This window comes from Pyrus communis, chromosome 9, assembly GCF_963583255.1.
Source record: "Pyrus communis chromosome 9, drPyrComm1.1, whole genome shotgun sequence".
NCBI lineage: Eukaryota > Viridiplantae > Streptophyta > Magnoliopsida > Rosales > Rosaceae > Pyrus > Pyrus communis.
In genome coordinates, this window is record NC_084811.1 from 21,399,130 (window position 1) to 21,471,218 (window position 72,089).

General features: G+C 39.8%; 2 protein-coding genes across 3 annotated transcripts; one reads left to right on the forward strand and one right to left on the reverse strand.

The window, feature by feature from the left end:
- Window positions 1-8,059: 8,059 nt before the first annotated feature.
- LOC137744948 (DNA-directed RNA polymerase I subunit 1) lies at window positions 8,060-26,898 on the forward strand. Its single transcript, XM_068484771.1, has 21 exons — window positions 8,060-8,188; window positions 8,349-8,524; window positions 9,049-9,208; window positions 9,359-9,634; window positions 12,334-12,531; window positions 12,699-12,869; window positions 13,453-13,615; window positions 16,286-16,476; window positions 16,555-16,818; window positions 17,463-17,551; window positions 17,668-17,815; window positions 17,943-18,161; window positions 18,383-18,793; window positions 18,917-19,061; window positions 19,811-20,022; window positions 21,541-21,743; window positions 22,601-22,799; window positions 22,913-23,175; window positions 23,641-23,781; window positions 25,047-25,860; window positions 26,136-26,898. The coding sequence occupies exons 1-21, from the start codon at window positions 8,174-8,176 to the stop codon at window positions 26,730-26,732; spliced, it is 5,055 nt and encodes a 1,684-aa protein (XP_068340872.1). The 5' UTR covers window positions 8,060-8,173; the 3' UTR covers window positions 26,733-26,898.
- A 552-nt stretch (window positions 26,899-27,450) lies between these two features.
- On the reverse strand, window positions 27,451-31,187 carry LOC137745093 (target of rapamycin complex subunit LST8-like). 2 transcript variants are annotated; one of them, XM_068484967.1, is made up of 11 exons: window positions 31,051-31,187; window positions 30,647-30,769; window positions 30,212-30,313; window positions 29,965-30,077; window positions 29,748-29,817; window positions 29,479-29,556; window positions 28,878-28,994; window positions 28,692-28,789; window positions 28,371-28,450; window positions 28,188-28,247; window positions 27,451-27,848 (listed from the first exon to the last, which is right to left on the reverse strand). In XM_068484967.1, the coding sequence occupies exons 1-11, from the start codon at window positions 31,060-31,062 to the stop codon at window positions 27,721-27,723; spliced, it is 981 nt and encodes a 326-aa protein (XP_068341068.1). In that variant the 5' UTR covers window positions 31,063-31,187; the 3' UTR covers window positions 27,451-27,720. The 2 variants fall into 2 exon arrangements, with proteins under 2 accessions (XP_068341068.1, XP_068341069.1); XM_068484968.1 differs by lacking the exon at window positions 31,051-31,187 and adding an exon at window positions 30,909-31,044.
- Window positions 31,188-72,089: the final 40,902 nt, after the last annotated feature.

The window sequence follows — 72,089 nt, forward strand, 5'->3', positions numbered from 1 at the left end:
GACTCCCTATCAACGCATGTAACTTCGTAACCCTTTGATTGTGAGAATGCCCATTATATTAGTGATTTTCAACGATAATCTTCACGAATCCATTTTTAGCGAGTTTTTACATATCACGGCGACCCATGTTCTGTTTTAATCTCGTTGAGTTGGACGAGATTATTACCACCATAAGACTTACCGTCACCTTTAGACTCATATTTGACCAATTTGTGCTCAAATCTACTTAAGAGTAAGAAGATTCAGAATTTCAAGTTTCTAGTCGATATTGTTCGACCATTTCAGCCATAATTTGGACTCCCAGTAAGTATAATCTTGTTACTCTCTTCATAAGCTTCATTTTGACATAATGATTATGAAAATTTGTTGGTTTTGACTTTGTTATGTCTTTGTGAACATTTATGTTAGATACCAAGAATTCAGCGAACCTCCTATCGACAGACGACAATCAACGACGTCTTTGACGACTTGGGAGAGAAAGAAGACGACAAAATGTTATGTAACAGTGACGAAGTATTCCCTAAGAATGTCAGCATATTTTGTTAACTGAAGGTATATTCCTTTCCTGAATATTCTTTGATGACAAAAAATATTCCATCTAGTCAACGACGACGAAATATTCCACTGTTGGCGCGTGGTTGTGCATGAGTCGATTTTAAGCACTTTCAATTCTCGTTTTGAGTAAACAAAAGGAATTTCGAGTATTTACGAGCTTTGAGCAGTTTAATGATTAATATAATGATTTCACATAAAGGATGGGCAAACGGGTCCTGGACCCACTGTTTGAGGTGGGTCCAAGCAATTGGGAAGGTCTAAAATTTCTAAATCCTGAATAGGCAGGGCATGACACACCCCGACCCGGAATGTCCACTAGGACTCCGAATCGAGTTGTGATGGTCGACACCTCGAAGGTGGTGAAGCCAAAAAGTGTAGAGATCTGGGAAAAGTGAATAAATTTAAACTTAAAAGTGCCTAAGTATAAGAGTGCGCTGATGAGCATGAATGAACTCATATCACACGTGATGTCAGAGTATAAGTAAAGTACAATAGAGTGAATTGAGAATTATACCATTGGATGTAATCGTCTACACTAAGATTTGCCGAGAATCCTCGTCGATACGAAAGTTCATCAATAAAACATAGATGGGCGAAAAACAAGGGAGAGTGGGTTTAAAAATAAAGCTTTACAAAAACAATTTCAAAAACATAATAACCCTTCACTGTAAAACAAGTATAGTTTCCAAAATATACATACTACGTATAGTATGAAAAAGCTTACCATAGCCAGCTGTATTTTAAGAATGCCATATGTCACAACTTTCGTAAATAAATACCTGATGTCCGTAATCACATATTCTCGCATAAACAAACATATCATATCGAGTGTTCATCGACACATGTTGACACACGAGTTCATGCAGAGGTATTCTGACATGAACATGATTAGGTGTAACAATGATATATGCTATAGTACTACAATCACATGAAGACTGGCGCTATGCACAGCACATACGAGTCAGAGTTGCCTAATACAACCAGTACAACATGACTAGCACCTACAATGGATTCAAACTGAGCGTACGGTACGATGTGCACATACACGTGAAAGACTGGCCTTTGCCCGGGTGAGTACCAACACCAGTGCAACAAATGATGAGCATATAAGATAAACATAGTCATGCCACAATGATTCAATAACTCTAGTCAACATCACATTATTCATAGCTATAAATTTAGCTAAGGCATCCCTTAAGATTCATAATGATTTCCTAATTCTCTTCGATACGTCATTTCCTATAAATATTAATTTAACTACAGCATTCATATAGAAAATTCATTATCAGATGTATATATGGAAACTAAGCATATATGTATGTATATATCAAAGAAAAGACCCACTCACAAATCATGTTGTCGAGTCGAACTCGCCTCGTAGCATCAAGAGTCATTGTAATGCGTTTCACCTAGAAACGAAACCATTTATGTAAATACGTAACGTACTAACGTATAAACGCATTTTCATACAAAATATGGATAAGAAAGAAACTATTTAAAAATGGTGAATTTCGGAAAATGCGCCGCCGCATTCGCCGCCATAAGGTGGCTGCGTTGGTAACCACACACCGCACGTGCCACTTACGGTGGCTCTCTTATGTGCGCCCACACGCCTGCAAGTGTGACCGTACTCGCCTTCCTCACGAAGGCCTGCGTTTTGTAGGTTTTTGGTCCGACTTCCAGAGCTTAATTCAAGCTCAATACTCAAGCAAAATCAATGATTCAAAAGCCATTTTGAAGTTAGAAATGTAGGGAATAAAACCATACCAAAGTAGGGCTGAGTTAAGGTCGGTGTTAGTCGGAAAAATGGCCTGAAAGTGGCCAAGTGGTCACAAATTTGAGTTTCCAAAAAATCTGGGGAGGTTCCTCCATGGGTTTTCTACATTAGATCACTCATAAATCTCATATTTAAGGTTGAAAAACATCACTAGAAGTTCACCTACGAGTCAGAATCGCCTAATGCAACCTGTACGACAAGACTGGTACCTACTTGGATCCAAGGTGAGTGTGATTGTAGCACTAGAGCGTATATTATAATTACATCCAGTCCTGTCGTATAGGTTGCATTAGGCGACTCCGACTCGTGTGCTACCATAGATTGATGAGCATCAGTTCAGTCGTACAAGTCGTTGATGAGCATCTAATTTTACTTATATTATGGTTGAGATTTTGTGATTTTGGATGTCCTGCCCTTAGTTACGAGATATTGTTTCGTAACGAATTCTTGAGATTTTGCAGGCTATGGTAAGTAGTTTTATACTATGTAGTAAGTATATTTTGGAAACTATACTTATTTTACGACGAGGGGTTACAATGTTTTTAGAAAGATTTTTATAAAACTTTATTTTTAGGCCCACTCACCCTTATTTTCCGCCCCTCCATATTTTAATAGCTGAGCTTCCTTATCGACGAGGATTTGTGGCAAATCTTGGTATTGGAGATTACCTTCGATGGTATGATTCTCAATTCACTCTATTGTACTTTACTTATGCTCTAATATCACGTGTGAAATGGGTTTATTCTCGCTCACAACGCACTCTTATATTTAGGCACTTTTAGGTTTAAATTTATTCACATATTCCACTGCACTATACTTTATGGCTTCGTCACCTTTTAGGTGTCGGCCAACACAACTTGATTCGAAGTCCAAGTGGACATTCTGGGTCGGGGTGTGTCAATTGCGCCCACGTGTTCGTAGTGATGAGTTCTACAAAGGTATGCTAAAAGAATGTTTCATGTCTCGCATTACGCTAGTCAATGGAAGTCAACACCCTCGCCTCTAGGGGCATTTTCGTCAATTCACTTATTTAAAATTAATAAAATCGTAAAATTAGGGACATGTTGTCATAGGGCAGGTATAAATAACTGAGAAAACAAGCCCCCCCTGGACTGACACCCTAATACAAAACTCCAATGCATTCCATGCACAACATTCTGAACCATTAAATTGGAGTGCATAGAGCTTCACAACATCCTTTTTCAACTCTTTTTCATCTGCAATATGGCCGAAGCGATTTAGAACCTCTTCTTCCACTATCATTCACTTTATGATACAGATTTACAGAAAATGACAACAACCCAGAAAAAAAATCAGTGTTGTTTCTTGAAAAATTGAATATGATTCCTAAACTTTCTGCTCCAAATTGAAAAACCTAGTTCAAGATTCAACTTTTCTCGAACTGGGTTTCCTCCAAATGATATATTCTTTTCCGTGAAGCTTCAAACTTTTGATTTTGTTTTTGGAAATGGTTGAAATTGTTTGTTCGAGGGGTGCCTTTATTAATCCTAGAAAAGTTGAGAAAAATGTGCTTTACCTTATCCATACATCAATATAATCCAATAATATATATATATATATATATATATATTTTAATTTTTTGTTTATACCAATCGATATGGTGGAGTAGTAAAAAATTTTGCATGAATTCGAAAGAAAAAAAGTTTTATTTCCAACAGAGGATGCCCAACGATGTTGCATAACTATTGTTGACTACCATAAAAGATTACTCCACCATAAGGAGCTTGAGTCTCTAGTCTGCGTAGGTCAGATTCACTCCCAAACCCTAAGCTTTTTTTTGTAGTTAACAAACCAAATCGTCCCAATTAGTAAGCATTAATGTGCTCCCTCTTTTAGGGTTTCGATTTCGATTTTCAATTGAGTGATTCAGTTTTGATTTTTTTTTTATCTAGTTTTTCAAATATATTTGATTTCGCTTTTCTAGGATCGTAGTCAGAATTGACGAAGCAGAACCACAGAGAGAAGTGAAGAAGAAGCAAAATAGTAAAGATGAAAAAACTACAGAAAAAAAAAAACTCGTAGCCCGTAGGAACCGTCCTACTTGAAATGGGTCAGGTTAGGTCCTGGTCCATTTCTAAGATAACACGATCCACACTGCCCTGTTTCACTTACAAATGGGCCTGGTCCGGTTGCTTTAGTTTTGGGCTCAGCCAGGCCCGTGCCTACCACTAATTTCACATATTAATAGAGACTTATTCGAAGGATTTTAGAGGCCAGGCAAGGCAAGACGGCTACAACCCAATGACTTAATATTGAGTCAGCTTTGTTTTCTAATCTATACTATATTTATATAGTTTCCATAACTACTTTTATGGAATTTTTTACATCATGCCATGCTTTTACTTAGAAGCATTGATGATGACGTTGATTTATGAGATTTATGAAATTATTGGTGGCATGTCCATACACATTTTAGTTGCTCATCATGCATGCTTACCTTAGAGTCTATAGTACTCATCTAAGCCAGGACTAGCTAGCTTGTATATTCACCTTGCACTGTTACACTTAATTACATTGGATCCATTGTAGGTGCCAGCCTATACTAGTTACTTTTGCATCTAGGATCGTATATGAAGCGCTTAGAGCTAGCTTCACGTGCATGTAGTACTCAAGCGTAGATCATTACACAAGTTATTCATGTAGCTACTTTATGTATTGACTTGTGTATGCATTTTTATGAGAACATTGTTTTATATTGTTGAGATATTTGTGATTCACTCGTATCCTTAACATAACTTCTTTTATACTATTACTATGATTTTCATACTTATATGTAGTATGATTTTAGAAACTGTATGAGTATTACAACGAGGGGTTTATGTTACTAAAAGTAAAGATTTTAATAAATCTTTGTTTTTTCACACTTTTCTGTTTTGTGCGCCTTAGGACTTCGTAACTGAATTATGTGGCAAGCAAGAATCATTGGTAGATTTTGACATGCACTTATGACAATGTAAGAAATTTATTTCCTATTGGTTATGTAATCAAGATAGAAATATTCTTCTTTTTGCTACATTCATATTGGTGCTTTGACGTTGCATGCATTGTCATAAAGGTTCATTACCAGATGGCCCTCACTATTAGTTAATTTAATTTTAGACCTTAGTTTTAATTTACTAGTAGTTTTTACACACTAATTGTATATTATGGCTCTATCACCTTTCATGTGTTGTCCAGAATGCCTCAATTTTGTGTCCACTTTGATATCCGAGGTCGAGGTGTATCATGTGAAATGTTGTTAGTTCTTTTTGTTTACTTGTTGAAGGAATAATTTAAGTCTAAAACTCATTCATACTGGCAAAACATTTGAAACTCATAAAAAATTAGGACATAGTTGGAAGAAAAATAAAGAATTAAGACATGATGACAAAAAGAAGAAGAGGAATTATGAAATATTTGTAACATCCAAAATAAGCAAAACATTTGAAACTCATAAAAAATTAGGACATAGTTGGAAGAAAAATAAAGAACTGAGATATGATGACAAAAACAAGAACAGGAATTATGAAATATTTGTAACATCCAATATAAAAAAAGGGAACGTGCCCCTGGACATGTTTAATGACTAAAATCTCATGATTTTGAACTTCAAGTTTGTTGGTGTCAAAGCTCGAATAGAGCCTAACTAGCTTCAACGTGTGATTTGTTCTAAGTGTTGCTTTCGGTCACCAATAGACATATTGTGTTTAGATTTGTGTTAATTTAGCACGTAGATCTAACTTCTTAACAAAAAATGATTGTATACCGAATAAGACACTAGTTCAAATAAGTTATTTTTTATGTCTCAAATGAATTAGAACTTAAAATCTAGTGTGAAATATGTTGCCTAAGTTGTAAATGAAAATACAATAATAATAAAAACACAAGAACTGAATTTAACCATTTTATGATGGAATCAAGATTATAATTGTTCACAAAAGAGATTCGTGGTTGATGACTCAATCTACATAACTGAAAAGTAAAGAGACTTTAAGATGTAAAGAAAGCAGTTATCTCCAACAAAAGTTAGGCCATAGAAGGAAGATTAATGCTAGAGAGTCTATTGATGTCACTTATGATACATTAGACTGAATGAGAAACATTATCTCAAGGAGGCGATTGCGGTTGGCTGAAATGTTTATCAACCAATTCATGCTACGTGGTAGCAGAACCATAAATGTTTTAGGTCTAAGGGATTATGAGTTGTGTTTGTGTTGACCCTAAAAACTACAAAGCCTACGTGGCGCGTATGCCGAGTAACTAATGAGCTAATTACGTCATTCGGTTGATGTGGGTGTGCCAACTCGTCAACCGAGGAGTAAAATGTGTTGATGTTGCGTTGAGTACGCTGTTGACTTCTTGATCTTGTGGCTGTGGTCGAGGAAGGAACACGTCTCAGCCTTCGGGTTTTAGAGCCTGAAGACAAGGCTGCTAGTCTTGCAAAGTTCACGGATCGTCGGCGCTGGGTTCAGTTACAATAATTATATTCGTAAGAGTGTTAACACATTGAACCGGTACCAAGCTATATGGACACAAATACTCAAAAGAGAAGTATGTCTTGATGGTGAATGTGGTTCGGGCATTAGAATGCCGAACTCTAAAACTTACTTGTGAATACCCAATCATAAAACAAACTCGGTGTTCAATGTGCCGAGCCCAGTAATTTGTAACACCCCATTTCACCGAGAAGGCTAATGAGATGACCTCTGCCAATAAGGATTCGAAAACCCTTCTCGACCGAGACTTGTATTGATAATCAGTCGGTCTCGATGCAGTGCTGTTTATCCAAACTGAAGGTGCTCTGGGTCGGCTGATTCTACGGTAATAGTGTTGTTTATCCAAACTGAAGATGTCATCGGTTGCCTTCACAGTGCTGTTTATCCAAACTGAAGATGTGTTGGCGGAAAAAGAAAACAAAAATCTCAAGGTTGTTGAGAGGTTTCGCGTAGAGCGAGAGTTTGCGCATGGCAGTTTGTGTGTTGAATTGGAGGGCTTCGAATGATGCACCCCCATCTTATTTATAGCAGCCAACCTTGTCTTGACCGAACTAGAACTATACTTGGGTTATGATTCCTCATCCTAATCTAAACAGATCTCCGCCAATCCTTCCTCTATTAGGACTTTGAACCAACCTCTTTATTCGACTACATTCACTTCTCAAACCTCAGCATCCTCATTCCATTGAGACTCCTTATATTACTAAGATTCGACTCATTCGCTCCTACCCAGATTAATCCTTCTCATACTAGGACTCGGCCAATCTTAACTGAACGGCCCATAATAACTAGAATTCGTGATGATTCTAGAATCATATTGTCGGGGCAAGAACAACTCCTAACTCGGCCCACACTAATATTTTGGACCCAAACAGTTTGCTTTGAAGAAAGCTTGAGATTATGGTGAGATACAATTATTAAAGAATCACTTGAATTTGTATAATCATAGAGATTGATTTTGATGAAGATCCATTTCTTGAAGATCTCGGCTCTATGTATAGTGTAAAAATGCACAAGGAAAAGGATTTGAAATTTGACATATGTCCATACCGGCCAGACCAAACGGCGATTGTCTGATGTCTTAGTTAAAATCGAACCGATCCGTTTTATAATTATTTGTCGAAGTCCGCATACATCGGACCGTGTCCTTCTATGTCCATCTAAACCGGACCGTGCACACCCAAACAGGGGTCCGGTCCAGCAAAAGAAAAGGAAAAAACCCCTAATCATAAAGGAAAGTAGGAAACGGCAAAACCCTCTCTTAAACCCTCTCTTTCTCTCTCTCTAAAATCAAACGTTCCTCTCTCCTCTTCTTCCTCTGCCGCCCACTTTCGCCGCAGTCGCCATGGCTTCCTCAGAGGTATCTCTCTCTCTCTCCTCTCTTTCTCTCTCTAGAATATGTCTGTATACGAATTGTATTCGATTTTTAATCTGTGGGTCGTGGAGTTTTTGCTTTGAGTCGATTGGGAAAGTTTAATTTTTTAGTAAATTTATCTAAAAAATCCGAGCTTTAATTGCAGGTTCCGACGGCGTCCACTGAGGCGATTAAGTTTGCTTTCTTAACTGACGAGGAGGTGCGACAGCACAGCTTTCTGAGGGTTACCGACCCATCTCTCCTTACTCAATTAGGAAACCCCGTGGCCGGTGGGCTATACGATAAGGCACTCGGCCCAATTGATGACAAACCCGGCGAAAGGTACCCCCAATGCCATTCTTTGCATTATTTTCATATTCGTTTTGTTAGCTTCATTGTTTTGATTATACTCTGCAAACATGTAATTCAAATGGGAGTTTGTTTTATCTTGTAGTTTTATTTTTGGCCAAGTATATAAAGAGGGAATGAGGAACGGAGACGGATGAAAGGACGCGGTAGAAGGAATGGGGGGAGAAATGAAGGAGATTATATGAAAATAAAAACTTGAAAGTGAAAACAACATAAAATTGTTTTCAGTTTTTGGTTTTTGGTTTTCATTTTGTGTGTCACTCCATAAGCATTCCTTTAACAATTCTTCCACCGTCATTCATTTACTCTTTTTCATTCCTCATTTATCCCATATACTTTACTGGTGTCACTGTACAAAAATCTAAAAGCTAAAAGCCAAAATAGTTATCAAGCGGGCCTTAAGTAGTTGATTTTTGTTGGTGAAGTTGTCATAGTTAAAAGAGTTCCTGATGTTTTGACTTACAGTTGATTGATTTAGCTCTTCATTTTTTATGCAGTTGCGGAACATGTGGTGAGAAGTCGCGTAATTGCCCGGGTCATTGTGGTCATATTGACCTTGCGTTGCCAGTTTATAATCCCTTGCTGTTCAATACTCTTTTCAAACTTCTACAAAGAACGTGTTTCTTCTGCTACCATTTTCGGACAGACCAAACACATGTAACTGAACTTTGATGAAAATAAATTAGTTTCTTGAGGCTTTAGTCTTTTGTGCCGTTCCGTCATTTTATTGCATTCAGAAGTTTATATTGTGACCATTTCCACCCTAATTTTTACCATTCTCTTCTGCGATGTTTTTGGTTGATTAAGGTTGAGAAAGCTGTTTCCCAATTAAAACTCATAATGGAAGGTGACGTCGTTGGGGCTAAAATGTTAGATTCTGACTCACCTAGTGAATACTTAGACTGCAACGAGGGAGATAGTCACAGTGACAAGCATGCAAAGCAGCAAGGATGGACTTCTCTTCAGTTTACGGAGCTAATGTCTGTTTTTTATAAGGCTTTGCCGAAACAAGGGAAGGACTGCAACAATTGCAAGGCGAAGAATCCCAAAATCATCAAACCTACTTTTGGATGGTTTCAAATGGTATGATCTTCCAAGCTTAGTGCTTGAAGCTGATATAGGAGATATGTAAACTCTGTTAGTATCTGCTTAAATAGTTTTTAAAGGAGAAGCATGGTTGTTTTTTTTATCAACTTTTAAGCTTATGGTGGAAAAGTGGTATATGAATAATTTACTTATAATTTTTGTTTGCGAGTCTTATCTGTCATTTTTCCAAATTTTGATGATTGCCTTTTGAACTTTTCTCAACACACAAAATTGTCAATACTGACGGAGTGGAAAGTGGAACAAAAACTTTGGCTTATAGTAAATTATGCTCTTGGTCTACCCTATTCAACATAAGATAAACTTCTGTCAACTAAGTCTATGCTGATTTGAGGAGACGGATTTGCAAATTTAGGTTTATAGTCTTATTCATAGGCATCAATGTCCTTGGAAATATATCTCTTAGGTTATTGTTCATTTTTTCAGCTGTTTTGTGGTAGGGAAGGGTTTTGGAAGACGTTTGGTATGGTGAATGATATTTGCGTTCTTTTCCTTACTCATTATCTATAATTCTAGTATTTTCCATTACTCCTTTGCCCCCTTATCTCTTAATATAGGTAGAATTTGAACAGCAGGGGATTTCCAGATCTCGGCTTGGGTAGTTTTGGATTAATAATGTATTGCTGAATCTAGTTAGGCTCATCAAACATGTATTCGTGCTTTTAGAGTTTCCTTTTTTCTTTTATTTTCTTGTAATTCACATTTTCAGCTCACTTGGTGTTAGAAAAGATATTTGCCCTTAAGACTCGTCTTCTTTTATAGGGTCTATCCAGGGATACCAAGCCTCAAGTTCGATCTTTGTCAATTTCTTTGTAAAGTGGGCAGTTAAAGCTAATCTAGGTGGCTTGGTTTCAAGCCCTCTAAGAGGATTAGGGTTGGTGTACTTTCTAAACTGAAGATATTTGTAGGTTTGGCAATTCCTTGAAGGTTTCTTAACCAAAATATGATTAGGACGTTTGGTGTCCCTTTAAACTCTAGATTTTTGTATATTTGGCAATCCATTAGAACAATAATACTTATGAGATACTCCAAGCCAGGAAACCACACACCTTCCTCTCCTCATCCATGTTTCATTTGATGCCGATGGTTATAGATGGTTTATTTATTTGGTTTTTTTCTTGCATTGCCTTTTCAGTTCTTAAAATTTTGGTAAGGTTGCTGTGAGGCGTGCAACTCTTTGGACTACTGTTTTGCCTCAAATTTATATTCTTTATTGGTTAATGTTTTTATGGGAGTTGCTGCCGCTATGATGGAGATGTACTGTTTTGTTTGTTTGGATGATGATAATAGTAGAATTGTTCAAGATAAGGTGGAGGAAGTGAGTTTTCTATGGAAAGAGTAGATATTTTGGCGTCTTTATGGGTTCAACACCAGAGTCTTTTGATATTCCCTTTAATTTCACTTATCTTTTGCTGGAGGGATGCAGTTGTAATAATTTCTTATAGTTTTCTAGTATTTATGTTTAACCAGAGATGCATTGATTTCATGTGTTTTTTATTCTATTTGAAAAAAAGTTTGTGTTTCCTATACAAATAAGTCACTAGTATATATCTTAAAATAAAGGGAGAAAGGTACACTTTTACTAGAAATGTCATATCACTAGTATCTTGCCCATTATCGTTACCGCATGTGGCATGGGATTGATAGGGTGACAGTAGAGGGCCCTGATGTCCTAAGTTAAAATTTTCATGTAATAAAAACAAAATGTTAAAAAGAAGAGCAAAAGGTGTGGAAAGAGAAAGGGACCTTTCAGTGTATGAAAGCAATTCTGTCTTTTGACTGTTCACTTGTTCTTGGTTCTTGGGTTCTATTGGTAATTTATGCTCCATTGTCCAGTTGTGTATGCTTTATGGACAAGGCTGTTTAGGGAGACAAGGTTAAGCTGGGGAATCCCTGAATCTTGTGCTCCATTACTTTGGAGAAGCCTATGTCTTTTGGAGAAAGGAAAGGGGGCTTGGTGCTAGGTCAGTGTGATGTACTGAAATTGCTTTGGGTTGCTTGGATGGAGTGAAATAGGAGATTTCTTAAAGGCCTAAGTTGGAAGATGTGGATTTTAATGGGAGTGTATTTTTGGGATTCTTCACAGGCTTCAGTGTCTTTAAATATTAAGGACTGGTGCTATTTATTTATTCTAATAGGGATGCTGTTGTTAATTAGTTTTGTCCTTTTTTTTTTTTTTTTTTTTTTTTTTCTGTTGGGTTCTGTTTTGTTGTTTCTTTAGCTGGGTCTGGGGTGCACACTCCCCCCTCTGTTGTTCGTTCTCTCTCTTTTTAATGAATTTTGACTTTTTATAAAAAAAAAAAAAAGAAAAGAAAAAGAAAACAAGATTGTATTGTTATTATGCTTCTTGTTTATTTTCCTTTGTTTTCTTTTCATCAGTTACAATCACATTTTTATTGGCTTCTTGTGTGGCGTAAAATATAGACTTCTTGATTTGATTATAATGTTCTTCTCTGTCAGGTATTGAGTACTTTTTAGTTATCCTTTGCTATATATATATATATATATATTTTTTTTTTTTTTTTTTTGAGCTAAGATGATATCTACCAAATTACAAATCTATTTATCTCTGTCTTTAAACACATGGACGGGCCTATAATATATATTATAATTTACATGTTTCTCAGCCTTATATTGTATTTATAACTAGCTTTCTCCTTTATGGGTTGGTGATTTAGAGTGGTGCTGAAAATGCGAGAGAAAATGTTATCAGAGGGTGCAACCTGGTGGGACCCTTAACTGGTCAAGATGAAGGGGATGAGAATGAAAATGTTGACAATAATGATATGGAAAAGCACAATGGAGAAGGAAGCAAAGTGCCAAGTGAGTTCCTTAATCAGACAACTTCCTTGTCGGGAGATCTATTACCAAAACAGGTATGTTCCATGCCAGTGTTGGCATGACAATAACATTATGATATGATATATGAGCGAGGTTAACCTATAATTACTATCATTGATCAAAGTCTATGCTATGTGGACATTCAAAATAAAACTTATTTTTATTAGGAAGGAAGAGCTTTACAATCGCTCATTTCTTTCAGGTTCAAGACATCATAAAGCTTTTGTGGGACAATGAAGCTGAGTTCTGCTCTTTTATTGGTGATATCCAATGCCAAGGAATTGGAAGAAAAGCAGGTCACTCTATGTTTTTCTTAGAGACTGTACTTGTGCCACCAATCAAATTTCGTCCTCCATCCAAGGGTGGTGATTCTGTACGTACATTTTACTTTAGGGACTCTCTCTCTTTCTAAACTTATTTGTTTCATTAAAACTATATCCCACATTGGGAAATGGAAGTCTTGCTTAAGAGTTAAAAGATCTTTGGGCCTCTCCAAGCATTGACAATTGCTTTCGAGTTAATCTTTGTGATTGAAAGGTCCTTCGGTAATTGGACAGTAGTCCAGTTGAAGAGGCAGTTTTGTGGGTTTGATTTGATAGACTTACCAATCTTAAGCTCAAAATTGATTTGCTCTTTAGAACAACTTTGCTGAATTTTTTACCTTTATTTTAAGTTGTTTTTTTTCCTTCAACCCTCCTTTGGCTTTCTTGGTTCATGCGCCACGTACTATATTGTCATTGTGCATTTTAAATTTTTATGGAACCTTTTCTTAGGAAAGCATCTTCTTTTCTTTCTAAGTTGAAAATAATAGAATTATGGAACTCCTTTAGAGAAAATATTACTCTTGTTCACACAAAAAAAATAGAGAAAGTAGTACTGCTAGTCTGTAATACAATGATTTATGTCCCACCGCCTTCTCTGAATTCTATCTGTTTGGTCATGTTTTCACATTTTAGGTGATGGAGCATCCTCAAACCGTTTTATTAAGTAAGGTGGTGCAGGCAAATAATTCTTTGCAAGAGTCTGTTGTTACCAAGTCCGACCCCTCAAAGACAATTCGGCAGTGGAGGGATCTTCAAGAGTACATAAATGTGATGTACAATAGCAAAACTGCTACTGGTTAGTGAATGTGTAGTTCAAGTTCTCTGTTAAGCGTTTTAATATTTAGTTCTAGAGTTTCCTATTTCTTTTGTTTATATAATTCATTGCTTTCTGTTTGTTTTATTTTCATGTTCCAACTTATATTTTCATCTTGGGTAAATTACATAATACTACCTCAACTTTGTGTCTCATAATAATCTCATACCTCATCTTTTAAACATTTCAATGTCATACATCAACTTACTAATTCGTTGCAATGTTATACCTCCGTCAATTTTTCTGTTAATGTTATTGTGGCAAGCATGGGGCCCACCCCTCACCCAACTGGATTACAAAATTAATTTAATATTGATAATTAAGAAAATTTAATTATTTAAAAATGTCAAAAATCATAAAATTCAATTGAAAAAATACAATTGTTATTGGTACAGGATTCATCATTTTTCTTTCTTCTTCACCATTTTTCTTTGTTTGGTCGAATTCTTCACCATCTTCTTCTCTGCTTGTTCTGGTACATGGAATGGAGAATGAAATTAGGGATTGGCTTATGGCTCAAATGGATGCTGTATATTAAATAGGAGAGCCATGGATGGGGGATCTACGAGGGTTCAAGGTGGGTCGGTTAACCCCTTAGATTTCCGGAAGACGGCTGGGGAGAGCCATGGATGACCCCTTGGTTTTCTGGGCAGCAGCCATGTGCAAACCCGGTGCTCGACAAAATGCCGCAACCAATGTCGGCAGTACTGCGTGAGGGTTAGAGAACAGATAAAGAGAAAACAGACGCAAAAACTCAAGCCTTTCTGTGTTGTGCGATTCGTCCCTCGGCGACTATTTTAAATCTTCAATTCTTGGGCGTGTTCCATTGTTCATCCGCTTCAATTTCTGGTACTTTCATGTCTGCTCTAGCCTCTAGGGATTTAGGATTTGAAAGATTTTATGGATTTAGAGATTCTGGGTTTATGGATTCAATTTAGGATCAAATTTAAATTTTAGGGACTTAGAGATTCCTCGAGTCCACCGCCTCCCTTAGTCGCGCTTGTAGCCCCATCTCCCTATTTTCCGGTGAGATGATCTGCAGTCACCTATGATATATAAGTCGTCCATGACAACTAGTATTCTGGCGACGAGATGATGTTTGATGGAAGTGAGGATCGAGATTTGGAGTGGATGTGGGGGTTTTTTATTTCTGAAATTTGGGTTAGGGTTCTCGAGAGGTGGAGTTCCAGGTGGTGATCTTCTTGGATGCATCAGACATGGCTTTGTTTCTCTGCAAGTGAGAAACAAAGCTAGCCGGTGTGCTGAGGTTTGGCCATGGCTGCCATTTTTGCAAGTGAGAGCAGCGAGAGAGGGAGGGAGACAAGTGAGAGGAGAGGGAGTGAGGGAGGAAGAGATGTTTTTATTTAATTGTTAAATAAAAAAAAAATTTATTAATAATAATTTGATTTTTTATTTTAGTTGGGAAAGGGGTGGGCACCGCTCCTGTCATGTCATCATTTAACAACTCAATTGACAGAAAATTTAATGGAGGTCTAACATTGCAACGAATTATAAGTTGAGGTATGACATTGTAATGTTTAAAACGTGAGGTATGAAATTGTGGTTCGACCTATAGTTGAGGTAGTTTTGTGTAATTTACCCTTTCATCTTTTGGTGGTGCAACATAGAGTAGAAGTGTAAAAACAGAACCATAGGCAGATACTGGAAAACGGTACGATACGGATAACCAAAAAAAGAAAAATATTTATGGTGTGAAAAGTTCATGACAAAGATTGATTCAATTCCCCATTCATGAGGAACAAATAGAAATAGTGTGAGGAAGGAGTGAAATGAAATCAAAAGAAAAACGAGGAGGAGAAGAGAGAGAAATTTAAGGCATCTTGCTACTAGTATGATAATTTCCATCATACCAAGATGATATTATATATGGATGCTCAGTGTCAAGTGAACGATTGATGTGGCTCAACAAGGCTATGTGTGACCCCTGATTTTCACACTTTTGATACCCTTTGTTCTTGACTTTTTAGAATGCGAGTGTTGATGAATTGAATTATCTGTGGGAAAATTAGGGGTCAAAGATGGGTTATGGTGGATGTTATGAGGTTGTTGAGGATAGTAGTGAGTAGGATTGTTGTTTTAAGTAGGATAACCTCCCTTGAGTTCTTGTTCATTGTGGTGCTCTATTTCATTTTCTTTAATAGCTATTCCCTATTGAACATGAAGGACCTAAGGCAAAAACTAAAGAGCTCATGTATCAGTCAATATATTTTATATTAAGGGCTTGAAATAGTGGGTCCTACTGTTGATATTCTATCTAATGAGTCCAGTCCTTATTAGATTGCTTCTGACATATGAGTCATGACAACCACCAGCCCAAATGGGTAACTGATTAGGCAAGGCCAAAAAGTGATCCAAGCGAATCTCTCCAATGCAGCCAGAAATTATCAAAAGCCAAAGCACTGGTGAGGGCTGCAAATCCCATGTATATCTCACTGACTTTGCCTTTTGGCATTCGTACCAATGGAAATGGGACCCACCACCTGTTATGTAGGACAATTGAAAATGACCACTTGGTTTACAAGATGATAGAAAGTTCCTTTTTTACACTATATTGGATTAATTAGTTCATGATCTTTCAAATTATTCCCTGTCTGTAGCAGTTAAGTAGTGACCTTTTGAACTTCTATTTAGGTAAAGGTCAAAAAGATGCGGATCCTGGAATATGTCAGTTGCTTGAGAAGAAGGAAGGCCTGTTCCGGCAGAAAATGATGGGCAAACGGGTTAATTATGCATGTCGGTCTGTCATATCCCCAGATCCCTATTTAGCTGTTAATGAGATTGGAATTCCTCCGTATTTTGCAACTAGATTAACATATCCTGAGGTAAGGTTTACTGTTGGCTTTGTGGCTTCGGATGAGCATCAATGTTTTCTTCTTAAATTGATGTTGAAATTACTGCAGAGAGTTACTCCGTGGAATGTTGACAAGTTGAGGAATGCAATTGTCAACGGTCCTGAAATCCATCCTGGAGCTACACAGTATGTTGATAAGTCCTCTGTGAAGATGTTGAGACAAAACCGGAGAGAACGCATTTCAACAGCAAGAAAATTACCTTCTTCAAAAGGGCTTGCTACACAACACGGAAAAGGATCTGATAATAGCTATGAAAACAAAGTTGTTTTTCGTCACTTGCGAGATGGGGACATTGTGCTTGTCAATCGACAGGTATTGCTTCATTGACTTTCGTATGTATAATGTCCTTTGCATATATTTGTGATGAGGAGTTTTATATCCAGGCTGATTATGAGCATTATGGTATGAAGCAGTTGGTATTGTGCTACCATATTAGTGGATAAATTGCTTACATTGTTTGTCTTCCTTTATAAAGGAAAGAAATTTTGTATTTGCCCAAAAGAGCATTATCTAATAGTTAAATGTTTGTTCATTTTCATTAAGTGGTCACATTGGGGCTTTATGTATAAATGTTTGTCTTCCTTCACTGAAGGTAAACGCTTATGGTGCTAGGCTTTATACGAAAATAATGAGATTCTAGTTGGCATTAAATAAATAATTAAGGTATTATATTAGATAATATATTGCACCTATTTATAAGATAAATTCTACAATTGTACAATGCAACATGCACGGTGAATAGTTATATAGATTCAAATATTTGTATGTATTCATAGATTAAACATAACAAATTGATGTGGTATAGACTATAGTTTCTTAACTTTTACATCAAAAGTTTGTTAGGTTAACTTTTCTTTTCTTCTAAAATATATGTTTATGTAATGTAAATTCTGGATTATAATTTGATTAATCATTAGTTTTGTGGTTGAGTGCTTGGTTTCTGTTTCATATTGCAGCCTACACTTCACAAACCCAGTATAATGGCGCATGTAGTTCGTGTATTGAAGGGGGAGAAAACAATTCGTATGCACTATGCAAATTGCAGGTTGATATTTCAAACACATGCATCCATATAATAGTTGTTTACATATTCACCACCTGAAATTTGTTTTTGGCGTCTATAATCTATTGGCAAGTTTTGATTTAATGTTGTGGTTTCAGTACGTACAATGCTGATTTTGATGGTGATGAAATGAATGTTCATTTTCCACAAGATGAAATTTCTCGAGCAGAAGCTTACAATATCGTAAATGCAAATAACCAATATGTAAAGCCTACCAGCGGTGATCCAATTAGAGCCTTGATTCAGGTATTGAAAAACTATTGTGGTAATTGATATGCAACTTTAAGAAAATATTTAAGTACTTGTATCTTGAGCAGTTGCACCAACGCATCTTTAAATATTTGTTTATGGTTTATTCTTTTGAAAATTTCAGGACCATGTCATAAGTGCTGTCCTCCTTACAAAGAAGGATACCTTTTTGCGCTGGGAGGAATTTAATCAGCTTCTTTATAGTTCATGTGTTTCAGCCCGTCGGTCAGATGCTTTGTCTGGAAAACCAGATCAAAAGGTTTTCATGTGTAACATTGAAGGCACAATGCAGCCCCTTCTTCCTGCTATTTGGAAACCAGAGCGTCTTTGGACTGGAAAACAGGTTATTTTAAATTTACTCAGCAAATTTGTAGCAGAAAAGTCAAAATGTGACTTCCACTGAAATCTGAATTTTAGATTTTTGAATGCAAAACTTTTTGTGATGTCCTTGGGTTGTTAAATGTATACCTGTCTTCTCCTTTTTCTTTCATTTATTGTATGTTAATAGTACTGTTGTGATGTTCCTGGACTTTGGTATTAAAACTCAATCTCTCTTCTTTCCAGGTCATCACTGCCTTGCTAAATCATATTACTAGGGGTTCTCCGCCAGTTACTGTAGAAAAGGATGCAAAAATCCCACGTGGTTTTTTTAACTGTAATCTTGAAGAAGAGAAATTTGATGAAGAGGAACTACAGAAAAAGAAGAAACGAAGCAAAGGAAAACAAGCTGATGAATGTGGATCACAGAATGAGAAGAAACCAGACAAAAAAGTAGATAACGATAAATCAAAGGACACAGGGGTTGTAGATGAGAACAGTTTATTAATCTATAAAAACAATTTGGTGCGCGGTGTGATTGACAAGGCTCAGTTTGGTGATTATGGTTTGGTCCATACAGTGCAGGAGCTCTATGGCTCAGATGCTGCAGGAATATTGCTTTCTGTATTGAGTCGTTTGTTTACTGTTTATTTGCAGGTTAGTTGGGTTCAATATTTGTTTTGCTGTTATGTGGTTAATTTTATTTCCTGTTTACCCTTAATTTATTTTCTCTAGCAAGTAGCAACTATATAAGCTTGCATTATGTTCTGTATGGTTCAGATGCATGGGTTCACATGTGGTGTTGATGATCTTCTGGTAATGCCGAGCAAAGACACAAAAATGAAGGAACAACTTGAAAGTTGTGAAGAGATTGGTGAAAAAGTTTTCCGTGATTTTATCGAAGTCGAAGATGATAAAAGAAAAGGTATGCCATTGCTCTGTAGCAAACATTTCTCTGTCAAAAACATATATAGGTTGATGATTGTGAGGTCGTTGTACAATGTGAGAGATCTAGGCTCACTTGACAAATGCTTCCATTCTCTGCCTTCTCAGAATGTTCGGATATTTTTCATTCCTCCAAGTTCGTCACTTTTCTAATCCGATTTTACCTTTAACGGTCAACATGGTAGAAGGTTTCTTGTTGAGCTCATGCACGCATAGAACATGTCTTTCCTGAAAATAACAACCATTTCTGGAATTCTTTAGGTATCGTAATTTCTTTGACACCGAAGTCCAAGCTATCTCATTCTTAAAACAGAATCAGCCAAACTGAGCCAGCTTACCCATCTCTATAGCCCCATAGTCAAGACTAAGCCCATATTCGAACTGCAGATACATATGTTATTGTTGTACCTAATATATATAGTATCTTCGCTTTCAGCTTCAGTTAAAACATGGGAGATCGGAGTATTTAATCTGATTTTTCTTATGAAAAATGGTAGCGGTACTAATAGTTACTAGGGTAGCTTCAATTCAAATAATTTAAAATGCCATTCAAAATCAAATTATCGTCTATTCAGACGAGCATTTCAATCTGAAGAAAAACTTTGTTGAAATGAAGATCTATAATTTCTGATCAGTCTTTCTTTTTAAGTTTTTGCACCTTGTGTTTTCCCCCACTATTCTCATTTCATTTGTTTTAACGGATGCATGATATCTTGATGAAATTTGCAGATCTAGTGGCACTGCAATTGAACATTGAAAAATTTATACGGAGTAATGGAGAATCTGCCTTGGCAGCCTTGGATAGGAGAATGATTAGTCAGCTTAATAACAAGACCTCCAACTCTGACGTCTTCAAACAATTATTGTTGAAAGGGTTATCAAAACCGTCCGTTAAGAATTGTATCTATCTTATGACCACATCTGGGGCTAAAGGTAGTGTGGTAAGTTTCTAGTGCTAACTGCATACTTTATTCTTTTTATGAGTAACATGCAGCATGATAGTGCAGTATTAGAATACTAAAGAGTAAGTTATGTTTTTTGACATTACTATAATTAGGTGTATATAGGTGGCATGACAGAATGCACCAAGACATTTATTTGATAAACGTACCTTAACGATTTTTCAAGTTACTAGTATGAAAATGCAAGGGATGTATTCCATGTCATAGGTAATCAATATCTTAATATATCTTTTAATTATTGAGTCGCGTTCATAAAAACTATTTAACCATTTAAGGATGATATATAGACAGTCCTGCTCTCCTAAGGTCCTCATTTTGAGGACTTGTGAGGACTACATGCATATTAGGCACAAGATTATATCAGTTTACATCCAAATGCTTAAAATATTTGACAACTTAATCAAAACCAACGTAAAATCCACGAACCATAAGAAAGCTCATTTTCTTGTTTTGCTTTATTAAGTTGTCAAAATTTTTAAGCCTTTGGATCTAAACTAATACAGTCGTGTGGCTAATATGCATTTGGTCCTCACAGGTCCTCAAAATCAAGACCTTAGGAGAGCAGGACTCAATATATTGAACTTTAAATTGCTTTTCTCACTTGAAAATTTAAATGTTTTTCTCCCTCCTTACAAGATGTGCTTCCTGATAAGAAATAAGTATCACCTGGTAAAGTAGATAACGTTTGTAGCTTGTGTATAATAAATGCATATATGCATTAGTTCCAAGTGATTTTTTTCCACGTTTCCTTTTTTTCCTGTATATATCCTGATCATAAGTTAATGGTTTTTATTATTGTTTCTATAAAATATTAAATAATATTTTATTTTCAACATCATGTGCAAAGCAATGTAAAATGTTAATAATATGCTAGATATATATGATAGCTATGAAGCATGAATAAAGAAAGGTATGGTGTACTCAATATTGATAAGACGATAATTCACATGGGTATGCATTGGACACTACAAATGCGTATCTGATTGACTTTTTGGAAAGTTTGACCTGGATTCTTACTTGATTTGCATAGGATACGGAAGGGGTTATTCTGTAAAAATTTTTACGAAAAAGGATTCAGCTCAGGGTGCTTTTAAAGAATTTTTTGAATTTTTTTTCTTTGTTAAATGAGGTTTGGGTGGTTTTAAAACGTCAAGGATTAACTTGAAGGCAAACAAAAAATGATTAAGAGAAAAGGAAAAAAGAAAGAATATATTCTATATATAAATAAAATATTGTATTTTGTATGATATAAATATATATTTTTATATTATTATTGCTTTGATCCTTGCGGTACTCATATCTTAGTTTTTGGATAGTAGTAGTTCCCTGTTGCTTCGTATTATGTAAGCCATCTCTGAGCAACATTGTTGAACTGCCTAACGTGTACTCATTACCATCTATAAGCTATTAGTTGTAATTCTTTTGGTAGAATTATTCGAGAAACTTTATAAAGAAATTTTGCACCTATGCATTTAATGCTTTTACCTTCTTGATTAGGCCAACCTCCAACAAATAACTTCGTATTTGGGTCAGCAAGAGCTAGAAGGCAAACGGGTGCCTCAAATGGTTTCTGGAAAGACCTTACCGTGCTTTCACCCATGGGATTGGTCATCTCGATCTGGAGGCTTTATTATTGATCGTTTTCTTACTGGTCTTCGGCCTCAGGAGTATTATTTTCATTGCATGGCTGGTCGTGAAGGGTAATTTAGATCTCTTTTCTCAACCCTTTTCTAGGTTATCTTTTGGAGAAATGATCATCCTTTCTGTTCATTTCCCTTTTACCTTTGTCGTACAAAAATATAAGATGCTGTTTCTTTGTTAATGGAAGTTAAAAGCTTTATGACACAGCATTCTTACCTGACGTGCAGTTGTCTTGAGTTGTGACCGAATAGAAAGGTTTAAACTCTGGTTTTTGGTCATAGATGAGATCAAGCAGACGGATAATAATTTATTGAGTTATGACTGATAAACTCAATCTCTTTTCCCTTGGGGAAGTGGAAGAAAAGAAGGAAGCAACTATTGATTCCCCGTTTTTAAACTTTTCCTTCAGCCACTTGGTGCACGTATAATTTGATTTCTTTAAAAAAAGAAAATTGGGGATAATTATTTTGAGAATCTTAGTATCAAATTTTTTGTAGTCCAGACTGTCCATCAGGAGAAATTCAAACTCGTTTTGATGCCATTGACTGGTAAATGGAAGCAATGTGACGTTATTGCAAATCTTTATTGAAAATATTCTCTTACAAACGAGACCTTTTCACTTGTATTGTTGAATTAGTTCATCCTCCATAATAGGATCACTTTGACTTATGCATGCATGGGGTGTTTCTGCGCAGTTGTGTGCAGTATATCAGGTAGGATGAGGTAGCATCTGTAGAAAACATAGGTAGGTCAGTACCGCCTCTTGCTTGAGGTTTAGGAGTACATTAGGTGGAAAGCAATTTTTTTCCCCTTTTCTACTTGGCAATCAATTAAAACTTAAGGTGTACCGTGTCCTTAGTAACCATTTGAATGATTATTCTTTTCCCTTTTTTAACTACGATGTTTATACTGCTAGGTTGGTTGATACGGCTGTCAAAACATCTCGTAGTGGGTACCTGCAAAGGTGCCTAATAAAAAATCTTGAGTGCCTAAAAGTTTGTTATGACCATACCGTCCGTGATGCTGACGGTTCCATTGTTCAATTTTATTATGGAGAAGATGGTGTTGATGTCCATTTGACAAGCTTCCTACAAAAATTTGACTCCCTGGCAGCTGTAAGAATTTGGTTCAATTATTTATTCAGCCGTAAATTCAATTATGCATATGCTTCCGTACAGACTGTTTTTCAATTATTTATTTGCTATCTATTGACTATTTTTTTTCTCAGAATAAAGAAATGTTCCAGAACAAATTCCATCGACAAATCGACAAATCCGATCCTTACATTGCTGAGCTGCCTTCAGCTCTCAAGTATAAAGCAGAGAAGTTCGTGCTTGATTTGTCCTTGAAGGAGGAAAGTCATAACTTATTCAGCCAAGTGGATTTCTTGAAGTTAATGGAGCATAAATACCTCTCTAGTCTTGCTCAACCTGGAGAACCAGTTGGTGTTCTTGCTGCTCAGTCAGTAGGAGAACCGTCAACTCAGATGACGTAAGTTTTCTTCCATGTCATTTTGAATTCTGCTCATTGGTTCGGGGTTTATTATTCAAATGGCTACATAGTTTTGCTGTTCTGTTTCTAGAGTGAATGTTACTTACTCTATTTCCCCCTGAAACCCATTGTGATGCCCCTAAAAGTCACTTTGGCTCACTTCACCCCTTGAGCTCACATATTGCTTAAAACAATGCTGTTTGGAGCCTATTGGTAGGAGCTGCTTTTACATTAGCTAGGTTTCTGTTTCGACTTTTTATTTTGTCTGTTGATGTGCCAATCACTTCCTCTATAATCCTATTTTTCTCAGCAATAATCCTTTATTTCAGAAAAGAAGACCAAATGTAAAAGTTTATCTGGTTTTTAGCCTTATGATACAATGAAATTAGTCTAGTTATGTGCTTTATTTTTGAACCATGATTTTTTTGTTAATGTTGATATGTATCCTTTGCTTATTGTTTTCAGACTGAATACTTTCCATCTTGCTGGAAGAGGTGAAATGAATGTGACACTTGGAATCCCTCGTCTTCAAGAAATCTTGATGACTGCTGCAAATGAGATTAAGACTCCGGTCATGACATGTCCATTGCGAAAAGGGAGATCAAAGTGAGTCCTTAATTGGTTTTGGTGCACCACTTTTGCCTTTATTTTTATTTTATTTTTATAGTTTATTGTTATTGATAACTGAACATAGTGTACATTGATGTATTTTCTTGTACATCTTGAAGTAATATTTTCCAAAATTACGGATTACAACAAGAACAACAACAAAGTTTTATCCCACTAAGTGGGGTCGGCTGTGTGAATCCTACAACGCCAAGTCTTCCGTTAGCTCCAAGTACTCCAATTTTTTTCTTGAAGTGTCTTCCAAGTCTTCCTAGGTCTTCCTTTACCCCTTTTTCCCAAAGCCCGTCTCATAATCACATTTTCTTATTGGAACATATGTAGGTCTTCGTTTAACATGTCCAAACGGGCCAAACCACCTTAACCGATTTTCTCTCATCTTATCTTCAATTGATGCCACTCCTACTTTACATTGGATATCCTCGTTCTTAATCCTGTCCTTTCTCATGTACCCACTCATCCGACGAAGCATCGTCTCTGCTACACTCATCTTTGGCATGTGTTGATGCTTGACTCCCCAACATTCCATGCGGTAAACCATTGCTGGTTGCCACCCTATAGAATTTTCCCTTGAGCTTTGGTGGCATACGATGGTCTTCCAACATTACAGACTGATTCTTATAAATTTCAAAGGGAGTGCCACAAGCTATGTAAAAATCTTATTTTCACCAAAAGCTCCAAGTCATAGTTAAAGTGAGGATAGTTTATGGGAAGGCTTCATTTTGTCTCAACTCCAATGCAACTTTTATTGCAAAGCTATCGTTGGTGATACATAGTTATACTCATACATGCCAAACCTACTTTATTTTGTTTGAGTTGAATATTAAATATGCATCTCATCTGTTGTTAGTAGTTCTATAAAAGTTGCTTGCACTTGAAAAACTCAAATTAACCTTTTACTTTATAGACAATGGACCATTGGAAGAGGGTTTCTGGGATAAAAATATAAGAAGGTAGTTGTCCTTGCAGGGAAAAGGATTGCCTCATCTATATGATTAAGGAGGTGCCTGAAAATGGTGTTCATTGATGGTAGAAAGAAAAACCTTGTACATTTGTTCTCAGTAGCAGAGCTTACGTATTTCTCAGTGTTTACTGTCACTAAACCCTGCTGAGATTGCGTTATCCAAGTGTTGAACTTTAATGATTTTCATGTCCTCTTGTTTTTTGTCACTTGGAAACGTTTATAGACAGTACAGTCACCATGTGTTGTATCTATTGACTTTGAACCACTCTGTTCTTATGTGCAGGGAGGAAGCTCAGCATCTAGCTAATAAGTTGAAGAAGATCACTGTGGCAGACATAATAGAGAGTATGGAAGTTACGTTGTTGCCATTTGTCCTTCAGGGTCTTGAAACTTGCCGTATTTATAAACTTCAAATGAAACTCCACATACCTGAACATCTTCAAAACATCGTTCAAGATATATCAGAAGATTGGGAGGAAATCCTAGAGGTTATGTTTGTTAGGGCGTTGGAAGATGCCATACAAAGTCATGTGCTCTTGCTTTCCAAAATTAGTGGTATAAAAAATGTCACTGATGCACCACAAAAGGCATCAAATGAGACGGATGAAAATATTTCTAAAAGCGGACATCAACATCAGGAAGAAGACGATGACAATGATGGTGCAGACGATGGTGAAGGGGCCGAGGATTTTGGTATGGATGCACAAAAGCGAAAGCTTCAAGCTTTTGATGAGATGGATTATGAAGATGGATGTGAAGATGAAGTGAGAGATGGAGATCTGACAGATGGAGATGAAGTCGAAAATGATGTGGATAATGATGAGGAGAATGATGTTGAAACTGGTAAGGATGGTACAATTGAGGTTGTAGATGCTACTGATGAAATGCCTGCAAGTCCTTTAGAAGAGGCTGGAGACCTGCCTAAGCCCAAGTCAAAGGAGAAAAAGAACAAATCAGGAGCCACAATTAAAAAGAAAAAGATCAGAGCTCAGTTAGTAAGAAAAGACACCGACAGGTCAATATTTGTGTCAGCGAAGGGGTTCCACTTTGAGGTCCATTTTAAATTTACCGATGAACCTCATATTTTGCTGGCTCAGGTACGTTCAGTTTTACTCTTCCACTTATTTTCATTAGAAAACTTGCGTACATAACACCCACAGCCGTCACCCCTTATTGCCATTAGCTAACGTTGGATTGTTCCATCAACATAAACATTGCCCTAATAAAGTTATAGAAATGTTGAAAGAGCACGTACAAAAATGTCGTAAACTTATGAGTATAATTATTAGATATGCCGTTTGGCGTCCCTATTTATTTTGTTGTTATACCTTCACTTTCAGCCGTGTTGAAACTGTTTGAATTTGTTATTTAGATTGCTCAGCAGACAGCCCAGAAGGTTTCTATGCAAAGATCTGGCAGTGTTGATGACTGTAAACAAATAACTTGTGACGAAAATCAAGTCCTCTTATACGGAAAGGATCCTGAGAATAAACAAAGTTATTCATCCAAGGAAAAAAAGGAGATGGCAGCTCTGCAGACTACTGGAGTGGATTTCCGTACATTTTGGAAATTGCAAGATGTTCTTGATGTCAGGTATTTATATTCCAACAACATACATGCTATGCTGAACACTTACGGAGTTGAAGCCGCCAGGGAAACTATCATCAGAGAAATTATGAACGTTTTTAAGTCTTACGGGATATCAGTCAACATTAGGCACCTTACGCTTATAGCTGACTACATGACTCACTCGGGTGGTTATCGACCAATGAATAGATTTGGAGGCATAGCAGAGTCGATATCTCCGTTTAATAAAATGTCTTTTGAGACAGCTTCTAAGTTCATTGTCGAAGCAGCATATCACGGGCAGACGGATGATTTGGAAACGCCATCCTCGAGGATCTGTCTTGGATTGCCAGTCAAGGTAGGCACTGGATGTTTTGATTTGATGCAGAAGATAGAGGTTTAGCGTACAGAGATCTGAGCTTGTTTCATATGAACACAATTTTGGTCGGTGCGCCTATCTTGGCATGTCATTACAGGGCTCTTTTGTTGTCTTATGTATTGTTTTTTCTCCAGAACGTAGTCTGATATCTGTTTTTAGTGGACACAACAATCTTGGTGTTGTAGTTTTACTTTGGTTTCAATTTTGTCCTTGTAGTTTCAATTGTTTCGAACGAATCTCAACTTCTGTACTTAGTTCCGAATTAGAATTTTCACTCAATTTTCTAAAAACCGCGGGTTGGAGTGTGAATAACAGCCCCTTTTAAAACTCATTAAAATTTTGGTAATTAGCTAAAATTATTCTCTTTTGACATTTGAACATATCGTTCATATCGACGATACAATGATGATATAATGAGAACATGCTAAAAATGAATCATTTGAACAATCAAATGTCAAAATTCAATCCCTTCAGCCAAAAACCCTAAAAAAAAAATTTGACATCACAACTTTTGAAAATTCAAAATTTTAATTTTAAATTCGTTTGACAATCAAGTTAGCTTTTCACTTACATGAACGTTTGACTGATATCTCGTAGGCTGTCTTTTACATGAAATTCTTGTGTTGTCAACATAGCATCCATAAATCCACTTGGTACTAAATATTTCGTCCGCATAAGCAAAGAAACAGGCAGAACAGAGGACCAGAGATTGTTTATGTTTACTACGGTGAATGGATGTCGATGAATCGATGACACGGGAATAAGTTTCAATATAACAAAGTGTCGAAGAATTCCAAAGAAAGTTGTTTACATCATTATTTTCAGCTACAATAGTAATACACATAATGCACATTAGGCGGGAAATAACTGCATGAAAGAAGATAATGTAGCACCACATCGCTTTTATGCGACTCCAAATTCCATTATAAACCATAAAGAAATTGGGTGTAGCCGTCAACGCGTGCATGCTCCGGGCATACATGCATGTAGATGAGCCGAGGACGGCTGAGGTTCAAGATGCAGAAGGTTCGGCTCCATCATGGAGTGCACAACAAATGGTTGCTTTGTGATGCCCTTGATACACCCTGATATCTTCGCCGGTGGACATGGACCAAAGCCTTGCTGTTGCATCAGAGGAAGCTACATGGATGGATGATAGATTATTCAGTCGTGGTATTAGTTTCAATAGTTTTCGTAATGTAATTGTCGCCTTTTTGCTTTTCAAGAAAGGAGAACGGAAACAATGAATGTAAATGTTAATTTATCACGCAAGTTATGTGTTGAAAAAACGACTTTGATAGTTTTTATTGACAGCAAAAAGATGGATGCTGCCAAATCGGAGTTTGAAAAATGACATGTATAAACTAAACTTTAGAACTTTAGTCAAAATCCTTAATTAGAAGCAGATTCCTCACTACATGGTGCATCAAAAGAGAGGCACGTTCATAATTTTCATGTATTATGAAATGAAACTAATACCTGTTATAAGATAGGCACCGTCTACTGAGAAAACACAGTCCCACACCCATCGTTGATGTCCTAGAATGTAAAGAAACAGTAAAAGATCAATTTATAATATGGCTATTTTTCAGTAACCATCGGGTTTATAGAGTAATTTGCAGACTGAAATCAGCACCTTTGAAGAATGTTACAGAAACATACCTACTAAAGTTTTCTCTAATGTGAAACCATCGACATTCCATATCTTGACAGTGTGGTCCGAAGAGGCAGTCGCCAAGTATCTAAAAGTACAAAGCTTATAAAGATTATGCCAACAACTCACAACAGCAAGAATAGCAGCTAGGAACAGAAGACAAAATAAAAAAGTAGATATCATGTGAACCGAAACAGAAGTATACAGTAAAAGAAAAAGGTTTATTTGCCTCAATCAGGTAGGAACAGAAGACAAAGAAAGAGCAGATATTATTTGAACCCGAAAAGATCAGGAAAAAAAAGCAGGTCAATATCCTTCAATAATCAAACCTGTGGGGTTCGCAGAATTCAGGTGAAAGAAGACATTTAAGAATGTAACTTCCCTTGTGTGCTTGCAGTTTATGAAGTGGCGCAAACTCGGTCATTGTCTGGAAGAAAAAGTACTTGACGTCAAAATGAATTAACCATGATAAGAAGATAACGTTAGATAATGGATCAAGTGGATGAGAGTATTACCTGGGTTCCCCGCAGCAAGCGCCAAACGTAGCATGTCCCATGATTATTTGCTGCAACAACCAAGCTCCCATCCCACATAACTGTTAATGACCTTACAGCCGTATCCACCTCTGGAACCTAGGTTAAGTCCAAAAATCAATGTTAAATTTATCATGTACAACTTTAAGATGCTACAGATAAAACAAGTAAGCTTCATATGAAAAATATAAAATATCAAGAGTAATAAACTCTCCTAGCACCACAAATTCACATTCTAATCCTTGGTAAGTACCATCCAAAAATCTATTTCCACCAACCATCTACTCCTGCATACAGGACACCACTACGTTTTTATTTATTTATTTTTATTCCCTTATATTTTTTCAAATTTATTTGTTATTATGTAAACAATTGCACGAGTCTAATGATTTCGCACATTTAGATCTTCCTTTCACCTAATGACATACCAAAGCTTTGGAATATTGGTTTCCGGAAAAAACACTCACTAAAGGACCTCTTGAAGTTAGTACAATCTGAAAACAGGGAGGACCTCTTTCTAGCTTAGCAATTTGAATAGTAGAAGATGAATAGGGATACAAAAGTGCAGCAAAATGAAGCATACCAATTCACAGCTGCATGAATTTGCTGTCAAGTCCCAAACACGAATATTGCCATTTTGGTCCCCAGATATTAGTTCAGTCTGTAAAAACGAATATAAAAAATGTTAACATCTTTGATAAACAATCAAAACCGTTACAGACTGCAAGGTGTTCCTCTTCTTTATTTCATTTTCTTTCTTAATATTTTCAGAAGTTATGAAAACAGTAAACCAGATAGCGAATTAGCAACATTTATTTATTCTATGGTGGAAAGGAAGAGACAATGCTTGACCTGATTCGGGTGAAGCACAACAGTGTTAACAGCTGCACGACTTTCATATTCCCTTTGACAACCTGGGGCTCTGTAATTAAGTCAACATATAAGTCTAAATTATATAAAATACAAGAACAAAACTTAATGAGATACAGATTAAAACAAACACACACGTATGCATATATATATGTGTGTGTGTGTGTATTATATTTATATATCTGTTGGCAGCGATTACCTCAAATCCCAAATTTTTACAGTACCATCCTCAGAACCTGAATACATCCAGTTCCCATCACATTGAAACCCTACTGCCATTACATTATTACTATGTGACTCATAGCTCATCACCTACACAGTCATACAAGGAGGAGGCTCATAAGTTGATAGAAGAAGTAATATAAAGCATCCAAGATTTTCCACTCCCACCCCCCTCCTTAATATGATGCAAACAAAAGCAAGACTAACGCGTGAGAAAGACGAACCGGTTGAGGGTTATTTGTATTAACATCAAATAATCGAATGTGAGGATTTCCGGCTGCAGCCAGGAAGCGTTTATCTGGAGTAATCTCAAGCCTATTAACTTGCTATGCTCATGAAAAAAAAAATAGAAAGTCAGATCCAGCATAAATAAATCAAATAAGAACAAGAAAGTAAATCCATCAGAAATTTCACAATCATTTCGGAGAACACAACCAATGGACTACGAACTGGAGGAAACTCAATGACATACAACAAACGAAACCATTCTGTTCCACAAAACTCAATCCAACTAATTCTGCTTAATTCAGTCGGATTCAAAGCAAAATCAACATTTTACCAAAACCCAGAATCCATAATTCATAGCACAAAATCATACACACACAATGATCATTTCTTTCTTCAATCAAAACAATTAAAGTAGGAAGTGAGGAACAAACCGAATCAGGGCACTGGATGGTACGGTAGCAGCGGCCACTTTTGGCCTCCCAAAACCGAATAGTGTGATCATAGCTAGCCGTTGCAAGGATCACCGATGGTTGCTGGCTCATCTTAACATCCTCCTAATTATTGTTCGAACAACTAATTTAGCAAGCATAATCACATCAACAATAACAAGAAATTGAAATTTTTATATGCCAACTTTTTAATTCAAAGTTCAAAAAAAGAAATTCAGAAAAACCAAGTTTGAAATTGTAATACCTATTCATCAAATTAAACAGAAAAAGACATTAAATTTAGGTTGGTAATGATGGCAAATTGATGGGCATAGTGAAATTGGGGATTAGGGTTTTGAGGGGTTTTTGGAAAGGAGAGAGCTCCATGGAAAGCAGAAAGCACAGACCTGAGTTGACATCTTCTGGGCCTCGTCACAGAAATGAATTCCTCATGGGCTTTTTCTGCGTCTCTAATTCTCTTTTGGTACTCTTTTACCTTTGTTTCCTTTCTTTATTGGGAATTTGGCTAAAATCACAACTTTTTTAATAAATAGCCCCTTTTTGTAAAACCAAAGTTGATACGGCCACAAATATCAATTATTAAACTCCAGGGCAAAGAAGCCCTTTATGTAAATAACCACCATGTATTTGTCTGCAATTCATTAAACTCCAGGGCTTCTCTTTGCAAATACTCAATAGTTGTGGCTTATATTATAAGAAAAACTAATGAAAATGGCTTGAAAATTTTGAGTTTTAACGATAAGAACAAAATAAAGGGTAAAGTGAATAGTACCAGGATTGACTTTTTAATGTAAAAATGTGGTTTTTCGTTAAAGTGAACAGTACCGTGAGCTTTTAGTTAAAGCTCCCTGTACTTTTTGTAACTACTTAATTAAAATTCTAAAAATAACGAAATTAAAATAAGAATTAAAAATCGCGTAATTATAAAATTTTGGTGTATTTGGGATGGTTATTTAAACGAAGGGCTTCTTTACAAATACTCAATAGTAATGGGTTACATTATATTGGAGTGTATGAAAGGGCTATTTTAGAATTGAGTATGTTTATACAAATTCCCTTTATATGGAATTATTATTTTTATTTGGTCAAAATTTCATATGGAATATGGTGTCGAGTGTCAACTTCGCATGGAATATGTTTCCAGTTATCGAGCTTCAAGGAAAGAAAGAAATAAAAACGGTTTTGATTTGCATAGAATAATAATAAAACCATACCAAAGATTAAAATTCTTGTAGGGTGCTTAACACAATAACACTACGGTTTTGATTTGCAATCTTACATTTGATACAATCCTAATCCTAAATCACTGATTACTAATTTTGTTTAAGAAAGAAATTAATATTCATTGGAACAAGCCGTAGGTTACAACAAGGGAATTGCTAAGTTGACATTATCATCAAATTAACCGTGTGCGAAATTTGCATCCACACGTACTTTAAGTCCAAATAAAATAATTAAATGTATACAAAAATGGATGAGTGAATGAACAAAATCCCCCCTATACACAAAGCGTGATAAAAGGCATGCATTGGTAGGTGGGAGACCAAATTTTGTAACTAAACTTGCAAATTAAATGATGTGGTTGTTGATGATTGAATATTACTTAAACGTTGATTAACATGCTTATTTCTTATTGGTGACATATCATTTAGTTTGCTAATTTAGTTTAAAATTTTGGTTTCCCTACCGGCATTACCCAAATCTTTTAAGCCATATGAGAGTCTTTGACTAACATCACACCGGTATTTTAAACTAATCGACGACAAGTCATTCAAGTCATACATTTGGCCTATTGAAATTTGCTCTACATAATCCATCTAGATTAAAATCAAAATGCAATGCGACAAACCGCCTACAACTTTTTTCTGGGAGCTGCAAGCTTTGCCATGCAGATAGTGAAGCTTTACCTGTCAAGGTGAATCAATGAAGTTCTTGGCAGGGCCCCGGGAAGGAAAAACAAAGCAAAATCATGAAATCCTTGACAGGAATAATAAATTGGAGTACTCAGACCGGATGGGAGTGGTCTCTACTCTGTCAGTCCACAAAATAATTAACCTCATTGTCAGTCACAACCCCACAACCTTTTGTTGGTTGGGGAGGTGTCAAATTTTGCCCTAACTCCCAAGTGCCTCCTCATCTTTGATCATGATATCTGCACAAAGTTACAAACTTCGAACTGCTGGTGTATGCAGGCCATAATGAGTGGGGCCCTTCATTTTGGGTGGGTCCTTCAAGTTGTTAAAAACTATGAGATGAGAAACCCTAATGAGAGCTAGAAAGAAAGTAAAACACGGTAGAAAATTCTGCTCCTGTGATGGCTACACAAGCCTGCAGAAGTAGGAGTACCACTAATGAATTTAGGCCTGAGAGAGAGAGAGAGAGAGAGAGAGAGAGAGAGAGAGAGAGAATTTAGATGGCGAATGATGTCACATCTTCAGGTGAACAGTTTTGGGTTCAGTCGGTAACTTCTTAGATGCTTTCTCTGTCACTTCGTGAATCAGATAAATGAATGCAAGTACTAGTATATACTACTACTGCGTGTGTTGATGCACCCAGTTTTTCCCAATGGAGGAGTTAAGGATTTACTACGCAAATTTTGCTTGAAAATGTTGGATCAACTTTGCTTCTTTCATCTTAAGCAACTTTCATCACTGAGCAAGGACTACGGGTTCCTGCTGCATGCAATAGATTTTATTTTGTTTTGAAATTTAGCTTGGAACAAATTATGTATAGGGGCCATTTGCTACTAAAATCCGTATGAGTTAGCTACCAGTTTGTAACTGGATTCCGGATCAAACCCGGGTAATGATAAATTCTTGTGTTTTTAATTTGTAGTTGGTATTATGTATTTTTGGAAATTGACAAAGAACAAGAAGTAGGAATTTCAGAGGAATGTGTAGTACTCTCTATCGAGCAAGCACAAATATTTTCATTATATATCAACACATTGGACTTTCCTCTTACAAGCTACTCTAGAGCAATATCAGCCCTTGGTTCACAAACAGTAATTTAAAGCATACACTTGTCCTATGAGACTAAGCATTCACTTAATTGTTGGTTTCTTCCTTCTCAACCATTCGATCAAAACCAAATTTTATTTAATTCCAACAGGTAAGGTATATGGGCTAGTGTGGGGTTCGTAAAAAGAATGGCAGAACCAGAAAGTATTTTGAAAGGGTACATCGGTGACAAACTTAAACTAAATCAGTTGGTTAAAACAGTATGAGCGTCCCTTTACACTCAAGTTTGAACAGATCAACCAATTAAATAATCCAAATTGAACATACATGAGAGGATAAGTTTTTACACTATAAAGTCTATCCTTGTATCTTTCCTCCCTACCTCCCTCATTGTTATCGTCGGTTGATTTTCTCTTTCCTTCCTCCACCCAGATCAACTTTTCTTTAAGACTTTGATTTTCTTCCCACAACTTCTTCATATCCATACCCATCTTAATCTTCTACATTCGGCAGGCTATCCTTCGCCTCATTCAAGTGGTGCCTCGAGGAGGAGCCTACATTCCCTTTATCAAGAAACCCTCATGAATACTCCAAATCCAGTAAGGTTTACCCTGCTCCCTCTTATCTGGTTGTATTGGCCTCAACTAAACCGTTTGTCGATACAATTGCAAATAGGTCTAGTGTGAAACTACTGCTCATTACGACTTAAAAACGCCTAGGTTCAACACTTCAAATAAAAGTCTAAGAGTTCAACTTGGTGAAATTATGTGTTGCATCGCTTTCTCACCGAATCATTCACCGGATTCTCAGTTGGCCTCGCTTGTTCACAAAAATCAAGGTCCTCCGGTTGTGGTATAATTTCATGCGCCCAAAACAGCACATTAACAAGAGATACACGTTAAACTATAAATCTATAAATTTCGGTCTCGCTTAAATCCAACATTAATATGTAAAATCAAATTAACCACAAGTACTTCATGTTTGTCGCTACCTATCATCACTATCCCTGTCATCACTAGAAACCACATCATCATTGTTATCTTCTTCATTGATATCATCATCATCATCTTTGCTCTTGGGAGAAACTACCGGGGCATCCGACGTGAGTTGAAACGACAAAGTACACCAAGGACTTGCATGTACAACATCACTAAATGTAGCATGTACAAAATGCCTAATTTCAACAAATCGTACTTATCATGGCATTTATCAAAAGGCCATTTGCAACATTTTTCTAGTCACATTGGTGTTGTTGGGAAAGTACTTTTTGCCTGATCAAAGCCCAGTAAACAAAACAAAATCTTGCTCGGTGAACTTAGCAATACTTAAGTAATAATCTAATAATTAACATCTACATTGTTTGGTTACAAATTTTAATCTTCCTAATATTATCGTATTGATTTGAGGTTTGTGTCAGACTAAACAAACTTTACAGTTTAATTAATTTATTCACATTTCCACATGTATTATCCGATGGTCACAAAAATGCACGTTGAAAACTGTCATAAGATAAATGCTAATGAAACTTTCTCAAAGTGAAACTCTCCATACACTCTCTGCCATCTCACGAGTTGACATTGATTCTTGTGTCAACATTATAAATATTATGTAAAAAATATGAGGTAACAGAGAATCCATATAAAATCTCACTTTTAAGAGAGTTTTTTTAGCATTCCCTTATCATAATAATAGTATTCCTATCAGTTTTTTTTTTTTCCTTATTTTTTGCTATACCTTAATCTCACTTTTTTCTCTTAAACAATCTGAAACTTAAAATTAACTCCATTTTTTAGTTCCATGTATTCTATTAATAACTGTTAGGTTTGCTTGTGTGGCATGAATGAGAGCCGCTTCACGAATCAGAACTCACATGTGGCCATTCACTTAAACTCTGCTGACTGCATAAATTAATTCCAATTCCAAATCATTTAAAAAAATTTTCTAATAAACTGGAGAGAAAAGGAAAAAAAAACAAAACCCCCTCCCCAACCCATCAGCACGAACACCATCCTGCTCCTTCTGTTCATCCTTCTCTCTCTCTCTCTTCTCCCACTCTGTTATCTTCCTCTATAGACTCTGGAGGTGGGTTTGGAGTTCGCATGGCGACGTGGAAGAGTTGGGCGGGCAATTGCGGTTCTATTGGCGGTGGCAAATGGTTTTAAGGAAATGGTCATGGGACAAATTTTTTTATCGGTAAAGAGGATCCACTCATTTCACATAAGTAAATTTAACATTATTTAATAAAATATAACGAATTCAGATAAAGTGAAAGAAATACTGAGTTTCAGAATATAAAATAGCAATATTTTGTTTCAGCCAAAAAAAAAAAAAAAAAAAAGTGAAATTTAGTTTGAATTTTTAGAAAGCATAACAAAAAATTAACAAACTTTTTTTTAGTGTGTCTAAAACTTATAACCCGTAAATTAATTAGAACAGAAGTAAGAAAAAGGGGTGCCTTAAATTGAGCTGAATCGGTTTCCAAAAAACATTTGAATTGAATACACATGGTAACATGAATATCTGTTGTAGTAAGCAGACGTCCATCCTTATGTTCATAGGGATTTGCAATGGCGGGACAGAAATGTTTGGAAGTCTCAAAACAAGACATGGACATGGAAACTCAAAGTAGACCGATTCATGTCTTACGATTACAATGCAACGCACACACACTCGTGCTGTCTTGGAAACATAAAAGGTTTAAAGGAGAGAGCATGGGATGGTCAAACGCCCTGCAGACACTCTTTTTGCTAAATCTTAGATTTTGTTCCCATCTTTCTTTTTAATAAAGGGAAATGTTATTGGCGCTCCAAAAATCTCATTCTACATTCCTTACAAGTGTATTTTTCTTTTTAAATATAGAAAATTTGGAGTGTAGAATAAGAAATTTGGAGTGCCAATAACAATTCCCTTAATACAATATAAAATATGTTTTTCTCAAAGCCCATCTCTCTGTTCACATTTCATTTTCCTAGTTGTGTGGGTCTGAAATTCCCCTGAGATTGTTTTTAATCTAATCTTGTGTATTATTTTACCATGGAATGCAATCCCACATGCACATTGTGTTTCCCACACCCCCACTTCATGTTCTCCATGCATGTACTGAAATTGTGCTTGAGTGTTGGATTACCTCAAGGAGCTGCTGATTCTTTCTGAATCCAAATAATTTAAAAGGTACCAATAATATTAAGGATAATACTTATGTGAGTACCTTATATACTCTTTTTTTTTGTTTGGCCAATTAAAAGATGTCACGTGTTTCTTATTTGTTTTTGGAACAAACAATATTATCTATAATAAGGAAAATAAGAGATGAGCTTAACCTCACAATGAGCTAGCAAAATAAAGCTTGGCAGATAATTTGATGCTATACAAAATCAACTGTATCAACATTAATTGGTAACAGCTACTATTCTGGCGAGCGAGGGAGGGCAGAGGCTTGGGGAGAAAGACGACAAAGAGAGAGAGAGAGACGAAGAGGAGACAACTGCGCGAGGAAGAAGAAGGCTGTCAATGTGATATAAAATATCAGACCTTTGCCCAACATACTAGTTCCTTGGGCAAAGGACTAAAATTTTGCCACGTGTATTCTAACCTAAAAAATTTGTCGGGCAAACTAATGTAATTTGTGGAAAAGGTTGTGTATAAAAAATCACCCAGTTAAATTTTTGACGAAAAAAGTAGCGGGCATAAAACCTTTGCCCAATGAAGTGTACAATATGTTGTCGGGCAAACCATAAATCCATAGGGAAATTTTGATTTTTTGGTAAAAAATGGTGAACACCAAAAATTCAATTTTTATTTATTTTAAACAGTTAAAAAACCATTCAATTTGATGATCAGATTAATTCAGTGTGCTGTTTTTACCCCTAATTAGCGTCCTTGCAAAAATCACCAAAATTAGAGCTAAAATAACTATTAAATCGTGATGATACGTTTGTAGCCGTCCAAGAAGTTCATCCCGTTACCTAATCTCGGAAATTTGCATTTGAGTAATTTTTGGCATATGCCATCTCAGAATACCAACTGGATTGATGGTTGGATTGTTGAAATTAATTTTACAAATCGTTAAAATCATCGAACAAATTGAATATGCAAAAATGTCCCTTACCTTTGCCCGACGAAAAATTTAATTTTGCCCGACAAAAGGTAAACCCTCAATATGAAATTATACATTTGCCCCCAATGAAACTTGAAGGGTTTATCGATAAAAGGTGACATATTATATGCTAATTTTTTTTCCTTGGCGCGAAAGCTTCGCCCATCGAAGATAAGTTTGTGTGTCGGATGACGTTCGTCGGGCAAATTAAGGGGTCTAAAAACCTAAAATGTTGATCAGTTTTACCTGACGAACTGCTTTATTTCATCGGGTAAAATCTTTCATTGAATAAATGGTAATTTCTAGTAGTGATGGTGTACTGTGCGTGTGTATGATTTTGTTTTAAACAAAAAATATGGGCACATGCTGCTTTTGATAAAACCAAATACTTAAATAACTGATGTGACAAATTTACAAGCTGTTGAGCATGCATGTGTTGTGATCAATCACTTGTACAAGTATTATCACCCCTTTACGCAATCGGAAGTGACTTTGCTTTAAGGTAAAGGAGGAGATAGGACTCACTGGATTCACTTTGTGAGGATCTCGGGGATCCTTTAATCTCGTCATTTCATCTTATATCGTGTGGTCAGAAATAATTTTCAATTATATTATTTAAATTGAATATAAACAGTACCTTATGAAAACTGATCGCACGATGTACGATGAATGAACAGGATTAAAGGATCTCCGGAATCCTCACAAAGAGAATCCGGCGATGATAATAACTCGTAAAGGAGAACGTCCCAACCAAATAAAGGAAAAGGAGAGAAAGATTTCATTGTCTTTTTGTTTGATAATGTATACTCGAATCCAAATCCCTTTAAGCAACCAATAGGATTTTGGCAAAGTTCCCTACTCTATTAAGATACATACATCCATTAATTTTTCGATTCTTTGACAGTTAGAATGTGATTATCGAAAAAATTCTGTTTCTCCTTATTTGGTATGAAAATGAGACAAAATCAGTTTCAAAGGATAAATTCAGATTAAATAGGAGGCATGTCAATTAATAAGCCTTAATATTTCTAGCAAAACCTTTAAATCGCCCCCTCCCCCTCTTTATGTCCATTCCTTTTGCCTATTACAATTGTGGTAAGCCCACACATCTATCCAGTAAAAGCGCCCTCTCTCTCTCTCTCTCTCTCTCTCTCTCCGCATTAGGAGGTGAAGTGGGTACAAGTGCTGGTTACCTTTGCAGCAAGCCAGCAAGATGTTAGAATCAGTATTTATGTGTTGTAGTACTTTGTGAGAACTGCACGTCGGCAATGGGGCATTTGCTTTTCCCTTCAATTATCAACCATATGTAAATAGTACTGTATATACACAGTAGCCAATACAGTCTCGTGGGGCCGCTCTATCTCCATCTAGCTAAAGCCTCTCCTTCAGTGCATGCAATCAACTTTACTCGTTGTTAGTGTCTGGTTCTAGCTTAATTCTATTCAATTCAACACACTATTCGATCTAGTTGTAATCAAATGTAGCAATATTGAACTTACATTATTTCCTAACGAAGGAGCGAGATCAATTTTATTTTCTCGACAAATTAAGAATCAACAAACTATGAAAATGTGAAGAAATGTCTTGTATCAGAAGTTTATCAAACTTTACACGAGCTTATATAAAACATTAAAATACTCTTTATATTTCTAATTAATTTCATGGTGGAACACCAACTTTCATCAAAAACAAAAACCAACTTCCTTTGTCACTACGTTCCCATAAATCAAAATTATGAGGTGAGAGTGCGAGACCAGATATGGTGAGGAGATTGGCAAACAATCATGACCAACATAAGCCAAGGCGTTTGGCCACCAAATTCGCTTGTTTGAGAACGTGCATGCAGATCGAATCTCAATCCTTTCAAGAGACTAGCTAACATTGTTGAATGATAGTTTGAAAACACCAAGAAATTTCACACCAAACTGTAAGCTAGCTTACAACCTCGCCAAATGAACAAAAATAGGAAATTCATTGCCAAATGCCGTGCATATCAAGCGGTAGTTAGCTTATCCTCAAGCACAGAAATATCTACCAAGAGGAATTATCTTACTCGCTGTTCTAAAAATCCTCGCCTAACGCTGCCTACACAGCTAGGCAGTTGGCCACCACCCCAATTAATGCACAGGCGTTTGACCTACTAAGGCACTTGTCTAGACCGTCTAGGCACTCGTCTAGCTTGCCCAAACCCACCTAGGAACCTGCCTAGGTCGCGACTCACTTAAGCAGAAAGTAGATAACTTTTATTTTGTATTTTATTTTTTTCAATAAATTGTAAGAGACTTGTTGCTTACTTAAATGAACAGACATTATATCTTTGTTCCCCATGTTTTCATTATGTTCTAACACTTCATAATATATACGTCATTCTATTTTGTAGTTTATGATGAAATTATATATATTTAAAGTCTATGCAGACACTTATTTACATGAAATATAATAGATTTACTTAAATTTGCCTAGTCCACCTAGGCGCCCGCCTAGACCCCGCCTAGCCGTCTAGGTGCTAAGCCTCAACCCACCGCCTGACTAGCGCCTAGTGTCTTTTAAAACCTTGATCTTACTAACTAGAACCAAGAGAGGGAAATCCGCCAGGGAGTGAACAAATATTCTCATCCTCGCCCTCAAACTCACATGTAGTCTCATCCCTACTGCACGTAGAGAGTTAACAAAATCCCCTTATTGCAGCCTCATCTTACCTATTAGTTTGATAAATGATGCATAAGAGATGAGGGTTGAAGGCTTTGAATTTAGGCCCTCCAAAAAAGTAGAGCTTTGGTATTATGTTAGACAATTACTGGAGCATAAAAGCTTAATGATAAGCTATTAGAAAATGAGTCATCAATGTATATCACGCTAACTAACATAAAAACTTTCATAGTAATAATAGTTGGAACTTGGCTAAGATTAGGCTCCCACCACTATTTTGTTGTTGTTATTAATATAGAAGTAGGCTCGAATTTAGGATCATTTCCAATGTTTAAAAAATAAATACTACTACAAATTAATTGCTAGTAGGTTCCCAAACCAATGTTGATATGAAGTAATTCAAGTACTTAAGAACATACATGAACTTGCCGCAAAGTCTTATGTTTAATTCAGTCTCTCTCCCAATAAAAAAAAAATCTACTAACATAAATATATATATTTTTTTTGTGTAAGACAAGGATTAATCAAGGCAATTTTTAATTAAGAAAAATTAAGGTTTATTATATTAACACCTTACAAATTGTTGAATAAACCCCACATACTTAATACACCTCATATATGCTTTTTCAATTAAAAAATATCTTAATACACCCCACTTACTTCCTCATAATATCCTCACACCTCACATTCTCAATATACACCTTACATTTGCTACATGCACCCCATATTTTCTATACACCCCACATTTCTCAAATCTTATAAAACTTTTAATTTGGACAACAAATGCATACTGAAATTTTGACAAAAGATGCTGCCTGAGACTTAAAGTGACACACCCCGACCGAGGTAGGAGCGTGCTGGCCGTCACACTAAGGTGACGTAGCCATGTGCACGTGCGGAAGCTAATAAAGTAGTAATAAAAAGGTACGAAATAATTAAAAACTAGCATACAAAGTACTAAAACAAGTGCTAGTAAGTGAGATACAATTTCAGAGCAGGTCTATAGCAGCCCAAACGAAAACGACAACAATAGTACACCCGAAGGTGACCCTACAATGGTGAGTATCTGTCAGAAACACCGAAAAGTCCACTGGGGAAACCACCGCAACTGCTAAGCAACTAGAACCTGGAGGGGCGCAAAACAAAAGCGTGAGTGGGCAAAAACAAATCTTTTGAAAACCATTTAGCAAAATACATTCTAACCCCTCGCCGTAAAACCTGTATACTTCCCAGAAATAAACATATATACGTATGTATAGATGTGCCAAACATGCACACAGATATGCCAATCATGCTCGATAATATGCCATGCCAAAATCTCATAACGATATGCAAGTGCTCAGGTATAAATCACATCAATAGCATAACATCTGGCAGCCAGAGTCACCTAACGTGACCTGTACGGCTGCATATAGAGCTCAAATCTCACAATCAATAACTGAACCTGCCCACGAGTCGGAACCACCTAAAGTGGTCTGTACGACAGGCCTGGGTGTAATATATATGTACGCTCTAGTGCTACGATCACGTGAAGGCTGTGCGAATAATCGCGGGTCACCTACGAGTCGGAACCACCTAATATGGTCTGTACGACAAGACTGTGCACCTAACTTGGATCCAAGCTGAGCGTGTGGTGCGGGAGGTGAACATCACGTGAAGAACTGTGCCCTACTCTGGGCGGGAGCACTAACACCGGGGGTGCAGGTTATGAGCTCTCTAATCATCTCAAACTACTGCTGAATGTAAATATGAATACCACTTACCTGACACTTACCTGTGCGTCCACAGCACCCAATATGCATATGTATAAATATATGCAACTACTAATATAACCATCAATGCACGAAATATGATGAAATAATGCATGGCATAAACTAATAAACATTTATTCAATTTCTGGGAAAATATAGTATATAGGTATATACGGAAAACAAAAGCCCACTCACTGATACGTGGAAGGGTCGTAGCCCCCCTGCCTCGCGTGACCACGCTCGACCTCGGGGTACGTGTCACCTATAAGCGAAATAACTACGAAAACGTCAATCTAAAAGTACATAACCAACTTCTCGTAATAACTTCTCATACATTGCTCAAAATGGACAATTGAATATACCAACGTGCTCTACACAACCTCAAGAACACAACCATATTTTTAAAATAATTTTCCTCCGCCGCACGCGCCCCCACGCGCCGGCCAAGGCACGGCCACACGCGCTGGCCACGCGCAGGCACGTGTGGCGCACACTGACGGCGTCAATTGACGCCGTTAGGAATATTCCGTCAGTTTTGACAGATTCCGTTAACGGCGTCAGGAATATTCCGTCAGAATTGACGGAATATTCCGTCTCCTTCTCCGGCGAGACTCCGGCGACGTCGCCGGCGCCGGAAAACTGGAAAAACTTCAAACCTTGTTTTCTCGTTCGTTTCTCAACCATTTTCTATGATTCTTGGACCAAAAGAAAGCCCTAGACTAGTAGAATCACGTTACACAACTTTTAAAAGCTAAAAACCACGCGATCATACCTGTCTCAAAACTCAAACTTCGGCCAACTTCGAACCAGGCCTTCCCGACGTCCAAAATCGTCCAACGAGCTACTCCAATGCTCCTTAGGACCTCACTAAGACACCTACGAGCTCAGAAATCCCAAAAACTCAATGTATAAATTTTGCATGAACAGTACTCAAATCGGCCATTGTCGAATCGACGTGAAAACGAAAGATTTCTCACCTGAAAATGGTATGGCTGAGCTCGCCTCGACCTCACGAGTTCAATGGTGTAGTTGGTTCCCTCGATCTGTGATGGTTTGGGTGGTTTTGGCGTTTGTCCGTACGTCGAAGGAAGAAGAAGAAGAAAGGGAGAGAGAGACACGGGACAGAGACAGAGGGAGAGGGAGAGTGTGACAGTGTGTGTGTGTGTGGTCCAACACATGCCACACCACACAAACAACCAAAAACGGGACAAAAACGAACTAGGGGCAATAATGTAATTTCACACGTGCGTTCTAATAATCCCGGGACGGGATGTCACAACCTTCCCACCTTAATAGAATTTCGTCCCGAAATTCAAAACAACCAAGTAACAACCCCTAGTGGTCAAAGAACAATCGAGGATACAAATCCCTCATCTGATCTTCTGTCTCCCATGTAGCTTCCTCGACTGAATGATTCCTCCACAAAACTTTCACTAAATTCACCGTCTTATTCCTCAAAACCTTCTCTTTCCAGTCGATGATCGTCACCGGTTCCTCGTCGTACGTCAAATCTGGATTAATCTCTAACGGTTGAGAAGGTATCACGTGAGATGGATCAGCAACATAATGTCGGAGCATGGACACGTGAAAAACGTTATGCACTCTAGCCAACTCCGGAGGCAACTCCAACCTGTAGGCTACCTCCCCAACTCGTTCTGTGACCACGTATGGTCCGATGTACCTGGGGCTCAACTTCCCCTTCTTTCCAAATCGCACGACACCTCTCCACGGTGAAAGCTTCAAAAATACCCAGTCTCCGACCTCATACACTCTGTCTGTAGCATGCCGATCCGCTAGACTCTTCTGCCTGTCCTGAGCTGCTTTCAGATTAGAATTAATTACCTGAACATTCTGGGTAGTCTCATCGACAATCTCCGGACCCACTAAAACTCTTTCGCCAACCTCTGACCAACACAACGGTGTGCGACAAGCTCTGCCATACAAGGCCTCAAATGGCGCCATGCCGATGCTCGAATGAAAACTGTTGTTGTAAGCAAATTCCATCAAATCTAACCGCTGGTGCCAAGCATCACCAAACTGCAACACCGAAGCTCTCAGCATATCCTCCAAAGTCTGAATGGTTCTCTCTGACTGTTGATCTGTCTGTGGATGGTATGCTGTACTGTAAAGTAATCTCGTACCCAAAGCTTCCTGAAAAGCCACCCAAAACTTCGATGTGAATCGTGGATCACGATCCGAGACAATACTCACTAGGACACCATGATACTTCACCACCTTCGAGATAAACAACTCCGCTAAACGGCTCAAAGAATACTTCTCTCTTACAGGAATAAAATGAGCCGACTTAGTGAGTCGATCAACGATCACCCAAATGCCGTCAAAGCCATTTTGTGTACGCGGCAACTTGTACACAAAATCCATGGTGATATTTTCCCATTTCCACTCTGGAACGGGAAGCGGCTGCAACAACCCAAACGGCTTCTTCCTCTCTGCTTTAACCTGCTGACAAACAGCACACCTGCTCACATACTCGGCTATCTCCCTCTTCATACCCGGCCAATAATAAAATGGTCGAATGGTATGATACATTTTAGTAGCTCCTGGATGCATGGCATAAGCCGAGATATGTGCTTCATCGAGGATTTCTTTCTTCAACTCCACACTATTAGGCACGAACATTCTACCCTCTAGCATCAACATGCCATCCGAATCACGAACTCTGAGGTCTCGCCTCCTTCCTTGCTCTCGAGCTTGGATTAGTTCTTGAGTCTCCTGATCAGCTACCTGAGTTTCAAGCACCCGATCAACAAGTATCGGCCTAACTTGGAAATTAGCAAGTAATGCCACTTCTCGATCTTCAGTTTCTAACCTCACTCCCGTAGCACGCAAGTCAGCCAAAAGAGGAACACGATTAGCGTACAACGCATTAATGCGGCCCTGAGACTTCCTGCTAAGTGTATCAGCCACTACGTTCGCACGACCAGGATGATAATTAATCGTGCAATCGTAATCGCTGAGCAACTCCAACCACCTCCGCTGGCGAAGATTAAGTTCCTTCTGAGTAAAGAGATACTGGAGACTCTTGTGATCTGTAAAGATCCTGCACTTCTCTCCGTAAAGATAGTGTCTCCACAACTTCAACGCAAAAATGATAGCAGCCAACTCTAAATCATGTGTAGGGTAATTCAACTCATGGGGCTTCAACTGCCGCGACGCATAAGCAATCACCCTACCATGCTGCATCAATACACATCCCAGACCATTCAAGGAAGCATCGCTATAAACCTTGAAATCACCACTATCGTCTGGGAGTGCCAAAACCGGTGCATGAGTGAGACAATGCTTCAACTGCTGGAAACTCTGCTCACACCTATCATCCCACTCAAATTTAACATCCTTCCTTGTTAATCTCGTCAGTGGCGAGGCAATCACCGAAAAATCCTTAACGAATCTACGATAATACCCCGCCAAACCAAGGAAACTTCTCACCTCGGTGACGGTTCGTGGTTGCTCCCAACTCTCCACAGCTACGACCTTCTGAGGGTCCACCAAAATACCCTAAGCAGAAATGATGTGCCCCAAAAACGCAACTTGATCTAACCAGAACTGGCACTTGCTAAACTTAGCATATAACTGGTGTTCCCTCAACCTCTTCAACACCAAAGTAAGATGTCGAACATGCTCCACTTTGGACTTAGAATACACCAGAATATCGTCGATGAAGACAATAACAAATCTATCCAAGTAAGGTTGGAACACCCGGTTCATCAAATCCATGAAGGCGGCTGGTGCATTCGTCAACCCAAATGGCATAACCAGAAACTCGTAATGACCATAACGAGTCCTGAATGCCGTCTTAGGGACATCATTCCTACTGATCTTCAGCTGATAGTAACCGGATCTCAAGTCTATCTTGGAAAACACACAAGCACCTCTCAGCTGATCAAACAAATCATCGATATGAGGCAATGGATAACGGTTTTTAATCGTCACCCGATTCAGTTGCCTGTAGTCGATGCACAGCCTCAAAGTTCCATCCTTCTTCCTCACAAACAACACTGGAGTGCCCCAAGGCGAAGTACTAGGCTGGATAAATCCCTTATCCACTAACTCCTGCAACTGAACCTTCAATTCCCTCAACTCCGCGGGAGCCATACGATAAGGAGTTAGAGAAATAGGATTAGTACCTGGAAGTAACTCAATGGTGAACTCCACGTCTCGATCTGGGGGTAGACCAGGTAAATCCTCGGGAAAAACATCAGGAAAGTGTCTGACCACTCTCACATCCTCAACTCTGTTAGGAACAGCCTCATCTAACACCACATGAGCTAGATAACCCTGACAACCCTTCGACAACAACTTTTTCGCTCGTAGCGCCGAAATAACGCCGTGTCTCACCCTACTCTGCTCACCCACGAAAGTAACCACAGGTAGTCCAGGTCGGTGAAATGTAATTACTTTCCCGTAACAATCTATGTTGGCACGATAGAAGTGTAACCAATCCGTGCCCAGAATCACATCAAAGTCCACAATATCTAACGGGATAAGATCAGCTGACAAAGCAACACCCTCTACGATCACTGGACATCCCGGGTACACACAATCTACAACACATCTCTCTCCTCTAGGCATAGCGAACTCTAAATCGTACCCTAGAGGTGTGGGGCAAGGTTGCGTCACTTGAGCAAATGTATGAGAAATTATGGAATGTGTAGCTCCACAATCAATTAAGACTCTAGCAAAACAACCAAGAATTTTTAACGTACCCATAATCAAGTCTGGGTTGTTCTGAGCGTCCTGCAGAGAAATATTGTGAAGACGCCCCTGGCTCTGCTGACGCCCGCTGCGGTCTCTGCTCGCCTAAACACCGCGTCCCTGAGCACCACGCCCCTGACTGGGCTGGCCCGACTGTCTCGAAGACCTTGCACTGCTAGTGGCAATCTCACCCTGCTGATATTGTCCTCCCTGATACCACTAAGAACCACCCGCTGGAGCTGGAGGATACGACATATAGCCGCCTGAATACTGGGGATAGCCACCCTGGGAATAGGGATCCTGAGGGTATTGATACTGCCCCGGAGCATAAGGGACAGCATCACCCTGATAGTGGTAAGCACCACCTCGACTCGTCTAGCCGTAGCTACTAGGACCCTGGATCTGCTGGAGCGGTGCAGGTGGTGGCATAAAGGTCTGCTGTGGTTTCTGCTGCTGCTGACCCTGGGGACAATTCGCCGCTCTATGTCCCATCTGTCCACACGTGAAGCACCCACTGCTACCACGCCTACACTCGCCGAAATGCCGGTTGTTACACCTACAGCAAACTGGGGTTCTGCCTCGCCCACCATCGCCCTGCCTCTGGCCTCTAGCGCCACCAGAAAATCTACCTCCACGACCCTGTCCAGTGGCACTGAAGCCACCGCTCGAAGAACTAGAACTAGCTCCACCTCTCTTGAAGTTCTGAGTTTGACGGGGCCCGAGCGATGCCTGACCTTTACCTTTGTCATCCTTCTTCTGATTGCCGTCCTTCTCTTCATCACTGTCGCTCGACATATTCTTAGAGTCCTCGATCCTTAACAGTATCTCATAGAAGTCCTGGTAAGTCTCGCTGTGGACAGCGGTCGCCATAGAACGCCATCTCTTCCTGGTGCCTAAACGGAAACGACGGAGCATCTCTGCTGGATTACCAGCAACATCAGGATGGTAGCGGGACAGATCAGTAAACTTGCGGTAGTACTCATTCGCCGACATCTTCCGCTGCTTCAGTTCAGTAAACTCCTGTTTCTTTCTATCGATGTACTCAGGGGGCACATATCTCCTCTTAAACAAATCCGTAAAAACATTCCAATCCGTCCTTTGATCTGGAGTCAACCTACGAAGCTCCTGCTCCCACCAAGCTGCCGACTCCGTATCCAAAAACCACGAGGTCTTCTCGACCCACCTCTCCATAGGCAAGTTCTTCTGATTATGCAGCACACGGAAAGTCTTCTCTATGTGTTCTAGCCAGCGCTCTGCGCCCTCATGCCCCTCACTACCCTTAAACTTATCTAACTTCAGATTGTACATAGTTTCCAGAGGAGTCCTCTGGGGAGGGCGCATCACTGACTGAAGGGCTGTAGCAAAAGCTTCCCCCAACTGAGTAATATCGGGGAAACTAGGCTCAGAAGAGCGACGGGGTTCCCGATGAGGCGGCATAATTCTGACAGAAGACACCAAAATCATTAGAATACTCACAAGGACACAGGACTGCCAAACCTAAGCTCTGATACCAAACTGACACACCTCGACCGAGGTCGGAGCGTGCTGGCCGTCACACTAAGGTGACGTAGCCATGTGCACGTGCGGAAGCTAATAAAGTAGTAATAAAAAGGTACGAAATAATTAAAAACTAGCATACAAAGTACTAAAACAAGTGCTAGTAAGTGAGATACAATTTCAGAGCAGGTCTATAGCAGCCCAAACGAAAACGACAACAATAGTACACCCGAAGGTGACCCTACAATAGTGAGTATCTGTCAGAAACACCGAAAAGTCCACTGGGGAAACCACCGCAACTGCTAAGCAACTAGAACCTGGAGGGGCGCAAAACAAAAGCGTGAGTGGGCAAAAACAAATCTTTTGAAAACCATTTAGCAAAATACATTCTAACCCCTCGCCGTAAAACCTGCATACTTCCCAGAAATAAACATATATACGTATGTATAGATGTGCCAAACATGCACACAGATATGCCAATCATGCTCGATAATATGCCATGCCGAAATCTCATAACGATATGCAAGTGCTCAGGTATAAATCACATCAATAGCATAACATCTGGCAGCCGGAGTCACCTAACGTGACCTGTACGGTTGCATATAGAGCTCAAATCTCACAATCAATAACTGAACCTGCCCACGAGTCGGAACCACCTAAAGTGGTCTGTACGACAGGCCTGGGTGTAATATATATGTACGCTGTAGTGCTACGATCACGTGAAGGCTGTGCGAATAATCGCGGGTCACCTACGAGTCGGAACCACCTAATGTGGTCTGTACGACAAGACTGTGCACCTAACTTGGATCCAAGCTGAGCGTGTGGTGCGGGAGGTGAACATCACGTGAAGGACTGTGCCCTACTCTGGGCGGGAACACTAACACCGGGGGTGCAGGTTATGAGCACTCTAATCATCTCAAACTACTGCTGAATGTAAATATGAATACCACTTACCTGGCACTTACCTGTGCGTCCACAGCACCCAATATGCATATGTATAAATATATGCAACTACTAATATAACCATCAATGCACGAAATATGATGAAATAATGCATGGCATAAACTAATAAACATTTATTCAATTTCTGGGAAAATATAGTATATAGGTATATACGGAAAACAAAAGCCCACTCACTGATATGTGGAAGGGTCGTAGCCCCCCTGCCTCGCGTGACCACGCTCGACCTCGGGGTACGTGTCACCTATAAGCGAAATAACTACGAAAACGTCAATCTAAAAGTACATAACCAACTTCTCGTAATAACTTCTCATACATTGCTCAAAATGGACAATTGAATATACCAACGTGCTATACACAACCTCAAGAACACAACCATATTTTTAAAATAATTTTCCTCCGCCGCACGCGCCCCCACGCGCCGGCCAAGGCACGGCCACACACGCCGGCCACGCGCAGGCACGTGTGGCGCACACTGACAGCGTCAACTGACGCCGTTAGGAATATTCCGTCAGTTTTGACAGATTCCGTTAACGGCGTCAGGAATATTCCGTCAGAATTGACGGAATATTCCGTCTCCTTCTCCGGCGAGACTCCGGCGACGTCGCCGGCGCCGGAAAACTGGAAAAACTTCAAACCTTGTTTTCTCGTTCGTTTCTCAACCATTTTCTATGATTCTTGGACCAAAAGAAAGCCCTAGACTAGTAGAATCACGTTACACAACTTTTAAAAGCTAAAAACCACGCGATCATACCTGTCTCAAAACTCAAACTTCGGCCAACTTCGAACCAGGCCTTCCCGACGTCCAAAATCGTCCAACGAGCTACTCCAATGCTCCTTAGGACCTCACTAAGACACCTACGAGCTCAAAAATCCCAAAAACTCAATGTATAAATTTTGCATGAACAGTACTCAAATCGGCCATTGTCGAATCGACGTGAAAACGAAAGATTTCTCACCTGAAAATGGTATGGCTGAGCTCGCCTCGACCTCACGAGTTCAATGGTGTAGTTGGTTCCCTCGATCTGTGATGGTTTGGGTGGTTTTGGCGTTTGTCCGTACGTCGAAGGAAGAAGAAGAAGAAAGGGAGAGAGAGACACGGGACAGAGACAGAGGGAGAGGGAGAGTGTGATAGTGTGTGTGTGTGTGGTCCAACACATGCCACACCACACAAACAACCAAAAACGGGACAAAAACGAACTAGGGGCAATAATGTAATTTCACACGTGCGTTCTAATAATCCCGGGACGGGATGTATATATATATATATATATATATATACATACATAAAAAAACAGCAACTATATATATATATATATACATATATGTAATTTCACACGTGCGTTCTAATAATAATTCGTCAGCAATTATACTTAAAAAAACAGCAATATATATATACATATATATATATATATATAATTTCATAAAAAAAATTGAAAAATTACACGGAGCTCTTATGTTGATCACCAACTATTTGAAACAAAAAAACCATTTGGAAATTGAAATAATATTAAATGTTTGCATAACCAAAAAAAAAAAAAAAAATCTGTGATCGAAAAAACATATTTGGAATAAGAGAAAATATAGTTTAATTACTGATATCTCCACTAAATAAGGAAAAGTACATCATGGAGATAAAAAGATAAATTCAAAATGTATTTTAATTTTAAAAAATATAATATTGACATGTAATTTAGCTTGAGGTGGTTATTGGTCAAAGCACTTTAATCAAATTTTAAAAAGGTAGAGATGTTTAATCTAAATGATATAAAAAAACTGTAGAAGATTTAATTTTCCCAATATAAGGAAAAAACCAAAATTAAAAGGTCTTACAATTTAAGGAATTAAAAACATTCATCCCTATGTCCGAGTTGGCGAACTCTTGTGTTCACACAAACCATGCATAAGGGAAGCCTCGTGTCCATTGATATATCACATACAGGTATCTTCTGTATTAACACACGCCACACAGTATAGTAGAAGATTCCCCCTGTCCCAGTAAAATCAATTTTTCTTCCAAATTTTTTCACCTCTACTTTGAGACCTAATAAGTTCAGTCGGGCTAAATATTCTTGGCCTGTCCTCTTTTCCTTGTTGAACCCCTGGTTTATCTTTTGGACGAGTACAAACAAAACACAGCTGTTGTGTGAAACCAAGGGTAAAATCTAGGCCCCTTGTAGTACCTCCAAGAACAAGAGGGTCTGGCAACTAGCAAGCTAGAGAGAGTACGTACGTACTACTATTGTTAATTATATTCTCCTGAGAGAGAAGAGAAGAAAAAGGAACAGTAATAACCTGTATAATAAATGAAATAGGGTAACAACTATGCATATTGCAACTGTGTGATTGGGACAACCCCTTGAGCTCTCAGTTGGCTGAGCCGACCACTGCTCGCGCACCAATGGAAATGCTGGAGGCTTCACCCAAACTACTTGCTTCTTGTCAAATTGTCCATGTTTCTGCATTATATCGCTCTTTATTTGATAATGATGTATAACTTGAAATAAAAATGAGATAACGATCGAGATGCACACATGAACACACACACACATTCTCACAACTCTAATTGGTTGTGTACGTAGTATTACTTTTATAAAAGGAAACCAGAAATTGAGAGTACGTACCACATATTTATATCTTGTTGTATACAATCTGATGTGCTTAGTGATGTATATACTCAACATATAATGAGATAAATTTATTAATTAGTGTGGCATGTACATGTACCACATTAGATGGGTATCCAAGTACCACAAACATATGGTATGCCTCACATTTTTTATTTCTATTCTAAGAAAAATGGTATATACTGAAAATTTTATTTATCGATGTTATGTGTATGGATATAATAAGATAAAGAACTGAAAAATGAAGTACTTGTTTGGGCCCAAAATATTATTGTTGGGCCGAGCAGCAAGATGCACTCGGCCCAAGGGGATGATAAATACTATGGGCCGAATAATAACTCCCGGGCAAGCTGGCAGGGTTGGCCAAATCCTATCCCAAGTAGTCCGGATGAATAGAAAAGGTCGAAGAAATCCTAGTGCGACCAGGATTCTCGACCGGCAAGGAATGGAGTCCCGAAAAGAAGGAAAATTCAGAATCCCAGTGGGAGTAGGTTTATTCGAGTTAGAGTCGAAATGGGACAAGGACTCCCAATCCAAATCGGAATTGGTTTCAAGGAATGGGGTACTATAAATACAAGAAGTCATGCAACAGAAAAGGCCCTTCAAATCAGCATACAATTGCCCTGCGCAAAACCTCTCAAACACCTTGAGATTTTTCCTTTTCTTTTTCCTGCCGACACACCTTCAGTTTGGATAAACAGCACTGTGGAAGCACCCGGCGAGCACCTTCAGTTTGGATAAACAGCACTGCTGCCGCAGAATCAGCCGACTGAGAAGCATCTTCAGTTTGGATAAATAGCACTGCGTCGAGGTCGACCGGTTATCTATCTAAGTCTCGGCCGAGAAAGGTTTTCGAACCTTTGTTGGCAGAGGTCACCTTGCTAGCCTTCTCGGCATAGTTAGGTGTTACGAATTGCATTGCTCGGCGTACTGGACGCCGAGTGGTTTTATGATTGGATACTCGCAAGTGAGTTTCAGGGTTCGGCATTCCGACGGCCGAACTACGTTCACCATCAAGACATACATCACGTTTGAGTACCTGTGCCCATATAGTTTGGTCTCGATTCGACGTGCTTATACTCTTACGAATATAATCACAGTGACCGAATCGGGCTCCGACGATTTGTGAACTCCGCAGAATTAGCAGTCTTGTCTTCAGGCTGTAGAACCCAGAGACCGAGAACGTTCCTTCCTCGGTCACAATTGCAAGATAGAGAAGTCAACGACGCGCCCAAAGCGACATCAACAAATTTTACTCCTCGGCCAAGCTCGGCCGACGAGTTGGCACGCCCCGCATCCGACCGAAGGACATAGTTAGCTTATTAGTTACTCGGCCTGCGCGCCACGTAGGTTTTGTAATTTTTAGAGTCAACATTTTGGCATGCCCAGTGGGACCTTTGTACTAAACCTTCGGAGTTCATGCTCGTTGAAACACGGTCTACAAAGAAGAAAACAACCATGGGAAAGTCAACAACTGACTTGCCAGTGCAAGGCCTTGGGCAGGATTTGCACTCTACAAAAAATTCGATCATTGTTGCGCCGCCCGAGGCCACAAGTGTAACATGCCGAGAGAATGAAATCTGTCTCGGCGGGCAACCTCACAACCCAACAGTCCCGAATCAAACGGCTGTAATGTTTGTGGAAGGGATTGTGGAAGATTGTGATGACGATGGTGGGGAAGGTTCCGATCCACCAACTAGGACATTCCTTTGGAGACGACTGGATGAACAATATCGTCAGGTCGAGCAGTCGATTGGTCAGAAGATGAATGATTTGCTAGACGCAATACGTAGTAACAGCGATACACAGACCAGAATGCTTGAACTACTGGTTAGTAAAGCCTTCGAAGATGGCCAGGTCGGCCAACCTCGGTAGCTCCCGACGAATGTGCCCATACCAGCCGAGAGAGGGTCCACTCGGCCGCAACCAGTCCACTTAGAAAGAAGAGGACCAGGAAATAGATCCGAGGGACCAAGCCAGGGAGAAGAAGCCGCTTCCATAAACGTGACCGAAGTCCAGAGAATGATTGATTCGGCCCTAAAGAAAGGGCCGAAGTTTCCAAAATTCATTCACCCATACCCGGCTTATGTGGAAAGGTTTGAATACCCACGAGGATTTAAGATCCCTGATTTCAGCTTCTTCGCCGGGGAATCATCTTTATCCTCACTAGAACATGTGGCTCGGTTCACAGTGCAGTGTGGGGACGTCAATAGCGATTTCTACAAACTACGGCTGTTTAACTTTTCACTGACAGGATCAACTTTCGCCTGGTACATTAATCTTCCACCCAACTCCGTGCAGAGTTGGGAAGAGTTAGTCGAAAAGTTCCATGAACAATTCTATCGGCCAGGGATGGAGATGTCTGTATCATCGTTGGCCAGGATGGCTCAAGCATCTGACGAATCTCCAATGGAATACCTAACAAGGTTTAAATCGGCCAGGAATTGGTGCCGAGTGCCACTCCCCGAAGTGGAATTCGTCAGGATTGCCCTCAACGGATTAGACGTGGAGTACAAAAAGAAGTTTCTGGGGGCAAATATTCGAGATATGTACGAACTTGCTCAACACGTCGAGCAATATGATTATCTGCTTCGAGAAGAAAAGATATCAAAATCACCATCCCGAGGGACGTTGTATAAGAACCCCACGGTTAGCTATGCATCGGCCGAAAGTGAAGACCCTCAGTATGCTAGTGTGGATGCGGCCGAGATAGTAATAGACCAACCCTATGTTTGCAAGGCTTTGGCCCAAGTAAATACCAAAGACGCCAAAACCCGTTTGGCCGCCGAGGAAACGAGTAAGTCCTCAAAAGTATACACTTTTGATATCACCAAAGCTGATGCAATTTTCGATCAATTATTGGCAGCAAAAATCATCAAGCTTCGGCCGGGACATACTATCCCTAAGGCCGATGAATTAAAAGGAAAGATATACTGCAAGTATCATAATTCTAATAAGCATGCAACCAATAATTGTGTTGTGTTCCGGGACACAATTCAAAGTTGGATCGAAAAAGGAAAGTTGAAATTTCCGGAAAAGATGGCGGTCGACGTTAACCCTTTCCCTTCAACAACGATTGGTATAGTGGATGCTCACCTTCCTAAAAACAAAGGGAAGGCCGAATACGTCCCGGTGCAACATGTCCATAAACGGAATGGTCGCACAAGACTACAACTTGATATTTTTTCAAATGCACCACCAACGGAACAATCGGGGCCACCCGCCGATGAGCCTATGACAAGGTCAAGTGCCGACGAAACTTATGAATCAAAGGTTTTATGTGACCATTGTAAAACACCAGACTAGTTGAACCTGGGAAGAAGACATTTTCAACACCACCCACGGCCCCTACAACATCATCGAAGGGATTAGGTTCACGACGTCAAGTGTTTGATCGACTCAGCCCACAAGTACAGCCGACAGATCAGACCTCGGTCAGGCGGCGTCTTGATTTCGATGCACCGTTTTATAATAAGGATTATTACTCGCGCAATACCAACAGTTCGGGCTCACCAGCCAATCGCAAAACTTTCAAACCACCCAGGACATCGGATCAACGCTGGTATAGTTACAATTCTCCGACTGGCTTATATACGGCGCTATCCAAATCCCAAAAACGTCGTCATCAACGGATAGATTGCATGGCTCGGCGACGAGAAGCGCAGGCCAGCCCTTCCAACCAGTGGCAACCAAAAAAGGCCGTGGACAACATCAACGAACGGCCAACCCCGACTATCATGACCGAGTTGGCCGAAGGGAAGAAAGTAGCAGCTGCCGGTTTCGAAACCACCATTGAGGAGGCTGAGAAACGTATCAAGATCCTTCTCCGGCCTGGGGAAACGAGAGCTCGTCTAGAGTACTTCCGACAAGAAGCCGAAAAGAAACTTTCTCCGTTACCCCCGCGCGAGCCGTTTATTAAAATACGGCGCAACTTACACCCTCCATTCCTCGGTGAATCCCTGGAATACATGCGAGAGTTTCATAAGAAATACTCCGCCAATGACTTGTACGGATTACCCAAGGCGTGTCAGGAAGCCCTCGAATTAGCTTTAACTTGCCCTGATGCCGAGCAAATTATCCAGAAAACTTCCGACCCAGCAATTAAAGCTAGGTTCCAACATATACGGGAGGCTCGGGTCCTTGGTTTTGAGGTCGATCCCTATACAGACATCGACACCGCCGAATTACCCTTTTCGCTTGAAGATCTCCAGCATTTACGCTATCATTTCGAAGTTTTCTCGGCTGTATCGCTTTTCGGCCTCACGGCCGACGAGGAACAACGGATAGCACGGTTGGATACATATCTAGACACGAGGAACGCCCGTATTGCCTATGAAGAACGAGCCCGTGTAACCAAGGACCAACGTAAATCTTCGGCAGTCAACATCGTCGAGGGAAATAGCCCACCCGCACTCGATTTGGTTCCCACGTCTCAAATACCGGTTCTTACCAAGGAACTCAAAAGTTTAATTGAGGATGTTCCGCCAACTACTACTGAGGTTAGTTCTGCAGACGACGACGACGACGATCCAATGGGTCCCTCGGTCCTCGAACATATGGAGATCAGTATGGTCCACGTCCTACCAGCTGAATTCCAGCCAGGTACCCACCAGTCGAACTTCTTGGACGGGGACGTAGTTGCCGAGGAAGCAATGCAAGTAGACTTCGTCGCAAACGACGACGATAGAGAAAACCGAAACGGGGACAACTTTAAGGCAGCTTTGGCCGAGCTATTTCCCCGTTCCCCCTCAGTTAATCTCCAACACCTGAAGCCGTTGTATGTCACGGCTCACATCGAAGGATTTCCCATCTCTAAAGTGTTTGTCGATTGTGGAGCCACAGTCAACATTATGCCGATATCCGTCATGAAGGCTTTACGCCGTTCTGATAATGAACTCATTCCGTCAGGGATCACTATGAGCAGCTTCGTTGGTGATAAGTCTCAGACCAAAGGAGTGCTCCCGTTGGAAGTTAGCATTGCTGGCCGTCAACACATGACGGCATTCTTTGTCATTGATTCGAAGACCGATTATAACGCGTTACTTGGCCGCGACTGGATCCACCAAACCAGTTGCATTCCTTCATCACTCTACCAAGTCCTCATCTTTTGGGATGGCAAATCGGTCGTAGTCCACCCAGCCGATAACCAACCATTTGAAACCAACATGATTCAGGCTCGCTATTACGATGATCACGTCAGCTACATCACCCTCCAAGGCCTTAACGAGGATGGGCGGCCAACGAGAATTTCGGTACAGAAAGTGATTGAGTTCGGCGCCGAGACTGTCCAACAGGATTCGGCGAGACTTGGTTTGGCAGATCTAGTCACCAATGCCGATGATTGAGCACACCACGCAAGAACGACGTCAAGCCGCGGTTTCATCCACAATGGAACGTCTGCTGGCCCATTGGTACGCCATTACCAAGCAACCACATTCTGGCATCAATTTAATCGAATTTCTGGCCGAAGCAGATAACGGCCCCGTTCTATCTTTCGACAAAGTTCAGGCTGCGCTGGCCGAACTTGAAGACCATCGGCCTCAAGTCAAGGACCTGTTAGAAGAAGTTAACGTAGGCACGGCCGATGATCCTCGAACATTGTTTATTAGCGCGTTACTCCCACCGTCCATGAAGGTCGAACTCTGGAAGTTACTCCATGAATTTAAAGATTGCTTCGCGTGGAGCTATCATGAAATGCCAGGCCTCGACCGAAACCTTGTAGAGCATGAGCTACGCATCAAGGCGGGGTGTAAGCCTTTTCGACAGCCTCCTCGCCGATTTTCGAACGAAGTACAACTCGGCATTAAGGAAGAATTAGTTCGGCTTCTAAAAGCCGGGTTTATTAGGACCGCTCGGTATGTCGAATGGTTGGCCAATATCGTCCCCGTGTTAAAGAAAAAAGGTGCCCTTCGCATTTGCATCGATTTCCGTAATCTAAATCTGGCTACTCCCAAGGACGAATATACAATGCCGATCTCAGATTTATTAATTGATGCCGCAGCTAATCATGAACTGCTATCTTTTATGGACGGTTATGCGGGTTACAACTAGATTTTCATCGCCGAAGCTGACGTCCACAAGACGGCTTTCCGTTGCCCGGGGGCACTTGGTACTTACGAATGGGTAGTCATGCCTTTCGGCCTCAAGAATGCCGGCGCCACATACCAACGAGCCATGAATATGATCTTCCACGACTTAATCGGTACAATCGTCGAAGTTTATATCGATGATGTGGTCGTAAAATCCAAACGTCGTCAAACACATTTGGACGACCTGAGGCAAGCGTTCCTTCGCATGCGCAAGAATAACCTCAAGATGAACCCGGCTAAGTGTGCTTTCGGTGTTTTGGCCGGTAATTTCTTAGGATTTTTGGTGCACCATCGCGGCATCGAGGTCGATGAAAATAAAGCCCGCGCCATCATCAGCGCCCCACCTCCGACGACAAAGAAACAGCTCCAGTCGTTACTCGGGCAGATAAATTTCCTCAGTCGTTTCATCGCCAATTCGGCCGGTAAGATGAAAGCATTCTCTACACTCCTTAAACTGAAGGAGTCCGACCGATTTGAATGGCGCGAAGAGCATCAAGCTGCATTTACGCAAATCAAGGTGGCCCTTTCCACCCCACCTGTGCTCGTTCCACCTTGTCGCAACAAACCCCTTAAATTGTACATTTCGGCAGCCGCTGAATCCATTGGGTGCCTCCTCGCACAAGATAACAACGTCGGACGCGAACAAGCTATCTTTTACCTTAGCCGAAACCTGAATTCACCGGAGCTCAATTATTCACCTGTCAAAAAACTTTGCTTAGCGTTGTTTTTTGCCGCATCCAAGCTTCGGCATTACATGCTCCCAAAAGTTACACAGGTTATCGCCCAAACAGACGTAATTCGTTACATGCTGACTTGGCCCATTGTCAATGGCCGAATCGGGAAATGGACGCTCGCCTTATCCGAGTTCAGCCTTCAGTATGTACCCCAAAAGGCCGTCAAGGGCCAAGCCCTCATCGATTTCCTGGCACAGCACCCATCCCCTTATGGTTTTGAGGGAGGCGACGTCGACATCGGTTTCGTCACCACACGCGATAACCATTGGACTATGCATTTTGATGGTTCCAGTACTTCGACCTCGGCAGGTGTCGGTATCGCAATTCAGTCGCCTGACCACTGCCGATGGTATTTTTCCCTCAAGTTAGATTTCAGCTGCACCAACAATCAGGCCGAGTATGAAGCCCTCATTATCGGCCTCCATGTTTTACACGATCTGCGGGCTCCCCGCGTTCTCGTCCTTGGTGATTCCGAACTTGTGATTAACCAACTGAACGGCGTGTTTCGTTGCATGAGTTGTACTTTAGCTCCCTATCACATGGTCGCCACCTACCTGGCCGAGTCATTCGAGCGAATCACATTTGAACACATTTCACGTATCCACAATACTGACGCCGATGAACTCGCCCAGATCGCCTCCGGAGCACAACTCATGGGGGGCAAACTAGGTCGAATTGTGGAAATTGCGAACACGGGTCAACGCTCGTACCCCGTTTTGATCAATCAGCAAACTCTCCAACGCGCGCACGTAACACGTACAAGGGTAATGTCGCTCCCATCCCTATTAGAACGAGGAGATCCCATAGAAGTATGTGTCGTCGAAGTAGAACCAGATGATTGGAGAAAGACGATGTTACGGTACCTCGATAACCCTAGTGGGAAACACGACCGAAGAACGAAGGTGCTTGCGACGAATTACGTGTCGTATCAAAATGAATTATATCGCAAGGGGGATGATGGTTTACTACTATTGTGCCTTGGCCCACACGAGGCTGCCCAAGCAATGGCCGAGGTACATGAAGGAATTTGCGGGGTACATCAGTCTGGACGAAAGATGTGCTGGTTGCTCCGACGACACGATATTTTTGGCCCAATATAATAAAGGATTGCATCGAATATACACGGAGATGCGTATCATGCCAAATTCATGGACCCGTGCAGAAAGCCCCGGCCGAATTACTACACTCGGTCACTAAACCATGGCCGTTCAGGGGTTGGGCAATGGATGTAATTGACAAAATCACGCCATCATTGGGGGCAGCGAAACACGGATGGATAATTGTAGCAACTGACTATTTCACTAAGTGGGTCGAGGCAAGGTCATACGCCGAATTAACTGCTAAAGAGGTATGCAACTTCGTAGAGGAGAATATTGTGACCAGATTCGGCGTGCCAGAAACGATCATAACTGATAATGGCACTATATTTACGACCGATAGGTTTAAGGAATACGCGGCAAGTTTGAATATCCGACTTGAGCAATCTACGCCGTACTACCCACAGGCAAACGGGCAGGCCGAGGCAAGCAATAAAGTGTTGATCAGCATCCTTGAAAAGATGGTAAAAGAGAAACCTGGTTTGTAGCATTTGAAGTTAAATGAAGCATTATGGGCATACCAAACTTCACCTCGGTCGGCCACTGGAACCACTCCTTACGCGTTAACTTATGGACACGACGCTATGTTACCAGTCGAGTTGAGTATAAGCTCGTTGCAAGTAATCGAGCAGAGTGTTTTGTACAGTATTGAATATAGTCAAGTGATGCGACAAGAGTTAGAAGACTTAGAAGAAAGTCGAATCGACGCGTGTAACTTATTAGTAGCACAAAAGAAAATTGCCGAGCGAGCGTATAATCAGCGTGTAAGACAAAAAACGTTCGGCGAAGGAGAATTGGTTTGGCAAACTGTGTTGCCCGTTGGGATTAAAGATCCCAGATTTGGTAAGTGGTCGCCAAATTGGGAAGGGCCATTCATCGTTCACAAAGTCCTCGGCAAGGGGGCATATCATCTAAGAGATCGGACGGGTTCAGTTCACAAATTGCCGATTAATGGAAAGTTTTTAAAGAAGTACTATCCAATTACATGGGAAATGCAAGAGTAAGACCATTGTATTGATAGCAAGACAACTATTGTATTGATAGCAAAACGACCATTGTATTGATAACAAAATCATTACAAGAAGAACAAATACAAATACAATGATTGAATTGCTAAGGGGTCGAGGGGAGGAAAGTCTCAAGGGCAGCTTTTAGCTCCAGCCACTTCGCTTCGCTCAAAATTATCTCAGCCTGCCGTGTCTTCTTGTTGCACTGCAGTTGCTGGATACGCCTTGCACCGGCAGCGAAAGCCGTCAGCCGACCCTTGTTGGCCTCAAAGTCTTTCTCCAGCTCGGAAGCAGCAGCCGACCTCTGCCGTTGAAGGTCAGAAATCTGACGTTGGAGGTCAGAGATCTGACAATCAAACTCGGTCAGCTTTGCTTTCTTCGCCTTGATTGCCTCCATCTCTACTAGGCCAACCTCATGCATAACCTTGGCCACTTTCAAATCATCTTTGGCTTGTAAGGCTCGCTCGAAGATGAGAAAGTGTTGCCGAGTCCGCTCCAGGAGATCGGTGAGGAACGAGATACCCTCCGGGCTCAGGTGACAACCGCTGGCGAGGTCATTGAGACACTCTCCAACAGAGTCAAGGCCCTTACACCGGAGAGCTTGGGAGGCAGTCAGAGACAAGACTTCGTGCAGCTTCACGAAGACTTCGGCGGGTGTGGCTCCCGCCGATTCGGCCGGAGCTGCAGAGGAGCCGGCCTCACCGGTCGTGCTCTGAAGAAGAGCGTCGAGCTCTACTTCCCACGATGGATGCACATAAAAGGAGAACTTTGTGAAGGAAAGTAAGACGTCGTGATATAGTGCATAAAGGAAAAGGGGATTGTTTTAGACCTGCCGAGAGGAGACTTCGGCCATGCCCTCTGGGTCATTGCTCGAACCCAGGGAGCTTAATGGCCGAGCCCAGTGCCTTAGACCGCTACGCAATTCACGCGGCCGATGGAGGTTATCTACATTTGATGGCCACGACGGCGGCCAGGAAATATAGACAACGCCCCTCAGCGCATAAAATTGCCGGTGAAATGAATGTTCGAGCACCTGACATTTAATAGTTTTTTTAAGAAAAACATGTGTCACGAAAAAATCAATACAAAAGAAACGAGACTTACAAAGGCCGAAGAGACTTCCTGTGGAGGAATGGGAGGGTCTTCATCCTGTGGATGGATCGGCGTTTCGGCCGTGGCCTCTGGATCGGCCATAGGCCTCTTGCCACGATCCGCCGCAGGAGAACGCGGTCGAGCGGTCGCCTCGACGACCGGAGGAGGATGAACGGGAGGGGAGTTGACTGGTCGACGGCGGCGTTGCAGCGGGACTTCGTCACTCTCGCTCTCGGCATCCTGAACAAAAAGAAAAAACATTTAGCATTACGACCAGAAACCTAAAGAAACAAGTGGAAGCAGAATTATACCTCCAAAACAACCGTTGGAGTCGAGGGTGCTTCGGCAGGAGCAGCCGGCGCCACGACCCGCTCCAAAGCTGGAGCGGGTGCGACGATTGGATCGGCCAAGGAGACGGCTGGAGGAATCGGGGTTGGAGATGCCGGGGCAGCCGGCACAGATGGAAAGCCGGCAGGAGCAGGCGTCCCAGTAGTGTCATTGGGGACGACATGAATTTCCCGGTCGCCCTTCTTCGCCAATTTCTTGACGCGTTTAGAAGGGCGAGGGGCCTCCTCCGCCGGCTCGGCCCCTCTGTGGGGGCGTTTGGTAGGGGACTGGCCGCTCGGTGACAAGGGTCCTCTTCGTGGGCACTTTCTTTGCCTTTGCCACTGCAGCGACCGTCCTCGACCTGCGGCCCCCTGAAGAACAAAGTAATTAATAACAAAAATGATGAATAAAAACAAAAAGAATTCAAGAACGGAAAGACTACCTTGGGCCGACTCCCTAGGTTGAGCCGAGGACGTTGACCTGGGAAGGTCGCCGAAGATCTTCCTCACCAGATCTTCGGCCGGGGCGCCGAAGAAGTCGCCGGTGTACTCCTCCCACCAGTCCCCAAAGGTGTCGGTTCCTAGCGATTCAGGAACTGTCGGTCGAATCCGAAACTTCCTGCACTTCTCTTGGAATTCCTGGTCCGACGTCTTGCATTCCCTTTCAGAGGAACCGGTAAGACGCCCCCGACTCAGGAGAGATCGAGAAGCAAGCAGGGGGACAGGGCAGCCTTGAAGATAGTCGAGCTGCCGGGCGACAAAATAGGGGTGGTAGACCTCCCAACTGGCTTGGCGGGCATCGCAACCAAGAGGAAGGTCGCGAGCCAGAACGAACGACCCCCAGCACTGACGGATGCCCGTATCCTCGGACTCGGCCCATGCTGCCGTAGGGAGCCTGAGCGAGGAAGGGTACTCCTGGCGCCGGCATACCAGGAACTCGTCATCCGAGAGGACGTCGAGGCTGAGGAAGTGTCTGAAGACCTCATCGGCTGGGTGAGGAGGCGCCGGTCGAGAGGCTAGTTGAAGGCCGAGGGCGGCCGTTCGCTGGAAGGCAGGAACCTCCGATCGAAGGGTGGAGAAATAAACCTGCAACCAGGAGTTGGAACACCCAGAGGGGTCCGTTCTGGTACGGGTCAATCTTGCCAATGGTCGCCTCGGCCAGGCAACGGTAGAGGTTGGCGAGTATAGCTGGACTGAGCGCCAGCGAGCGACCATTAACCAGTGCTTGGGCCACCGACATATTCTCCACCAGGCATTTGTTTGACCTGGTACAACAGATGAATTTGTTGTACCAGTAGAAGAGGAAGGCCTCGTGCTCTCCCTTCCTAAGGCCTTCTTCGCCTCGGCCGGCGAAATGAAGGATGAGAGTATTGTAGTTGAAGAAGTTCTTGTGAAGCTTCTGAACTTCTTCCATTGAGGGCTCCCGATCGTCCCGGCTTAGCGTTTCAACGGCCCTTTCGTCGAATAGTGCCTTCAGGTCGAGAGGAGAAGGGTATCCAGAAAGGGCGGCGTCAATAGGAAGGCCGGTCGGGGAAGTCCCAAGGATGGCCGAGACGTCGAGGACTGTGGGGCCGAGAGGGCCGAAGGGTAGGATCATGGTGTTGGTGGCCGAACACCATAAGCTCAGGGCCGCCATAAGCAGCTCCTTATCCATGGCAATCTCCATGGTCGATAGAACGATGACATCATAGATGCCGAGAGCCTTCCATTCCTCGCCGAAGAATACTCTCATTCGATCAACCCAGGCAGCCCAGGCCGTGGTGGTCGAGGGCCAGGCTCCCTGAGGCCGCGCCAAAATCCACTTTGACCAATCATACCCCTGCAGCAGGGGTGTTAAACACTGCTCCTTGAGCAGGTTAGTGACAGACGACGGCACTGCGTCTCTGAAGAGGGGACCCAGAATCTGGTGGGTGGTGGCCATGTCATTTTCAAATCGCAGCGTCTTAACGGCGCTCCGATCGATGAAGTCTTTACACTTGTTGACTTCATCGGAAAGTTTCGAGATAAAGGAGGCCATTGGAAGAGATGATAGGAGATAGTTTGGAAGAAGAAGAGATTGCAGAGGGGAAAACTGGAGAAGAAATCGCAGAAGGAAGAACTGAAAGGATTTTTGCTTAAACGAACAAGTATGATAAAATTGGGATTTTGGAGTTTCTGAAAGCGTAAGATGCGAATGGCAGAAATGTGGGTATTTATAGGCTTTTCAGAATGAAGATCAAACGTCTGGAATTCGAAAAGCACTGGTTCAAGTTGGGGGGAAATTTAACCGGGAAAGCCTAATCATTTCGGATATTTTAGGAACCTGCGAAGAGGGGATCGAGGAGTCGAAAATCCAAGACGCACGATTGCGTGCGGCGTCAGTTTTAATGCATTAATGAGGATAAACGTTTCAGTTAGTGCACGGTTTCGAGGCCCATGAGTGAGTTTTAAAAAGCAGCAGCGGAGAAACAACACGTGGCCACGCGTTGGGGGCAACGAAGAAAGTGCAATCATGTCTCATAAATGCGCAGGAATAACGGTCATTAGGGAAGTAAAGTCCAAAAAAGCAATAAACGTTTTCGCTTCTTCGAGGCCGAGGCCCGACCAAGAGTTAACAGTCGGCGACCTCAGAAGCGAGGAGGCAATGTTTGGGCCCAAAATATTATTGTTGGGCCGAGCAGCAAGATGCACTCGGCCTAAGGGGATGATAAATACTATGGGCCGAATAATAACTCCCGGGCAAGCTGGCAGGGTTGGCCAAATCCTATCCCAAGTAGTTCGGATGAATAGAAAAGGTCGAAGAAATCCTAGTGCGACCAGGATTCTCGATCGGCAAGGAATGAAGTCCCGAAAAGAAGGAAAATTCAGAATCCCAGTGGGAGTAGGTTTATTCAAGTTAGAGTCGAAATGGGACAAGGACTCCCAATCTAAATCGGAATTGGTTTCAAGGAATGGGGTACTATAAATACAAGAAGTCATGCAACAGAAAAGGCCCTTCAAATCAGCATACAATTGCCCTGCGCAAAACCTCTCAAACACCTTGAGATTTTTCCTTTTCTTTTTCCTGCCGACACACCTTCAGTTTGGATAAACAGCACTGTGGAAGCACCCAGCGAGCACCTTCAGTTTGGATAAACAGCACTGCTACCGCAGAATCAGCCGACCGAGAAGCACCTTCAGTTTGGATAAACAGCACTGCGTCGAGGTCGACCGGTTATCTATCTAAGTCTCGGCCGAGAAAGGTTTTCGAACCTTTGTTGGCAGAGGTCACCTTGCTAGCCTTCTCGGCATAGTTAGGTGTTACGAATTGCATTGCTCGGCGTACTGGACGCCGAGTGGTTTTATGATTGGATACTCGCAAGTGAGTTTCAGGGTTCGGCATTCCGACGGTCGAACTACGTTCACCATCAAGACATACATCACGTTTGAGTACCTGTGCCCATATAGTTTGGTCTCGATTCGACGTGCTTATACTCTTACGAATATAATCACAGTGACCGAATCGGGCTCCGACGATTTGTGAACTCCGCAGAATTAGCAGCCTTGTCTTCAGGCTGTAGAACCCAGAGATCGAGAACGTTCCTTCCTCGGTCGCAATCGCAAGATAGAGAAGTCAACGACGCGCCCAAAGCGACATCAACAAATTTTACTCCTCGGCCATGCTCGGCCGACGAGTTGGCACGCCCCGCATCCGACCGAAGGACATAGTTAGCTTATTAGTTACTCGGCCTGCGCGCCACGTAGGTTTTGTAATTTTTAGAGTCAACAGTACTGGGAGAAAAACATTGATGATTTTATTTTGATTTTATCTTTTAAACTAAAGGTTATTAATGTTGTACCCTTAATATATTATCTTTTTAAAAGGAAAATTAATGAAACATGCTTGAAAAGTTTTAGTTTTAATAAAAAAAAATCATGTTATAAATTTTGTTTAATGATTAGTATAAGGCCCATATTAAAGTAGTCCAACTAAAAATAGCCTAACTATAATAAATTATGATTTGTCAATTTTACCCCTAACTTTTTTAAGTTGAGTTCCAGATTTTTGCCGTTAATCGAGTTCATCGTTGTTTTGCAGACCTTCTTCTTTTTCTTTGAAACAAAAATATAGATCCCCATGCTATTTAATTTATATTTTGTATTATTTCCTTGAAACATGATCGTCGTTATTATTCATAAAGTATTCGAGGTACTGTTTTTCAAATTTTCTTCGTTAGTAGAGTTCATCGTTTGTTTCTTTAGAAAATAAATTTGAGATCTCCATGTTATTCAATAATAATGACGGGTCATTGTTTTTGGACTGTAAAAATAAACTGTTTTTGGATTTTAAGTAACACTGTTTCTGGAATCTAAGTCACTGTTTATGAAATCTAAGTTACTGTTTCTGGAATCTAAGTCACTGTTTATGGATTCAAATGAAATAGACACACTGTTTCTTAAATGTAAGCTAGAAAAGAAATAGTAAAATTCATTGTATTTGGATTCAAAGCAAAATAAGCATCATGCTTCTTAAATATAATCAACTGATGCATGAAAGAAAAGAAACAATCAAAGGTTAAAACATAGACTGTTTCTTAAATATAATCAACTGAAGTATGAAAGAAAATAAACAATCAAAGATTAAAAGATAAACTGTTTCTGGAATTTAAGTCACTGTTTCTGAATTTTGGTTCTTTTCTTTCCAGATACAGTGTTTGTTTGTGCATAGAAAAAACAAAAATTGTATCTGATTTTTTTTTTTTCCAGAAACAATGTTATGTTTTGTGTTCTCCAGAAACAGTTTTATGTTTTGGTTCTTTTCTTTTTCCTATTTATAGACGCCTGATATGTATGTACATCACCGGGACCGTAGGTCCTTATTGGATTTGATTGGAATAAAATAAAAACACTGTAAATTGTTCGTGGTGCAGATAAGAGGATGAGGATGAGGACAATGACGAGGAAGATGAAGATAAGGACACGAAAAAGATAAACAATAATTTTAGATGGTTTTTTATTAAACTTTGAGCCATTTTGGTTAAATAACATTTTAGGATGGTTTTTGATTAAATATTTGTTGACCCAAGCCCTTTTCATTAAAGCTCCCTTTTATTTATTGTAATTATTCTATTTTTATTTATTTATTTGGGAAATGTAAACATACTTTTAGAAAAGAATTAGGAAAAAGAAAAGAAACTAAAACGTACTATACTCCAAATATGATTGAGATGATATGTCTTTTATGATCTTAGTCCTTATAAAAATAAATAAAAATCACTTAAGATGAAATGATTTTATTTATTTATTTGGAAAATGATTTTCACCATCTTTTTTTAGCTTCTTATGCACACAATCCTGTTTAATCATGTTTCTTGTTTTCATTTGATTCATTTAATTTAATGGTCAAAAATAAAGAAGGGTTTGAATTAACTTAAATGTGATGTGTGAAAGTTAGCTTCCTATATTTTTTTGTTACAATGGAAGGATTCAAACTCTGAATTTGACCTCTCATGCCTATCACCTTACTTCTCACACCACTAAACCTGAAGTGAAAATAATAATCAAATAATATAATTGGAAAAGAAAATTGATTTATATTATATCATTACCAGAAACTACCATTTTGTTTGACGAAAGTATGGTTGACGAAACAAATTTGGTTGGGCAAAGTACCAGACGAAATAAAATAATTCGTTGGGCAAAAGTAGTTAATGGTTTGGTTTTTTCAGAGACTTTAGGCAACAAAAATATTCGATGGGCAAGGTGAGTATGTCAGGCAAAAGATTTCACCTCAAGGTAACTTTGCCAAACGAAAAGGTTCATTTGCTAAAGTGAAAGTATGTGTTGGGAAAAGATATATTTTATGGTTTAGGGTTTACAGTTTGTCGAGCAAAGTGAAGATTTCATTAGGCAAATGTGAAATTGGTACTAGACGAAATATCCTGCAAATAAAAATTAAGCTTTGCACAGTGGACTAGTCAAATGAGCTAGTCAACTTTGTGCAACGTTGTCTTACACGAGATGAACTCCTTTGGTTTTCACGAAGTGGTAGCTTCTCCTAAGCTTATCACCTTGTGGCACCGATATCAACTCAAATCACGAAATGATATGATGTTATGATATGCATATAAAATCTGGATTCAACAACCAGTCAGTTTCTCTAGTCAAGCAGTTGAAAGAAGAAACTGATGAGAATCCAAGACGGGTCAGTTTAAAGATTTGAAACTTAAAGAACTTAACCATAAAAAAAAAATAAAACCAAGAAGAACAATGCAACCCTATTCTACAATGAGTGGGTGTTTAATGCATGAACATGATTTTGTGGTTAGGGTTTATAATGAAAAACACAAGTGGCAACCCAAGGTTTTAAAACACTCTTTGAAAGTGTAAATTTTCCTAGCCAAAACAAATGAGCAAATAAGAAGATTTTAAACAAGCATTTACAGAGAAGGATTTATAAATATTTCAAAGAAGAATATTACCCAGAAAAATGTTTGATGCTCTTAGGGAGATCTAAGATAGAGTGGAAAAACCCTCTCAAAATTATAAACTTTCTCTCCGAAGAGGAAATGAAATCCTCTAACCCTATTAAAACAAAACCTTTGATTGCTGCAAACAAGGCACAAAGAGACACTTGTCAAATGTACAAGCAACTTGAGCAGATCAATGGTGAAAAGCTCAATCCCATCTAAAAGGTGTCAGTTAGCCTATGTGGGTTGTCTTAAATTGTGTGCCCAGATAGCTGGACAATAGCGAGAAATTCTAACTAGACAAGGTCGTTGGTCGAAATGCATCAGTAAGTTAAACATGAAATCCATATACATGAACAAACCTTTTGAGGTGAAATATGCCATATCACATTTACTCTAGCAGCAACAACCTATAATCAGAGTATATCCTAAAGCTAGATTGAGCATGTGTGAGGTTCAATTACAATATTTGACAAGGAAAGCCAAACCTAAAAATCTTGACTTCACAATCTCCCCATTTGTCTTTCTTTGACAAAATACCCGAAGCCTATAACTAATTTTACTCAAAACCCACACTCAAGAGAACATCAATCTACAGAAGAAGACCAAGGAACAACTCTTGACAAGAACAAGTGAAATTTATCATGGGTAAAAGGCTTGCAAAGGTAAGAAACACAAATTTTACTCCCCCATTTTTTCATGGTAAGGCAAAAGGCAATGTCCAAATAGGCAGTAAATAACATAACAAAGAGGCATGAGTAGCAGAAGCACAACGGATCACAATTAGCAATAAATCATATAAGCATGCTCAAGCACAATTGAAACGTCAATACAACTAGCAACAAGTAAGCGCATGTAAATGAACCAACTCCCCACCAAGGATGCATGCGATATAAATGAACTTCCCCAGAAATGATTTTCTTCATGCAAACAACTCCTAAGTAAAGCACAAGTGATGCAACTTGTAACACAAAGTCCTAAAAAAGAAAACTACTCCTTAAAAATTAGTGCTCACCTAAACAATTCACTCCCCCATAAGCAATACTCCAATGCCTTTCAAGCTAGAACACAGGAGATGAACATAACATCATAACTCCTTAGAATGAAACTTGTTCTTGAAGACATGGTCATCCAACCCAAACTAACTGAAGATATCTTCTTCCAAATTATGGATAGAAGCTGCAGTAGTAATAGAGGTGCAAAATTCAAAGCATACAACCTTTAGGGTTTTGATGAATAGACCAGAACCATGGATAACTCAAAGGAATGGTGGAGATGAAGTAGATAATTGAAACTTGACAAGAGAGAAGCACAAAAGAATAGAGTTAGGAAATGAATTTAGTACACACAATAAATAAATAAATAAAATATCATACTCCCTCATAACATGAGTTCTCAACAAAATACTATACTCCCCCAAAATGAGTGCTCTCATAAGGCAACATGACTCCCCCATAATACCCATATGTGAAATGGACAACAAGACATAATATCAACACAAAGTGATATAATGATGCATAAGTGCACTTAGGAGATACTTAGACTTAGTTGTGTCAACATAAGTGATGACAAGATAATTATATGGTGAAAACCTGAGATGTGACTGAGATGATTCCATATCAAAAAAAAAAAAAAAAACAGAATATTACTTGCAAATTGACAATCCCAGATGACCTAAGTAACCCTAAAAATTTTCACTCTTTCGACGAGAACCAATTACTCGGCATAAAAGGAAACATGTCCATTTAAAAATGGTTTTGTGCAATAGCACATAACAATGTACTCAAGCAATTTGGACACACACAACAAAAAAAAAAAATGAGATCAAAGAAGATATGCATAATCTCAGCACCAATAAACTACAGCTAATGAGACAATCCACATGGGAATTGAAACACGAAGTAGTTTTAATATCTATGCTTCCAAGGTGATTAGCAATACAAGAACTTTAAGAAATAGACATGCAGTGTAACTCTCAAATGACAAATCTTCAAAGGCATAATGAACAGTAAGCATAGATTAACACAAGCTCATAATGCAATAATGATGTGTCAAGGTATAGCGAAAAGGACATATGATAGCGTTCTTGAAATCATAGCTCCATGCCACTAGGCCCAAGGTTAATTCAAAGACTAACCAAACTTTTAATAATTTATTAAGCTTAAGAAACAACACTTCCTTCATAATATGAACAAAGGACAAGACTCGCAAAAAGCAAAACACAAGCCTTGAAAGAAAGTGAACTTTGGTGTGGGACTTTGAGTGAGGCACCAATTTGAGATATGCCAGGGCCAATTGAATGAAGGTGAGTATTTATGAGACACCATTTGATTTTTTAGAAGTTCGAATCCATGACCTGTAGAAGGGATCTTGAAGCACAACTTCATGACATTGCATGGAAGGCCAAATTAATGGGATTTTCCCATTTTTTATGATATATGATTTCTTTTCGAAGACACCCCTCTCATACAACAGTCCAATTTTAATTTTTAATTTGGTTTGGGAGATGACAAAAAGAAAAAGAGAAATGACACATGATTCAGATTATGGAATAAGTAAAGTCACTACAACTTAATCAGGACCAAAGTAAACTTAGCCCTCAAATCAACACAAGGTTTTGTAAGGTAAGAAAAATAATTTTTCAGAGGCTATCTGTGGTAAGGAGAACCTTTGACATCGCAGTGGAAAAATTATCCAAGGGTTAATCCACAAAATACTAAAAATATATGACAATATTATCTGATGAGTCAACTAACAAAGTAGAAACATGCATAGAAACTGGACATACTAGAAAAACTTGGAAGCTTAGCTATTCAATCTATTTAATTTAGCACAAAGACAATTAGCTATTTTTTAGTTGGCACAAAGATTAAAATAAGAAATTTACCCTTCATGAGATCTCTAATGAAGTGATGTCACATGTCAATATGTTTGGTTTTTGAGTGTTGAACATGGTTCTTCGAAATGTCAATCACACATCTGTTGACACAAAAATAATAGATTGTAGGATCTCCAAAACTATACAATTTTATAGACATAGAGCACTTGGAGTTTGTCACACCATTAGAATTGCTAGAATCCTTAAAACCATTTGGTGAATCAATGTTGACTTCTTCATTGAGGTGACCATTAGGAAAAATAGTTTTGCCACCCATTTTAAAAAATTTGAACTTCAACTTACATGTAATGGCACAAAGGAAACTTACAGATTCAAGTTATGCAACAAAAGCGAAGATTTCAGTAATGTTAATACCTTCAAGTTGAGAGTTACCTTGAGTAACAAGTTTGGGCATATTTCTTTTTACATTCCCTGACACAATAGACTTGTTGATGTATATCCATTTAGTGCCAATAATATTGATGATTGATGAACGATTGGCTCCAAGTGACCATACA

Coding starts and splice junctions, on each gene's coding strand:
- LOC137744948 (XM_068484771.1), top strand. Junction 20,023..21,540: donor CTGGGGCTAAAGGTAGTGTG/GTAAGTTTCTAG, acceptor CTTCTTGATTAG/GCCAACCTCCAACAAATAAC. Junction 22,800..22,912: donor AATTTGACTCCCTGGCAGCT/GTAAGAATTTGG, acceptor TTTTTTTCTCAG/AATAAAGAAATGTTCCAGAA.
- LOC137745093 (XM_068484967.1), bottom strand. Junction 30,314..30,646: donor CCATCCAGTGCCCTGATTCG/GTTTGTTCCTCA, acceptor TCATGAGCATAG/CAAGTTAATAGGCTTGAGAT. Junction 28,451..28,691: donor GAATTCTGCGAACCCCACAG/GTTTGATTATTG, acceptor TTGTACTTTTAG/ATACTTGGCGACTGCCTCTT.